At 33.1% G+C, this 72,089-nt stretch overlaps 2 protein-coding genes across 2 annotated transcripts; both read left to right on the top strand.

Annotated features, from left to right (window-relative positions):
• Positions 1 to 21,930: 21,930 nt before the first annotated feature.
• On the top strand, positions 21,931 to 53,372 carry LOC111626393 (protamine-like). Its single transcript, XM_023369756.1, has 2 exons — positions 21,931 to 22,057; positions 53,008 to 53,372. Exons 1-2 carry the CDS (start codon positions 21,931 to 21,933, stop codon positions 53,370 to 53,372), a joined length of 492 nt encoding a protein of 163 aa, XP_023225524.1.
• A 106-nt stretch (positions 53,373 to 53,478) lies between these two features.
• LOC111626384 (UPF0329 protein ECU05_1680/ECU11_0050-like) lies at positions 53,479 to 61,676 on the top strand. Its single transcript, XM_023369743.1, has 2 exons — positions 53,479 to 53,503; positions 61,312 to 61,676. The coding sequence occupies exons 1-2, from the start codon at positions 53,479 to 53,481 to the stop codon at positions 61,674 to 61,676; spliced, it is 390 nt and encodes a 129-aa protein (XP_023225511.1).
• The last annotated feature ends 10,413 nt before the right edge of the window (positions 61,677 to 72,089 follow it).

Genomic DNA, 72,089 nt, shown 5'->3' with positions numbered 1-72,089 from the left:
AGCCGTTAACGTAATAAAATCGAACACTTTTTCGGTAGGGATACCACGTAAGAAAATTGTTAAGAAAGAAAAAGATGAGGAAAAAATGAAGAATACCTTAAGAGAAATCAAATGAGGGATATCAATTCTTTATCTACAAAGCATCTAATTTACTCGACCCGGTGTTAGTATCGTTAATTTGGTGGTCGTAGTCGTAATGTTCAGCTATTTGCCGTTTGGTGTAACTAAACAGTATGAACAATTAGCTAAATGAGACACAGCAACTCGGACTCATTGTCTTGGTATCGCGACCGACAAAGTTGATTCACTTCTAATCAACACGCAGTCTAATGTTAGCAGACCAACAACACTGTTCATTTGCATGTTAATGTGACATTGTGACAGAGACATCTGTCACCCCACTGGGATGCTTGGGTTCACTCTTTACCATTTCTCTCTATAATATGGCACCCTGGTTTTAACTTAGAGAATGGTCTACGCGATCGTACGGAGCAGAGGGAAATGGCATAAAGTTACAACGTAATTAAATTTAACTGAGATGAGGAAAATGAGGAGTAAGAGGAGGAGGAGGAAGAAGAAGAAGAAGAAGAAGAAGGGGGGATACTTATAAAAAATCGGGGAAGCGTACACATTAATTAAATTGTAATTAATCAAGGCACGGTTTTGAATTAAATAGAATTTTGTTTGGAGTTTTAGTAAACAGAAAATTTAAAATTCATAAAATAATTTAATCAACTTTTATAAAACCCTTTCTGGCTGCCCCCCATTCTTAAACAAGAGTTGTGTTTATACTGTTATAATTGAGTTGGGCGGCCTTAAATGCAAATTCTACTTAAATCAACACGAGTTGTTGAGTGGAAGTATCAACATCGAATAAAAATACGTTCCAATCCGAAGTTATAAGAGGAAGAAGTGGGAAAGAAAAGCGCGAGGAGGAAGAGTGGGGGGGGGAGATTGGCTCTCCAGAAAAGAGAAAGATAAAAAGGAGAAGAGAGAGAGAAAAAAAGGGGGCAAACAAGGTTTTAAGTGTGATTTTCTCAATTGGGCTAACACCAAGATTTTTCCATTAGCCCGACAAAAGAAAACAGCGAGGAAATTATGTTGGAGAGGTTGAAGATGTAAAAATCTTTTACGTCTTCATATCCCCCCCTTCCCTACGACATTAATTTCTCTCGAAGCAAAGGCGAATAGACTGATTGCTCTCCTGTATACACTGCTACATGTTACTACTGCCAGTTTGTAAAACAAGGCAGATGTGACTGATTACACCCAGCTTCCACTTACATTTATGTATCCTATCCTTTAGACAGTTGTAATGTACGACTCGCAATCATTTCTGGCATTCCAACATTTTTATTTGCCCATTTTGTAACTGAGTGTTTCACCTGTGTGTGTGTGTGTTTACAAAGCGCAGGATGAACGGAAAGATTTACTGCAGTTAATTTACATTCAACAAATAAAAAAAAATAAGGAGAGAGAGAGAGAGGGAGAGGAGGGAAGAAGAAGAAGAAGAAGAAGAAGAAGGTAAAAAAAAAAGAAAAAAGATTTAGTACATTCGAGCTCTGTCATAATATCGCCGTTTCTCTTTTCTACCCTTCTCCTCATTTCCAAACTCATTTTCCTAAAAGGTTTTGCCAAGAATGGTTATGAGGCCCTACACATATGCACCACTCCTATATTCTGTAATTGGATAGTTGTTCTGAAGAGAATGGACGTAGATGATCTGATTTCTGAAGACTTCTTTCTTATTTTTTTCTTCTTTATTTCCCTCCCCCGTTCTTGTTGCAGACTTTTCTTTCCTCGTCATACATTGGATTGACACGAAAATGCCTTTTTTTTTCTTTTATTATTATTATTTTCTTAATGTATTCTCAACATGTTAGTATGCTTTACTTGAAGACGAATGTGACAAGAGAGTCGATGTTTCACGCTTCTACAACGTTCTAATTTGTTTACGGAATGAAATCTTCGATACGTCTCACATGTTTGTTTTTGTTATTGTCTTTCTTTTTTTACGTCCACCCTACTTAAAATTTAATTTTTTTTTCTTTTTTTGCGCACGAAATTTAATTAATTAACTGATTTAAAATGTGATGCACAGGTAAGGAGCAGGAAAAACGGGAGGGATAAAAGACTAGATTAGATTAATAGGAGGGTAACAACGCAACACACGGGAGGTCTGCACCCTGTGGTCTTTCTATGGGAAACTGGGCCCCTATTTAGGTGTCGGGCACGCGAAGGAAACCTGGAAAAATCCACCTGTTGGTTGGGAGCGAACCCACGATCGACTGTATTCGGGAAGAATGCATTTAACGGACCGTATAAAGGAAGAAAGGGGGTATTTAACGATACGCGCAGGTATTCCTCCTAACAATCCTCACGCTTTATATCAGGCTTACAGAGGGGGAAAACAAACATTTAACATTATCTACACGTGGGGAGAAAGAACACTTAACGATCCTCACAGGTGGAGGAAAAAAAAACATTTAACAATCCACATAGGAGAAAGAAAACACAATTCTCATAGGGAGAGGGAAAACACTTAAGAATCCGCATAAAGAGAGGGAAAATACTAAACAATCCTCATAGGGAGAGAGAGGAAAAACATTTAACAATCCACATAGGGGGGGAACCATTTACAATCCGCCCACGTACAGAAAAAATATCTAACAATCCGCACACAGAGGGAGGTGAAACGTTTAACAATCGCATAGGTGAAGGGAAAAAACATTTAACAATAGAGAAATAAACATGTTAACGTTGTTACAAAAGGAAAAATATATCCGTCACCATTAATAGAGGAAAAGCGGGCAGCGAGAGAGAGAAAGAGAGAGAAACACAAAAGAACACGAAACGACGAGTGTTTATTCTGTTTGCCAGTGTATCAACCGAGTAATCTGCATGTTGTTTTACGGTTATGTTTGTAGAGTGTTGGGACGGTAATGAGTCATTACCGCATGCTAACTTGAAAAATGGAGGAAAATATATTATCGGGCTTTAGCAATTCCGATCGTATGGGAAGGAAAGAAGATTTTAAAATGGATAATATCCACCATATTTTCGTGCAGCTGGAAGAAAACTGAGTCGAAATGAGTGAGAAGAAGGAGCGAGATAAGAGTCGAGAAGACGAGTTAATCGTTAACGTTTACGCAATAAAATTATTGCATTAAAATATAATAATTCTCGTTTTCTCTTATTTTATTGTTAAATATATGTATTTTTTATTCTGAAACTCTTGAAAAATATGCGGTAAGTATGTAAAAAAACTACACTCCTAACCGTTGCAACTCCTAATCACTAAAAGCTTTAAATACAAGTCTAACCTGTGAATAACGGACACTGATAAAACATAGAAAAAACGGCCGCAGTTTACAGGTGGTGTCCGCTATTGACGGTTCGACTTCTTATGTAAATTAAGCGATTTTTAAGTCGTCCTTCTTAGAAGATTTAAAGCATCCAATCCCTTCTGTAATTCCTAATTCTATACAAACTTCTTTCCGCGTTTAACACTTTAATTTCTTGTTCCTATCGTCTCCCGTTCTCCCGACAACGCTAAACATTATGTTCTTTAACACCATTAAACACTTTTTGACACTTTTAAAAACTGTTAAAGCATTTGCTCCCTTCTAACACCTCTAAAGGCTTTAGTTGATTAACAGTTTATCCATGTAGAGGAGGAGGAGAGGAGGAGGGAAGGAAGAGGAGGAGGAGGAAGTAGAAGAAGAATCTGGAAACGGGGGTGGAAGAGGACGGTAACACCCAATTATTTTTTGATGAATTAAAGATGTCAGTAATGTTATTATAAGAGAAGAATATATTTCTGTCTTTGTACAATTGAAGGTTGAAATATGTTTTTGCAAAGAATCGTCCATTTATCAATAAAGTTCTTTAACTTTTCACTAGAAAATGCCTTCTAGAATATTGACAGCGGCATTTTACTTCAAATTCTCAACTGTCATCATTTCAATCTGGATTTAAAATGTATTTAAATGAAATCAAATTTGCATTTTCGATGCTCTCTACTACTGAGAGAAAGAAGAAGAGGAGGAGGAGGAGGGTGGACGACGTGGAGAGGGGAGGAAGAGAGGGAGAAAGAGAGAGAGAGAGACGACGAAAATGACAAACTGACTTGTTTAAGCTTTCTTTGTGCAATTTGATGGATTCTAATGCATCATTTAATATAACCTACATTATTGATTCAAAATATATACATTTTGTAAATTAAATGAAGTAAAGCGGATCAATATTTTTCTTTTTACTAAAATTAAAAACAAATATAAAGCGAATAGAAAAATGTTTCTTTAAAGTGATGAGCTCTTCTTTTGTTGTTATGTATATACGGTGTTTGTTTACTGTAGGTCTACATGTATTATGTATGCTCCTCTCTCTCTCTCTCCCTTTTCTATATATATAAATATAATAGTATTTTAATGCTGTATACATTTTTGTTCTTACCATTCGATAGTCGGAGGAATCGACTTGAATTTTGAACTTATTCCTAATTTTTATTCTAGTTTCGGCTACTTGTTTTCCAGCCTGAATCTTTCTTCCTTCTCTTCCATTTTTTCAGGCTTAGAAATTACTAATTTTTCTAACTTTACCTCTTGTTTTTTTGGGCCTGAATCATTCCCTCTTTTCTCTTCCTCTTCCTTTCTGAGCCTTGAAGGATTTTAATTTCTAGCCTTAAAACTTGCATAAATTCTCACTTTTCTTCTAATTAGAGCTTCGGAATTTGCAAACCTTTCTTCTCTTTTTAAATAATTTGAGCCTTGTTTTTATATTTATTCATAGCTTAAAACTACCTTCAAATCTACACCTGGTTAACTGTAGTTTAGACACAATCCTGTCTAACATTAATTTCAAATTAAATTAACTTAAACTGATTTAAATCTAAACTAAACTAAATTAATACGAAAATCTATTAATTAAACCGGCTAAGCTTTGCATAAACTAGTTAAGTACCGGTTGTGACTAATGTCTATACTTAGTTTAAATAGTGCTTAGTTTTAGCATAATTGAAAGAGTTTTAGTGTTAATTTAGCACTGTAAGGAGACAGGTTTCAATTTAATTAGGTTCTAACTTAAATTAATTTAGTTTGGACTCAGTTTAGTCTTACATAATTAAATTGTTAGGATTTAATGTTAATTAAAAGAGTTTTTAAAACTGTAACCGTTTTAAGGTTGTACAGCCTGGGTGGTAAGTAACTAGGCATTATAAACTTACTATAGATTTTGTAATCATAACGAAATGATTATAAAGTTTATGATTTCATGTACATTAATCAACGGGATTTTATAATTCTCATATCAAAGATAGGGATAGTTAACGAAGGAGGTTGCACGCGCAGTGAAATAAAGATAGTCGTCCACTTATCCGCTCGGGAGCGAGCTTAGATTGCTGCACGCTAAGAGATGTAAAGATCAGTGGTTGCTGTGTAAAGATGATGACGTACACAGAAGGAAAGTCATGTCACATTCCGGCCGAAAACAATTAAGAATTGTCAATTGAAACTAAAACGACCACGGGTTCGGTTACAGATGCATAGACAAGAGGCCGTCCATCCACGTCACAATCTGGTGAGAATGTATCATTGATAGAGAGTGCCAGTGCCTACGTTAAATTTTAAGGAATCTTCCATATTTCCATTTAACAAAGTACATTTTGACAAGTTTACATCATCATTGTCTTAGAAATATAAAAATTATATTTATTTCTGAATGCCTAGTTACTTTTCACCCATCCTGTATTTAAGGAATGTGATTGAAGAATAAAAACAATAAGGTTTAAATTAAGCCTAAAAGAAGTAATGTAATTAAAAAAGACACGAAATAGAAGGAAAAATACCTTAATAAAGGTGAAAAGGATAAGAAAATATTAAAGAAAGACAAAGTGATATCATTGTTAAAGGAAAGATTCATTAACATAAAGGAAAAATTAACAAGGCTTCTATTAATAATACAGGAAATAGTAATGGTGAGACAATACTTCTAATAGAGGAAATAAAGCAAAAATAGTTAGATATAGATCGGAAAAATGTCAAAAAATACATTTATATTATAATCGAGACACTAGTTTTCGTGTACAGATGAATAGGAAGAAATGTTTTAACAAAGAATAAAAACACTTAACAGGGAAAAATGACCAATAAAACTATTAGTAGAACATTATCTCAATGGGGAAAATAGCACTAAAATATAGTTTTTTTAACCTCCTTTAACGAATTTTTTATTGTTTTTTTTTTGCAGTATTAATCGCTTTTACTCGCTTGAAGTGCGTTAAATGCTCTCTTATAGAGATAAATATTAAGAATTGTATAGCCAAGTAGATAAAAACCACAGTTGGTCGTGGGTTCGCACCTCGCCACGTGGAATTTTCCGAGTTTTCTTCACGCTAGTAACACCTAAATAAGTGTCAGTTCCCTATAAAAGACCTCCTTATAGGCAGATCGTCTACGTGTCATATACGAATTAAACCAAATATAACTTATTACTTGTGTGTAAAGCAACACGTGGTTGGATGGAACGAACCCACTCCCTCTGTAATTTGTTCTAGTTTTAATTATCTAAATTACCAAGATTTAGTTAAGAAAACTTTCTTCACTTTCAGGCTAACATACGAGCTTAGTGCTTGGTAGGATTTGGTTCGAACCCCATACGCTTCTATGATTTATGTATGAGTCGGGGGTTGTTCCCGACCACACTGTGGGTTAGACCATCCGTACGGATAAAAATATGGCCGCCCAAATAACCTTAATGTACTGATTTAAAGTGTAGAATATAACGTATATAAGTTCGAGAGAACAGAACCCGAGTTCGTCGGTTTTATCTACAATTAAAGCAAGTAAGATCATAAATTAAAACATATTTATTAACCAACTCTAAAGAAGATACCTTAATAGACGATAACTTGAATGTATTTCTTCTGACAGGGAACCGAACCCACGCCTTTAAATAATTTTCTAATCAAAACTATTGAAGAAAAAACTTAGGATAAACGAGATAAGACAACAAACACATTCCTCCCGGAAGGACTTTCAACCGAAAACCTGTCTCTGTTTAGCTTATACGTTAGATACGTGAAAAAAGTCAGGAAACTCCACGTAGTTGGTCAGGTACGAACCCGTGACCAACTACAAGTGTTTAGTGGTTTTATCCCTAAGGGAAACTGGCCCTTATTTAATTGTTAAGCACGCGAAGAAAACACAAAAAAAAAAACTCTACGTGGCAAGCTGTCGGTGAGGCACGAACCCGCGACTAATTACCAATAGTTTTACCCGGTGGGATAGAGAAAAATCTACTATATTTATAAAAAAATCAGTGTATTATCTGTTCATTTTTTCACGCTATTTTCATTAATAAATGCCTCGAAAATCCCCCTTTTCTTCACGAAAATTAAAACGAATAATCCTATTTCTACCGAGTGACCGAACCCACGCCCTTCAATAGCGTTGTAATTAATCAAAACTCCCGAAAGACCAAAAGATAAGGAAAACAAGCATACGCAATCGACAATATTATTTAAAGGCGTGGGTTCGGTTCTGTCTCGTTAACGGGTAAAGAAAAAAACAAACACATTTTTTACCCGTTAACGACGTTAAAATTATCTTTTTTTTTTTCTAATAGCATTAAGCACGAAAAGACAAATTTATAATAAATAAAATGCCCGCACGGAGAGGAGATGAAGAAGGTAAAGGAAGGGGAAAAAATGGTGGTGGTGGGGGGAGGGAGAATTATAAACAAAATAAGGAGAAGGGATTAGGAGGAGAAAGACCGAAATCAATTTTTCAGCAAAAGATAGCCGGCAAGCCAAGGAAATTTTTAGTATTCAGTACTTACTACTACAAGAATAATTGAGATATTATCTAGAGACAAGGTAGGCCGAAGACAAAGATAGATTTGCCAATTAACATGCTTTCCCAAAACCAATTTTAATGACACTTAAATTAAAGGGAATTATTACGTACTTTTCCCCCCTCTGCCCGAGTTAAAATGTAGTACAGTTTGGTGAATTACAGAGATTTACAGAATGCGAGAAAGTAATTATTTTCCTACAGGAGGAAGGTATGGAGGAGGAGGAGGAGGAGGGGGAAATGCTGCCTCTGTGCTGTCGGGGGGGAAGCGAGCCAAGAAAACGATTGCTGCCGACGACGAAGGTAAATTAAATGGAAGTTCCTCGATAACAATAGAGTTAGTGGAACGGAGGTTCGAGCTGGAAAACGTCAGTTAAGAGAAAGAATAAACAGTATTGTGCTTTTCCATTTGATTCTATTGACGAGTGGCAAAGCATTTGTTGTAATCTGGCTGACTATAAAATTGCTATCATGAATATTTATAAGGGTTCTATCTCATTAAGGAGATTCTTACGTCTTAAAGTCTGATAACGTTGGAAAATTAGAGTGGTGAAGAGGAGGGAGGGGAGGAATTGCCAACCTTAATCGACGTGTCGTCGGTAAAGATTGCACTTAACTAGTTCCTATGCACGATTAATAGAATTGCTACTGATGAGCCTACTAAGATAAAGTATTCATAATTTTACTTAATACGATTGAAACCGTTGGCGTTTTCAAATTGTTTATTAGTAAGTTTCGATTCATTTGTGATTCTGTAAAGTTTACTAATGCCAACGCTTTTGGGATTTCCTTGGAGGAACGTGCATTAATTTCCATTTTGATGCATCATTGATTATGTTGTGTTGTTTCACCGAGTTTCAACATTAAATATATCTATCCTCCGTCGTTTATAATGTATTTATTTTTGAATATTTAATTTTTTAACAAAGTAATTCCGTGAGTAATAATTTTACCTCTTCGGATGCCCTCCTCTTTCATTTTAACTTTGCGCCAATTTGTGCAACGTGGGCGTGGAAAAAACCTATAGTGTCAGCTAATTTTGGTTGTATTTGTAAAACTAAGTGTTTAATTGAAGTTTTGTGATGTGTTTCTGTGTTTATAGGAATTCATTTGGTAGATTTGCCCATTTTCTACCAGATTTTGAGTGGATTTACCCAAGAAAACGTGAGTTGTGTTTATTGTTAGGGCCTAAAGTGTGAGCTAATTTTCTTTCTTTTTGGTATTTATAAAACCGGTGTTTAGTTTTTTTAATTGTTAATGCTTTAAAGTGTTGTAGAGTATTTCTGTGTTTATAGAAATTTATGAGACGAGAAAAATCCCGATTTGTTTGCTTGAATTGAGGCTAAATCGTGATGTTTATAGCAACAAATATACAAAGCAACCAGTGAAAAAAAAAATATATATATACATATAAAAGATTTATTTAAACGTTAACAATATCTACTATTATTTTTGAATTTTAAACCCTGTTCTGGAGTCATAATTTCATTTTCCTCTTACCATTTTCGAATCTGAAACAGAAAGAATATCTTTCATTCGTTCGATCATTTGGAAAAAAAATCGAAAAAAATAAAATACAAAGAAAAATCTCAATAGGAAAACATCAATCAACTGGCGGAAAACACAATAGAACCCGTTTGAAATTGTTTCAAATGTATATATATTTTTTTTATTTTTTGAACTTTTAATAAATTTTAATCTGTATTTCTTTGTTGTTTCGTCGTTAATATGTCTAGAATTTTAATTTTAAATATCCAGAACAGATTTTAATCTGTTCTGGATATAACTTGTTGCTTCGAATTTGATACGCACGCTGCCTTTTATATGATGCCTTTTATAAAAGGCATTTTATAAAAGACACTATAAAAGGCATCTTATAAAAGGCACCCTATAAAAGACACTATTAAAAACATCTTATAAAAGGCACCCTATAAAAGACACTTTATAAAAAACACTATTAAAGGCATCTTATAAAAGGCATCTTATAAAAGGCACCCTATAAAAGGCACCCTATAAAAGACACTTTATAAAAGACACTATTAAAGGCATCTTATAAAAGGCACCCTATTAAAAACACTTTATAAAAGACACTATTAAAAGCATCTTATAAAAGGCATCCTATAAAAAGCACTTTATAAAAGACATTATTAAATACACCTTATAAAAGGCTCACTATAAAAGCACTCGAAATTATAGGCATCGTGCGTATCAATTTCAAGTGTTTTCAGGAAAAATCACTTGATAATTAGGAGTGAATATGAAAAAACAGTTAAACTATTTTATTAAAGAGTAAAAATAAAATATAAAATACTAGAAAGTTCTGTTGTATTAGTAGAAGCGATATTAGGGGGCCCAAATTAGAACGTGCAGCCTACATTCACGCGTAGCCACTAACGCTCCTGTGTATCCACGTGTAAAAACGCGTGTTTTATATTTAAATCTTCTTCCTATACTTTACGAAGAAAAAAGTAAACAATATTTACAAATATAAGGGAGCCCGGGCCCCCTGGCCCTCCTCTAGTTACTCATACATACAGACTTTCGGACAGTGTAATAAAATAAGTCTTAAATTTCATGCTGTGTAGTGTTTTCTATTCGATTTTATAAATTTATGTGCGTAACAATTACGTAGAGCGTAACATGATGAAAATCGTTACGTAAGTAGTAAATATTTAAGACTTAGGACGGTTTTATTCCTAACTTAGTCACTATCTATCAACAGTTTTAGTCTCATCAAGACGTATACAAATTAATAATCAGTTCTATCGTATGAGAAACAATACATAACTACATTAGATCCATCACGAAATGATGGATAACATAATTTTGTATTGTCTGTCTTGATAGAATCGATTATTAATTTGTTTCTGATATTTTTATTCTGTGATAATAATAATCATAATAATAATTTTGTTTATCTTTCTATATTTGGTTTTATATACATGTTGAGTTTGTCTAAATCAAGATCATGTGGTATGTTTCAGAATAATGGTCGTATCCTTCTTTATTGAGATACACAGGATTAATATTTCTATTTTTTAAAATTGTCAAGTATTGTTTTTCTTTTTAATTTGCATTTTTTAGAATTGTCAGGTATTGTTTTTGCATTATTTTGCATTTTTTATAATCATCAGGTATTGTTTTTATTTTCAATTTGCATTTTTTAAAATTGTCAGGTATTGCTTTGTATTATTTTGCATTTTTTAAAATCATCAGGTATTGTTTTTGCATTAATTTGCATTATTTAGAATCGTCAGGTATTGCTTTGTATTATTTTGCATTTTTTAGAATCGTCAGGTATTGTTTTTGCATTAATTTGCATTATTTAGAATTGTCAGGTATTGTTTTTGCATTATTTTGCATTTTTTAGAATTGTTACGTATTGTTTTTGCATTGTTTTGCATTTTTTATAATCATCAGGTATTGTTTTTATTTTCAATTTGCAATTTTTTAAAATTGCCAAGTATTACTTTGTATTATTTTGCATTTTTTAGAATTGTCAGGTATTGTTTTTGCATTATTTTGCAATTTATAGAATTGTCAGGTATTGTTTTTGCTTTGTTTTGCATTTTTAATATTGATCAGGTATTGTTTTTGCATTATTTTGCATTTTTTAGAATTGTCAGGTATTGTTTTTGCATTGTTTTGCATTCTTAATATTGATCAGGTATTGTTTTTGCATTATTCTGCAATTTTAAGAATCGTCAGGTATTGTGTTTGCATTATTTTGCATTTTTTAGTATTGTCAGGTATTGTTTTTGCATTGTTTTGCATTCTTAATATTGATCAGGTATTGTTTTTGCATTGTTTTGCAATTTTAAGAATCGTCAGGTATTGTTTTTGCATTATTTTGCATTTTTTAGAATTGTCAGATATTGTTTTTGTATTATTTTGCATTTTTTATAATTGTCAGGTATTGCTTTGTATTATTTTGCATTTTTTAGAATCGTCAGGTATTATTTTGCATTAATTTGCATTATTTAGAATCGTCAGGTATTGTTTTTGTATTGTTTTGCATTTTTTATATTCATGAGGTATTGTTTTTGAATTATTTTCATTTTTTAGAATTGTCAAGTATTGTTTTTGCATTATTTTGCATTTTTTATAATCGTCAGGTATTGTGTTTGCATTATTTTGCATTTTTTAGAATTGTCAGGTATTGTTTTTGCATTATTTAGCATTTTTTTAAATTTCCAAATATTGTCTTTATTTTCTTGTATTTTTTACAATTGTCGCATATTAGTTCTGTTTTATTTTGTGTGTTTGCAATTTCCAGGTATTAATTTTCTTTTATTTCGTTTTTTTTCAATTGTAAGGTATTCTGTGTTTTTAATGCTAAGAAGAGATAAAACATTAACTTCAAAACTCCTTCCAAGAAAAGATTGCAAGTAGGAAAAATTATTTTAATTATTTTAATCATTATAATTAAGCAATAAATTGTTTTGTGACTTACTTTTGTCTACTTGATATATGAGACGTAAAAAATATCACTCGATTAACCTAGAAAACTTGAACAGCAATAGAAGTCAAGGCATTCATATTAACAATAGATATACCTACAAAGTAGTAATTAATGGAAAAAGAACAACAAAAAGTAGTAAAATATATTCTATGGAAGGTTATTATTTTACAATTTTTAAGTAATAATGTTTATATTTAATCTCTACTCGAAAAAATCGCTAACGATCGCGGATAACTGATTACGGATTAGCGCGAAAAGGATACAGAATAATGCAAAAAATTTGTAAAATATTTATCGAAACGATACAAAAAATGAACAGGAAAATGGCTGCAGAAATCACTCATAAGATTTAGCAAAAGATCGACGTGAAAACGCATTAAAAATTGCAAAAAATCTGTGATTTATCAAGGGGAAGTGTTGAGTAAAATATATATATATATAAGATCAGTGAGAAAAAATTACAAAATACTGAAACATTTATTTTCAATTGGAACAAAAGAGGTAAGAAAAAGTTACAAGGGAGCAACACAAGAAAAAAGCAGCTAGTGTGCTTATCCCCTTTATCACGTACTGTACGTTCTGTAAGATTGACGTTTATATCCCTCCGTGTCTACTTTAGAGGCGGTCATGTTAACAAAATACATCGGTTACACACAAAAAAAATGTACAAAGAATTGTAAAAATCACTACTGATCACATGAAAGAAGTTATCATTGATCACAGAACAACTTTCGCACCGTTCACACACACAGAATACACATACTTTCACTCATTAAACCATTAAAGTTCAATTATAAAAGTGACATTTAAACAATAGGAAGCGAAATTTGACGTATTTTTGAATCTTTACAGTATTAAAAGAAACTTCAAGGGGGAGGGAGAGAATAGAAACAATAGAAATCGAAGTAAGAACGTGAAAAATAAAGGTCAACTCGGTGTCTAATATATACACGAGAAGAAAAAAAAGAAAGAAATCACGCACAATAAATCATTTAAAGTTATTAAACTTTAACAATAAGTTACATTTGCCATTAACAAATTGAAGTAACAAAAGGAATTGGAAGTTTTACATTATTTCGGTCATGGAACTTTTCATTTTATGGAGGGTAACAATAGATTAATCTTACCTGAATCTCGACAACCATTACCGATATTATAACTTTGGCAAATAATTAACTTAGTTTAGTTAACTCAAACAACGCATTTAATTCCGAGTTAACGTTGGTCGTTAAATACACTTTCTGTTGATTATTCGACGTCATTAATAACGACGTTGCGCTTTATATAAAGCTGCGGTTCTGATATACACATTATTACACCCACTATATACACTTACTCCAAATTGAACTATTTGTAACAAATGATAAATATTAATGTGTCTTTTAGCGCTAATACTATATGCAGTACTTAGTCTGTACGCTTTGTTCTGTCCTTTAAAGTATAGTTTACACCGTGCGATAAATACTAGCGCCTTACTTGGGTGGATGGAAATATGTGTAGGGACTTTATAAACGTTTCTATGACGCTTTCTGCCTGTGTGGTGTTTTATTATGGAGTCCTGTTGCTTGTGTAATTTTATATAGGGACCTTCTATATATTACTGTAGATTATTATTGGGTTTCTTTATTTCTATCGGGTTTCTCTGTATATAACTTTATATAGGGCCATGTTGTTTCTACAGTGTTTTCTTGTGTATAACTTTACACAGGATCGTTCTAATCATTTCTATATAACTTTTAAGTACCAGTCGACCCCCCATAACACTGTTGATAATTCCGTTTTATATGAATTCCATGTTGTACGAGTCACTTAGATTTTACAAATATGTGTGCCGGGTTGTAAACGGCTCGCGTATTTGTAAAACCTAAGTGACTCGTACAACGTGGAATTCATATAAAACGGAATTATCAACAGTGTTATAGGGGGGTCGACTGGTACAATTTTACATAGGTATGAGATATACACAATGCTCGACTGTATATAAAATTATGTAAGGTTTTATATTAAGGAAAATTGCCTCCTGTTTCGTATATTAAATGTTTATTTTAAGAAAGTAAAGCACTTATATTCTATTTTCTAATTATAACTGTTTTTTTATCGTTTATATCGAAGAGAAATCCTTAATTAGAAAATGGGAAATATGTAAATATGCACAGGTTTTTCCCTGTTTGTTGCTAAGATTAGCTGAGAAAACACAAAAGAGCGTTAAATTATTAATAAAATGTTCTTATTCTGTTGTTTAATAATTATTTTATAGCACGTCTGTATACTGGGTTTCGTATAGAGTCATATAATATGTACAAGTCGACCCCCTTATAACACTGTTGATTTTTCCATTTTATATGAATTCCATGTTGTACGAGTCACTTAGATTTTACAGGTACGTGTGCCGGGCTATGAACGGCTCACGTATTTGTAAAATTCAAGTGACTCGTACAACATGGAATTCATATAAAACTGAAAAATCAACAGTGTTATAGGGAGGTCGACTGGGTATAGGGCAGCTCAGTAATGGGGCAGTTATAACATATAATCATTAATTAAGTTTCTTTCACATAATTGTTTTAATAATTTATATTTCAAATTCCAAAATAATGAGAGTTTATTATGGTTAGCCTGTAATAATTGATTAATGCATTAATGTGAACGTGCACTAAAACAATAAGGAATTACATTTTATTTAATAATGAATGTCTACACGAAAACACAATTTTTTCTACTATAAGGTAATCTTTTTAAGCACCCTAATGGCTTTAAACTTACCATATATATTGTACGAGTAGGCATAACTACAGGTTCATATACTGTATAAGAATCGTTGATCTTACAGCATAGTCATGCCTACATTTAGGTTCTTTAATGTCTTATAATAGAAGAAGGACTGTACTTACATTGTATATATGTTCTTTAATATTTTTAGGCTACTTTGTGTAGTTATGTAGGATAGACTATCCTGTGTATAGGTATGAAAGATAGGTATACTACTATCTACTTACTAATCCAATTCTATATCCTACACACCTGTATATGCCTACATATGTACATTATTTAAAATGTGTATACCTTATTACACTGTGTATAACATAGATATGTTCTATATCGAGGTATATTGTGGTTATGCCTATATATATAAACTATTTATCCCTTTAAAATTGAAAAGAGGCGTAACTTTCGAAGAGGAAAACTATATTTGCTGCTACTCTATTTTCGAAACAATGTAAGAACCTACTTTAAAAAGAAACAATATACAGAATTTAATACAGGGAAAAGTAGAAAACATGGTTTCCCCCCTCACAATACTTGGTGGCATATAAATACACACTTAATAATAAATATATAAAAATTTTTAACACGAAAGAATGGAACGTTAAGAAGCGTTAGAGGGGGGGAGGATGCAAAATTGGCATTTCTAGAATCCAAGCGAGTAAATTCACTCAATAAAACATAACGCAAATACTTTTTTCCCCCCTACAATTATTACTTATAAATAAACGTAATCTCTATTCAACGTTATCATTATGTTAGCAGATTGCAAGAACATTTACTTTAGAAAGCTTCTCTATAAGTAAATAAAGCAGACAATGATATTGCTACAAAGATTTTTCTCCTAGTTGCCTGGAAGGTGGAGCGAAAATATTAATATCTGTAAATTTTCTCCTTGACACGTCTTTTGTTGTTCACTCTGCTAGACTCTAAATTACTCCTGTAAATCTCCTTCATTGATGGCTGATAAAATTGACGATGAGTCTCCTGCAAACAGCACGTTGTTCTTAATCCTTCTAAATGTCTTTCAACTTGAAGAGGATAGTGTACGGTATATATTTTTATTGCCGAAACGTATTTAGTTCTCCCTTTTCTCCATCTCTCTCTCTCTCTCTCCTAAAATGTATTAAAAAAGAAATTGGTGGGGGAGACATTCAGACGTACGCTTAAAAAAATCTAGTAGTGAAAAATGTAGTAGTAAAATCTAGTAGTGAAAAATGTAGTAGTAAAATCTAGTAGTNAAACATTTAACATTATCTACACGTGGGGAGAAAGAACACTTAACGATCCTCACAGGTGGAGGAAAAAAAAACATTTAACAATCCACATAGGAGAAAGAAAACACAATTCTCATAGGGAGAGGGAAAACACTTAAGAATCCGCATAAAGAGAGGGAAAATACTAAACAATCCTCATAGGGAGAGAGAGGAAAAACATTTAACAATCCACATAGGGGGGGAACCATTTACAATCCGCCCACGTACAGAAAAAATATCTAACAATCCGCACACAGAGGGAGGTGAAACGTTTAACAATCGCATAGGTGAAGGGAAAAAACATTTAACAATAGAGAAATAAACATGTTAACGTTGTTACAAAAGGAAAAATATATCCGTCACCATTAATAGAGGAAAAGCGGGCAGCGAGAGAGAGAAAGAGAGAGAAACACAAAAGAACACGAAACGACGAGTGTTTATTCTGTTTGCCAGTGTATCAACCGAGTAATCTGCATGTTGTTTTACGGTTATGTTTGTAGAGTGTTGGGACGGTAATGAGTCATTACCGCATGCTAACTTGAAAAATGGAGGAAAATATATTATCGGGCTTTAGCAATTCCGATCGTATGGGAAGGAAAGAAGATTTTAAAATGGATAATATCCACCATATTTTCGTGCAGCTGGAAGAAAACTGAGTCGAAATGAGTGAGAAGAAGGAGCGAGATAAGAGTCGAGAAGACGAGTTAATCGTTAACGTTTACGCAATAAAATTATTGCATTAAAATATAATAATTCTCGTTTTCTCTTATTTTATTGTTAAATATATGTATTTTTTATTCTGAAACTCTTGAAAAATATGCGGTAAGTATGTAAAAAAACTACACTCCTAACCGTTGCAACTCCTAATCACTAAAAGCTTTAAATACAAGTCTAACCTGTGAATAACGGACACTGATAAAACATAGAAAAAACGGCCGCAGTTTACAGGTGGTGTCCGCTATTGACGGTTCGACTTCTTATGTAAATTAAGCGATTTTTAAGTCGTCCTTCTTAGAAGATTTAAAGCATCCAATCCCTTCTGTAATTCCTAATTCTATACAAACTTCTTTCCGCGTTTAACACTTTAATTTCTTGTTCCTATCGTCTCCCGTTCTCCCGACAACGCTAAACATTATGTTCTTTAACACCATTAAACACTTTTTGACACTTTTAAAAACTGTTAAAGCATTTGCTCCCTTCTAACACCTCTAAAGGCTTTAGTTGATTAACAGTTTATCCATGTAGAGGAGGAGGAGAGGAGGAGGGAAGGAAGAGGAGGAGGAGGAAGTAGAAGAAGAATCTGGAAACGGGGGTGGAAGAGGACGGTAACACCCAATTATTTTTTGATGAATTAAAGATGTCAGTAATGTTATTATAAGAGAAGAATATATTTCTGTCTTTGTACAATTGAAGGTTGAAATATGTTTTTGCAAAGAATCGTCCATTTATCAATAAAGTTCTTTAACTTTTCACTAGAAAATGCCTTCTAGAATATTGACAGCGGCATTTTACTTCAAATTCTCAACTGTCATCATTTCAATCTGGATTTAAAATGTATTTAAATGAAATCAAATTTGCATTTTCGATGCTCTCTACTACTGAGAGAAAGAAGAAGAGGAGGAGGAGGAGGGTGGACGACGTGGAGAGGGGAGGAAGAGAGGGAGAAAGAGAGAGAGAGAGACGACGAAAATGACAAACTGACTTGTTTAAGCTTTCTTTGTGCAATTTGATGGATTCTAATGCATCATTTAATATAACCTACATTATTGATTCAAAATATATACATTTTGTAAATTAAATGAAGTAAAGCGGATCAATATTTTTCTTTTTACTAAAATTAAAAACAAATATAAAGCGAATAGAAAAATGTTTCTTTAAAGTGATGAGCTCTTCTTTTGTTGTTATGTATATACGGTGTTTGTTTACTGTAGGTCTACATGTATTATGTATGCTCCTCTCTCTCTCTCTCCCTTTTCTATATATATAAATATAATAGTATTTTAATGCTGTATACATTTTTGTTCTTACCATTCGATAGTCGGAGGAATCGACTTGAATTTTGAACTTATTCCTAATTTTTATTCTAGTTTCGGCTACTTGTTTTCCAGCCTGAATCTTTCTTCCTTCTCTTCCATTTTTTCAGGCTTAGAAATTACTAATTTTTCTAACTTTACCTCTTGTTTTTTTGGGCCTGAATCATTCCCTCTTTTCTCTTCCTCTTCCTTTCTGAGCCTTGAAGGATTTTAATTTCTAGCCTTAAAACTTGCATAAATTCTCACTTTTCTTCTAATTAGAGCTTCGGAATTTGCAAACCTTTCTTCTCTTTTTAAATAATTTGAGCCTTGTTTTTATATTTATTCATAGCTTAAAACTACCTTCAAATCTACACCTGGTTAACTGTAGTTTAGACACAATCCTGTCTAACATTAATTTCAAATTAAATTAACTTAAACTGATTTAAATCTAAACTAAACTAAATTAATACGAAAATCTATTAATTAAACCGGCTAAGCTTTGCATAAACTAGTTAAGTACCGGTTGTGACTAATGTCTATACTTAGTTTAAATAGTGCTTAGTTTTAGCATAATTGAAAGAGTTTTAGTGTTAATTTAGCACTGTAAGGAGACAGGTTTCAATTTAATTAGGTTCTAACTTAAATTAATTTAGTTTGGACTCAGTTTAGTCTTACATAATTAAATTGTTAGGATTTAATGTTAATTAAAAGAGTTTTTAAAACTGTAACCGTTTTAAGGTTGTACAGCCTGGGTGGTAAGTAACTAGGCATTATAAACTTACTATAGATTTTGTAATCATAACGAAATGATTATAAAGTTTATGATTTCATGTACATTAATCAACGGGATTTTATAATTCTCATATCAAAGATAGGGATAGTTAACGAAGGAGGTTGCACGCGCAGTGAAATAAAGATAGTCGTCCACTTATCCGCTCGGGAGCGAGCTTAGATTGCTGCACGCTAAGAGATGTAAAGATCAGTGGTTGCTGTGTAAAGATGATGACGTACACAGAAGGAAAGTCATGTCACATTCCGGCCGAAAACAATTAAGAATTGTCAATTGAAACTAAAACGACCACGGGTTCGGTTACAGATGCATAGACAAGAGGCCGTCCATCCACGTCACAATCTGGTGAGAATGTATCATTGATAGAGAGTGCCAGTGCCTACGTTAAATTTTAAGGAATCTTCCATATTTCCATTTAACAAAGTACATTTTGACAAGTTTACATCATAATTGTCTTAGAAATATAAAAATTATATTTATTTCTGAATGCCTAGTTACTTTTCACCCATCCTGTATTTAAGGAATGTGATTGAAGAATAAAAACAATAAGGTTTAAATTAAGCCTAAAAGAAGTAATGTAATTAAAAAAGACACGAAATAGAAGGAAAAATACCTTAATAAAGGTGAAAAGGATAAGAAAATATTAAAGAAAGACAAAGTGATATCATTGTTAAAGGAAAGATTCATTAACATAAAGGAAAAATTAACAAGGCTTCTATTAATAATACAGGAAATAGTAATGGTGAGACAATACTTCTAATAGAGGAAATAAAGCAAAAATAGTTAGATATAGATCGGAAAAATGTCAAAAAATACATTTATATTATAATCGAGACACTAGTTTTCGTGTACAGATGAATAGGAAGAAATGTTTTAACAAAGAATAAAAACACTTAACAGGGAAAAATGACCAATAAAACTATTAGTAGAACATTATCTCAATGGGGAAAATAGCACTAAAATATAGTTTTTTTAACCTCCTTTAACGAATTTTTTATTGTTTTTTTTTTGCAGTATTAATCGCTTTTACTCGCTTGAAGTGCGTTAAATGCTCTCTTATAGAGATAAATATTAAGAATTGTATAGCCAAGTAGATAAAAACCACAGTTGGTCGTGGGTTCGCACCTCGCCACGTGGAATTTTCCGAGTTTTCTTCACGCTAGTAACACCTAAATAAGTGTCAGTTCCCTATAAAAGACCTCCTTATAGGCAGATCGTCTACGTGTCATATACGAATTAAACCAAATATAACTTATTACTTGTGTGTAAAGCAACACGTGGTTGGATGGAACGAACCCACTCCCTCTGTAATTTGTTCTAGTTTTAATTATCTAAATTACCAAGATTTAGTTAAGAAAACTTTCTTCACTTTCAGGCTAACATACGAGCTTAGTGCTTGGTAGGATTTGGTTCGAACCCCATACGCTTCTATGATTTATGTATGAGTCGGGGGTTGTTCCCGACCACACTGTGGGTTAGACCATCCGTACGGATAAAAATATGGCCGCCCAAATAACCTTAATGTACTGATTTAAAGTGTAGAATATAACGTATATAAGTTCGAGAGAACAGAACCCGAGTTCGTCGGTTTTATCTACAATTAAAGCAAGTAAGATCATAAATTAAAACATATTTATTAACCAACTCTAAAGAAGATACCTTAATAGACGATAACTTGAATGTATTTCTTCTGACAGGGAACCGAACCCACGCCTTTAAATAATTTTCTAATCAAAACTATTGAAGAAAAAACTTAGGATAAACGAGATAAGACAACAAACACATTCCTCCCGGAAGGACTTTCAACCGAAAACCTGTCTCTGTTTAGCTTATACGTTAGATACGTGAAAAAAGTCAGGAAACTCCACGTAGTTGGTCAGGTACGAACCCGTGACCAACTACAAGTGTTTAGTGGTTTTATCCCTAAGGGAAACTGGCCCTTATTTAATTGTTAAGCACGCGAAGAAAACACAAAAAAAAAAACTCTACGTGGCAAGCTGTCGGTGAGGCACGAACCCGCGACTAATTACCAATAGTTTTACCCGGTGGGATAGAGAAAAATCTACTATATTTATAAAAAAATCAGTGTATTATCTGTTCATTTTTTCACGCTATTTTCATTAATAAATGCCTCGAAAATCCCCCTTTTCTTCACGAAAATTAAAACGAATAATCCTATTTCTACCGAGTGACCGAACCCACGCCCTTCAATAGCGTTGTAATTAATCAAAACTCCCGAAAGACCAAAAGATAAGGAAAACAAGCATACGCAATCGACAATATTATTTAAAGGCGTGGGTTCGGTTCTGTCTCGTTAACGGGTAAAGAAAAAAACAAACACATTTTTTACCCGTTAACGACGTTAAAATTATCTTTTTTTTTTTCTAATAGCATTAAGCACGAAAAGACAAATTTATAATAAATAAAATGCCCGCACGGAGAGGAGATGAAGAAGGTAAAGGAAGGGGAAAAAATGGTGGTGGTGGGGGGAGGGAGAATTATAAACAAAATAAGGAGAAGGGATTAGGAGGAGAAAGACCGAAATCAATTTTTCAGCAAAAGATAGCCGGCAAGCCAAGGAAATTTTTAGTATTCAGTACTTACTACTACAAGAATAATTGAGATATTATCTAGAGACAAGGTAGGCCGAAGACAAAGATAGATTTGCCAATTAACATGCTTTCCCAAAACCAATTTTAATGACACTTAAATTAAAGGGAATTATTACGTACTTTTCCCCCCTCTGCCCGAGTTAAAATGTAGTACAGTTTGGTGAATTACAGAGATTTACAGAATGCGAGAAAGTAATTATTTTCCTACAGGAGGAAGGTATGGAGGAGGAGGAGGAGGAGGGGGAAATGCTGCCTCTGTGCTGTCGGGGGGGAAGCGAGCCAAGAAAACGATTGCTGCCGACGACGAAGGTAAATTAAATGGAAGTTCCTCGATAACAATAGAGTTAGTGGAACGGAGGTTCGAGCTGGAAAACGTCAGTTAAGAGAAAGAATAAACAGTATTGTGCTTTTCCATTTGATTCTATTGACGAGTGGCAAAGCATTTGTTGTAATCTGGCTGACTATAAAATTGCTATCATGAATATTTATAAGGGTTCTATCTCATTAAGGAGATTCTTACGTCTTAAAGTCTGATAACGTTGGAAAATTAGAGTGGTGAAGAGGAGGGAGGGGAGGAATTGCCAACCTTAATCGACGTGTCGTCGGTAAAGATTGCACTTAACTAGTTCCTATGCACGATTAATAGAATTGCTACTGATGAGCCTACTAAGATAAAGTATTCATAATTTTACTTAATACGATTGAAACCGTTGGCGTTTTCAAATTGTTTATTAGTAAGTTTCGATTCATTTGTGATTCTGTAAAGTTTACTAATGCCAACGCTTTTGGGATTTCCTTGGAGGAACGTGCATTAATTTCCATTTTGATGCATCATTGATTATGTTGTGTTGTTTCACCGAGTTTCAACATTAAATATATCTATCCTCCGTCGTTTATAATGTATTTATTTTTGAATATTTAATTTTTTAACAAAGTAATTCCGTGAGTAATAATTTTACCTCTTCGGATGCCCTCCTCTTTCATTTTAACTTTGCGCCAATTTGTGCAACGTGGGCGTGGAAAAAACCTATAGTGTCAGCTAATTTTGGTTGTATTTGTAAAACTAAGTGTTTAATTGAAGTTTTGTGATGTGTTTCTGTGTTTATAGGAATTCATTTGGTAGATTTGCCCATTTTCTACCAGATTTTGAGTGGATTTACCCAAGAAAACGTGAGTTGTGTTTATTGTTAGGGCCTAAAGTGTGAGCTAATTTTCTTTCTTTTTGGTATTTATAAAACCGGTGTTTAGTTTTTTTAATTGTTAATGCTTTAAAGTGTTGTAGAGTATTTCTGTGTTTATAGAAATTTATGAGACGAGAAAAATCCCGATTTGTTTGCTTGAATTGAGGCTAAATCGTGATGTTTATAGCAACAAATATACAAAGCAACCAGTGAAAAAAAAAATATATATATACATATAAAAGATTTATTTAAACGTTAACAATATCTACTATTATTTTTGAATTTTAAACCCTGTTCTGGAGTCATAATTTCATTTTCCTCTTACCATTTTCGAATCTGAAACAGAAAGAATATCTTTCATTCGTTCGATCATTTGGAAAAAAAATCGAAAAAAATAAAATACAAAGAAAAATCTCAATAGGAAAACATCAATCAACTGGCGGAAAACACAATAGAACCCGTTTGAAATTGTTTCAAATGTATATATATTTTTTTTATTTTTTGAACTTTTAATAAATTTTAATCTGTATTTCTTTGTTGTTTCGTCGTTAATATGTCTAGAATTTTAATTTTAAATATCCAGAACAGATTTTAATCTGTTCTGGATATAACTTGTTGCTTCGAATTTGATACGCACGCTGCCTTTTATATGATGCCTTTTATAAAAGGCATTTTATAAAAGACACTATAAAAGGCATCTTATAAAAGGCACCCTATAAAAGACACTATTAAAAACATCTTATAAAAGGCACCCTATAAAAGACACTTTATAAAAAACACTATTAAAGGCATCTTATAAAAGGCATCTTATAAAAGGCACCCTATAAAAGGCACCCTATAAAAGACACTTTATAAAAGACACTATTAAAGGCATCTTATAAAAGGCACCCTATTAAAAACACTTTATAAAAGACACTATTAAAAGCATCTTATAAAAGGCATCCTATAAAAAGCACTTTATAAAAGACATTATTAAATACACCTTATAAAAGGCTCACTATAAAAGCACTCGAAATTATAGGCATCGTGCGTATCAATTTCAAGTGTTTTCAGGAAAAATCACTTGATAATTAGGAGTGAATATGAAAAAACAGTTAAACTATTTTATTAAAGAGTAAAAATAAAATATAAAATACTAGAAAGTTCTGTTGTATTAGTAGAAGCGATATTAGGGGGCCCAAATTAGAACGTGCAGCCTACATTCACGCGTAGCCACTAACGCTCCTGTGTATCCACGTGTAAAAACGCGTGTTTTATATTTAAATCTTCTTCCTATACTTTACGAAGAAAAAAGTAAACAATATTTACAAATATAAGGGAGCCCGGGCCCCCTGGCCCTCCTCTAGTTACTCATACATACAGACTTTCGGACAGTGTAATAAAATAAGTCTTAAATTTCATGCTGTGTAGTGTTTTCTATTCGATTTTATAAATTTATGTGCGTAACAATTACGTAGAGCGTAACATGATGAAAATCGTTACGTAAGTAGTAAATATTTAAGACTTAGGACGGTTTTATTCCTAACTTAGTCACTATCTATCAACAGTTTTAGTCTCATCAAGACGTATACAAATTAATAATCAGTTCTATCGTATGAGAAACAATACATAACTACATTAGATCCATCACGAAATGATGGATAACATAATTTTGTATTGTCTGTCTTGATAGAATCGATTATTAATTTGTTTCTGATATTTTTATTCTGTGATAATAATAATCATAATAATAATTTTGTTTATCTTTCTATATTTGGTTTTATATACATGTTGAGTTTGTCTAAATCAAGATCATGTGGTATGTTTCAGAATAATGGTCGTATCCTTCTTTATTGAGATACACAGGATTAATATTTCTATTTTTTAAAATTGTCAAGTATTGTTTTTCTTTTTAATTTGCATTTTTTAGAATTGTCAGGTATTGTTTTTGCATTATTTTGCATTTTTTATAATCATCAGGTATTGTTTTTATTTTCAATTTGCATTTTTTAAAATTGTCAGGTATTGCTTTGTATTATTTTGCATTTTTTAAAATCATCAGGTATTGTTTTTGCATTAATTTGCATTATTTAGAATCGTCAGGTATTGCTTTGTATTATTTTGCATTTTTTAGAATCGTCAGGTATTGTTTTTGCATTAATTTGCATTATTTAGAATTGTCAGGTATTGTTTTTGCATTATTTTGCATTTTTTAGAATTGTTACGTATTGTTTTTGCATTGTTTTGCATTTTTTATAATCATCAGGTATTGTTTTTATTTTCAATTTGCAATTTTTTAAAATTGCCAAGTATTACTTTGTATTATTTTGCATTTTTTAGAATTGTCAGGTATTGTTTTTGCATTATTTTGCAATTTATAGAATTGTCAGGTATTGTTTTTGCTTTGTTTTGCATTTTTAATATTGATCAGGTATTGTTTTTGCATTATTTTGCATTTTTTAGAATTGTCAGGTATTGTTTTTGCATTGTTTTGCATTCTTAATATTGATCAGGTATTGTTTTTGCATTATTCTGCAATTTTAAGAATCGTCAGGTATTGTGTTTGCATTATTTTGCATTTTTTAGTATTGTCAGGTATTGTTTTTGCATTGTTTTGCATTCTTAATATTGATCAGGTATTGTTTTTGCATTGTTTTGCAATTTTAAGAATCGTCAGGTATTGTTTTTGCATTATTTTGCATTTTTTAGAATTGTCAGNGTGAAAAATGTAGTAGTAAAATCTAGTAGTGAAAAATGTAGTAGTAAAATCTAGTAGTGAAAAATGTAGTAGTAAAATCTAGTAGTGAAAAATGTAGTAGTAAAATCTAGTAGTGAAAAATGTAGTAGTAAAATCTAGTAGTGAAAAATGTAGTAGTAAAATCTAGTAGTGAAAAATGTAGTAGTAAAATCTAGTAGTGAAAAATGTAGTAGTAAAATCTAGTAGTGAAAAATGTAGTAGTAAAATCTAGTAGTGAAAAATGTAGTAGTAAAATCTAGTAGTGAAAAATGTAGTAGTAAAATCTAGTAGTGAAAAATGTAGTAGTAAAATCTAGTAGTGAAAAATGTAGTAGTAAAATCTAGTAGTGAAAAATGTAGTAGTAAAATCTAGTAGTGAAAAATGTAGTAGTAAAATCTAGTAGTGAAAAATGTAGTAGTAAAATCTAGTAGTGAAAAATGTAGTAGTAAAATCTAGTAGTGAAAAATGTAGTAGTAAAATCTAGTAGTGAAAAATGTAGTAGTAAAATCTAGTAGTGAAAAATGTAGTAGTAAAATCTAGTAGTGAAAAATGTAGTAGTAAAATCTAGTAGTGAAAAATGTAGTAGTAAAATCTAGTAGTGAAAAATGTAGTAGTAAAATCTAGTAGTGAAAAATGTAGTAGTAAAATCTAGTAGTGAAAAATGTAGTAGTAAAATCTAGTAGTGAAAAATGTAGTAGTAAAATCTAGTAGTGAAAAATGTAGTAGTAAAATCTAGTAGTGAAAAATGTAGTAGTAAAATCTAGTAGTGAAAAATGTAGTAGTAAAATCTAGTAGTGAAAAATGTAGTAGTAAAATCTAGTAGTGAAAAATGTAGTAGTAAAATCTAGTAGTGAAAAATGTAGTAGTAAAATCTAGTAGTGAAAAATGTAGTAGTAAAATCTAGTAGTGAAAAATGTAGTAGTAAAATCTAGTAGTGAAAAATGTAGTAGTAAAATCTAGTAGTGAAAAATGTAGTAGTAAAATCTAGTAGTGAAAAATGTAGTAGTAAAATCTAGTAGTGAAAAATGTAGTAGTAAAATCTAGTAGTGAAAAATGTAGTAGTAAAATCTAGTAGTGAAAAATGTAGTAGTAAAATCTAGTAGTGAAAAATGTAGTAGTAAAATCTAGTAGTGAAAAATGTAGTAGTAAAATCTAGTAGTGAAAAATGTAGTAGTAAAATCTAGTAGTGAAAAATGTAGTAGTAAAATCTAGTAGTGAAAAATGTAGTAGTAAAATCTAGTAGTGAAAAATGTAGTAGTAAAATCTAGTAGTGAAAAATGTAGTAGTAAAATCTAGTAGTGAAAAATGTAGTAGTAAAATCTAGTAGTGAAAAATGTAGTAGTAAAATCTAGTAGTGAAAAATGTAGTAGTAAAATCTAGTAGTGAAAAATGTAGTAGTAAAATCTAGTAGTGAAAAATGTAGTAGTAAAATCTAGTAGTGAAAAATGTAGTAGTAAAATCTAGTAGTGAAAAATGTAGTAGTAAAATCTAGTAGTGAAAAATGTAGTAGTAAAATCTAGTAGTGAAAAATGTAGTAGTAAAATCTAGTAGTGAAAAATGTAGTAGTAAAATCTAGTAGTGAAAAATGTAGTAGTAAAATCTAGTAGTGAAAAATGTAGTAGTAAAATCTAGTAGTGAAAAATGTAGTAGTAAAATCTAGTAGTGAAAAATGTAGTAGTAAAATCTAGTAGTGAAAAATGTAGTAGTAAAATCTAGTAGTGAAAAATGTAGTAGTAAAATCTAGTAGTGAAAAATGTAGTAGTAAAATCTAGTAGTGAAAAATGTAGTAGTAAAATCTAGTAGTGAAAAATGTAGTAGTAAAATCTAGTAGTGAAAAATGTAGTAGTAAAATCTAGTAGTGAAAAATGTAGTAGTAAAATCTAGTAGTGAAAAATGTAGTAGTAAAATCTAGTAGTGAAAAATGTAGTAGTAAAATCTAGTAGTGAAAAATGTAGTAGTAAAATCTAGTAGTGAAAAATGTAGTAGTAAAATCTAGTAGTGAAAAATGTAGTAGTAAAATCTAGTAGTGAAAAATGTAGTAGTAAAATCTAGTAGTGAAAAATGTAGTAGTAAAATCTAGTAGTGAAAAATGTAGTAGTAAAATCTAGTAGTGAAAAATGTAGTAGTAAAATCTAGTAGTGAAAAATGTAGTAGTAAAATCTAGTAGTGAAAAATGTAGTAGTAAAATCTAGTAGTGAAAAATGTAGTAGTAAAATCTAGTAGTGAAAAATGTAGTAGTAAAATCTAGTAGTGAAAAATGTAGTAGTAAAATCTAGTAGTGAAAAATGTAGTAGTAAAATCTAGTAGTGAAAAATGTAGTAGTAAAATCTAGTAGTGAAAAATGTAGTAGTAAAATCTAGTAGTGAAAAATGTAGTAGTAAAATCTAGTAGTGAAAAATGTAGTAGTAAAATCTAGTAGTGAAAAATGTAGTAGTAAAATCTAGTAGTGAAAAATGTAGTAGTAAAATCTAGTAGTGAAAAATGTAGTAGTAAAATCTAGTAGTGAAAAATGTAGTAGTAAAATCTAGTAGTGAAAAATGTAGTAGTAAAATCTAGTAGTGAAAAATGTAGTAGTAAAATCTAGTAGTGAAAAATGTAGTAGTAAAATCTAGTAGTGAAAAATGTAGTAGTAAAATCTAGTAGTGAAAAATGTAGTAGTAAAATCTAGTAGTGAAAAATGTAGTAGTAAAATCTAGTAGTGAAAAATGTAGTAGTAAAATCTAGTAGTGAAAAATGTAGTAGTAAAATCTAGTAGTGAAAAATGTAGTAGTAAAATCTAGTAGTGAAAAATGTAGTAGTAAAATCTAGTAGTGAAAAATGTAGTAGTAAAATCTAGTAGTGAAAAATGTAGTAGTAAAATCTAGTAGTGAAAAATGTAGTAGTAAAATCTAGTAGTGAAAAATGTAGTAGTAAAATCTAGTAGTGAAAAATGTAGTAGTAAAATCTAGTAGTGAAAAATGTAGTAGTAAAATCTAGTAGTGAAAAATGTAGTAGTAAAATCTAGTAGTGAAAAATGTAGTAGTAAAATCTAGTAGTGAAAAATGTAGTAGTAAAATCTAGTAGTGAAAAATGTAGTAGTAAAATCTAGTAGTGAAAAATGTAGTAGTAAAATCTAGTAGTGAAAAATGTAGTAGTAAAATCTAGTAGTGAAAAATGTAGTAGTAAAATCTAGTAGTGAAAAATGTAGTAGTAAAATCTAGTAGTGAAAAATGTAGTAGTAAAATCTAGTAGTGAAAAATGTAGTAGTAAAATCTAGTAGTGAAAAATGTAGTAGTAAAATCTAGTAGTGAAAAATGTAGTAGTAAAATCTAGTAGTGAAAAATGTAGTAGTAAAATCTAGTAGTGAAAAATGTAGTAGTAAAATCTAGTAGTGAAAAATGTAGTAGTAAAATCTAGTAGTGAAAAATGTAGTAGTAAAATCTAGTAGTGAAAAATGTAGTAGTAAAATCTAGTAGTGAAAAATGTAGTAGTAAAATCTAGTAGTGAAAAATGTAGTAGTAAAATCTAGTAGTGAAAAATGTAGTAGTAAAATCTAGTAGTGAAAAATGTAGTAGTAAAATCTAGTAGTGAAAAATGTAGTAGTAAAATCTAGTAGTGAAAAATGTAGTAGTAAAATCTAGTAGTGAAAAATGTAGTAGTAAAATCTAGTAGTGAAAAATGTAGTAGTAAAATCTAGTAGTGAAAAATGTAGTAGTAAAATCTAGTAGTGAAAAATGTAGTAGTAAAATCTAGTAGTGAAAAATGTAGTAGTAAAATCTAGTAGTGAAAAATGTAGTAGTAAAATCTAGTAGTGAAAAATGTAGTAGTAAAATCTAGTAGTGAAAAATGTAGTAGTAAAATCTAGTAGTGAAAAATGTAGTAGTAAAATCTAGTAGTGAAAAATGTAGTAGTAAAATCTAGTAGTGAAAAATGTAGTAGTAAAATCTAGTAGTGAAAAATGTAGTAGTAAAATCTAGTAGTGAAAAATGTAGTAGTAAAATCTAGTAGTGAAAAATGTAGTAGTAAAATCTAGTAGTGAAAAATGTAGTAGTAAAATCTAGTAGTGAAAAATGTAGTAGTAAAATCTAGTAGTGAAAAATGTAGTAGTAAAATCTAGTAGTGAAAAATGTAGTAGTAAAATCTAGTAGTGAAAAATGTAGTAGTAAAATCTAGTAGTGAAAAATGTAGTAGTAAAATCTAGTAGTGAAAAATGTAGTAGTAAAATCTAGTAGTGAAAAATGTAGTAGTAAAATCTAGTAGTGAAAAATGTAGTAGTAAAATCTAGTAGTGAAAAATGTAGTAGTAAAATCTAGTAGTGAAAAATGTAGTAGTAAAATCTAGTAGTGAAAAATGTAGTAGTAAAATCTAGTAGTGAAAAATGTAGTAGTAAAATCTAGTAGTGAAAAATGTAGTAGTAAAATCTAGTAGTGAAAAATGTAGTAGTAAAATCTAGTAGTGAAAAATGTAGTAGTAAAATCTAGTAGTGAAAAATGTAGTAGTAAAATCTAGTAGTGAAAAATGTAGTAGTAAAATCTAGTAGTGAAAAATGTAGTAGTAAAATCTAGTAGTGAAAAATGTAGTAGTAAAATCTAGTAGTGAAAAATGTAGTAGTAAAATCTAGTAGTGAAAAATGTAGTAGTAAAATCTAGTAGTGAAAAATGTAGTAGTAAAATCTAGTAGTGAAAAATGTAGTAGTAAAATCTAGTAGTGAAAAATGTAGTAGTAAAATCTAGTAGTGAAAAATGTAGTAGTAAAATCTAGTAGTGAAAAATGTAGTAGTAAAATCTAGTAGTGAAAAATGTAGTAGTAAAATCTAGTAGTGAAAAATGTAGTAGTAAAATCTAGTAGTGAAAAATGTAGTAGTAAAATCTAGTAGTGAAAAATGTAGTAGTAAAATCTAGTAGTGAAAAATGTAGTAGTAAAATCTAGTAGTGAAAAATGTAGTAGTAAAATCTAGTAGTGAAAAATGTAGTAGTAAAATCTAGTAGTGAAAAATGTAGTAGTAAAATCTAGTAGTGAAAAATGTAGTAGTAAAATCTAGTAGTGAAAAATGTAGTAGTAAAATCTAGTAGTGAAAAATGTAGTAGTAAAATCTAGTAGTGAAAAATGTAGTAGTAAAATCTAGTAGTGAAAAATGTAGTAGTAAAATCTAGTAGTGAAAAATGTAGTAGTAAAATCTAGTAGTGAAAAATGTAGTAGTAAAATCTAGTAGTGAAAAATGTAGTAGTAAAATCTAGTAGTGAAAAATGTAGTAGTAAAATCTAGTAGTGAAAAATGTAGTAGTAAAATCTAGTAGTGAAAAATGTAGTAGTAAAATCTAGTAGTGAAAAATGTAGTAGTAAAATCTAGTAGTGAAAAATGTAGTAGTAAAATCTAGTAGTGAAAAATGTAGTAGTAAAATCTAGTAGTGAAAAATGTAGTAGTAAAATCTAGTAGTGAAAAATGTAGTAGTAAAATCTAGTAGTGAAAAATGTAGTAGTAAAATCTAGTAGTGAAAAATGTAGTAGTAAAATCTAGTAGTGAAAAATGTAGTAGTAAAATCTAGTAGTGAAAAATGTAGTAGTAAAATCTAGTAGTGAAAAATGTAGTAGTAAAATCTAGTAGTGAAAAATGTAGTAGTAAAATCTAGTAGTGAAAAATGTAGTAGTAAAATCTAGTAGTGAAAAATGTAGTAGTAAAATCTAGTAGTGAAAAATATAGTAGTAAAATCTAGTAGTGAAAAATCTAGTAGTAAAATCTAGTAGTGAAAAATCTAGTAGTGAAAAATCTAGTAGTAAAATCTAGTAGTGAAAAATCTAGTAGTAAAATCTAGTATTAAAAAATGTTGCAGAGAAAAATCTAGTAATGAAAGAAATCCTTCTTCAAGAAAAAAAAGAACCTTCAGACAGATGTAGCAAATGCTGATCAGGAAAGATAACCATTGTGACAGGAGCCATTTTAGAGATTTATTGAAAGCTGCGGGGCAAACTCCTCTAACAGATTTTCTTTCGGGGGAATGTTTTCATCTCTTGCTTCGTGTTTTTACTTTATATAGACTTTAACTAATACCGATGATTCATAGCTAGGTTGGGGAGTTTAAATAAGGACATAAGCCAGTGTTAAAATAACAAAAAGATAAAAAAAAAACAAAAAGTTGTACGCTATTATCTCTGGCTAAATTAATGTTCTTATTAGCGAAGAAGGTAGCGCTCTTCAAATCCTGATCCTTCAATTTCGACAATGGGCTTACTCGAAAACACTTGTTTGTTGTTAAATAAACCAAACAGACACTCTTCAAGAGTGATCCTTCGAGTGAAAGAATGAGACTGTTGATTGAGAAATAAATATTCTTCGATCTCGATCCTTAAAATTCCAGACTGAACGAAGTTCTTGAACACCCACCAACTTGCTTGTCGATAACTTTATATCGCTTTCCATTTCTTATGATTCATTTCTCCTATCAGATCTTTCTATCAGTGAATTTCATTACTTTAGATTTATTTCGTGTCAGTTATTTTATCTGATATTTCACTTTTTAAATATATTACACGTGATTCATTTCTCTAAGTTGACTCTTTAAATTCATCTCATTGGATTCGTTAATTAAGATTTATTTTTATGTAGTTTCTATTGTTTGACGTCTATTTTTCTACCCTTTTTTTTTAATTACTAAACATTCGCTTCTTTTGTTACTTTAAAGACTTTTTTTGGGGGTGAGATTCATTACTCGAGATTCATTCTTTTGTCAAAATTATTAACGAGTCATTCATTGTTCAGTTTTCTCGCTTGTGATTTATTATTCGATAAATCACAAGCGAGAAAGATGACGTTCTCGTGATTCATTTTGAGATAGTTTCGTTCTTTATGATTCATTTTTTTTTTTGTGATTTCCTCTTGTAATTCGTCTTTAAATCATTTTATTTTCAATATCTTAAGTCTGTTTCAGTCCTTGAATCAGTTTATTTATTTCTAGATCGATTTCCTTTCAACTGTTCTTACTTTAGATTAATTCTTACGTCCTACGTCTCTGTTGACGATTCATGTTCTATCTGTTTATTTTAAATTTTGCTGCTGCCATGATTTTTAGCTGATAGTTGTTTAAACACATCATCCATACAACAAGTACACTTTAAACACTTTCAGTGCTGAAAAGCACTAGTTTTTTTGGACTGAATTTAAGACTCCAGCAATCGTGATTCGTCTTGTTGTTTACATATTTCCCAACATTCATTTTCTATCAAGCTAGCTATTCTTTTTCTATTCATCCACTCTAAGAAGACCCTTTCTATAAAATGTTCCTAAGCTTATACAGACACTACGTCTTCTATACACTTGCACTACGTCCCCTGTACACTTGCACTTTCTTTCCAATACATTGGCGTAGACTATGTCCCCTGTACACTTGCACTTTCTTTCGAATACATTGGCACTACGTCTCCTGTATACTTGCACTCTGTCTCCTGTACACTGGCACTACGTCCCCTATATACTTGCACTCTGTTTCCTGTACACTGGCACTACGTCCTCTATACACTTGCACTTTCTTTCCAATACATTGGCACTACGTTCCCTGTATACTTGCACTCTGTTTCCTGTACATTGGCACTACGTCCCCTATACAGTAGCACTACGTCCCCTATAAACTGACATCTACCGAATTTAACACGACACACTACAAAAAAGTATCCGCAAAGAACTTCACCTTACCCCTTCCTCAACATTCAATTTACTCGTGTCACCACTACAACGACTTTTAAATTGCAGGCCGTTTAAACATCCGATCCACCCTAACACGAACACACGACACAGGATTTTTTATCACACAGACAACACGATCCAAAAAAAAACAAACAAACCACCCCTCAACCGCAGCACGCGTTTATCCTTAACAATTACTCGAAAATAATGATTTATTTTTAATTTTAAGGGGAAGAAAAGAAAGGTCTTTTCATTGATTAAGCGGGCAAAATTCCAATAAGAGGCATTAATTCATTTAAATATAACTCGCCGTTATAAACTTCAATTTATTATACACACAAAAACCAAGTGAATAAAATAAAAATTTCTGCTTAAAAGAAGAAAAAGAATAATAATAATATAAAATGGAAAAGGAAAAAGGGGGGGGGAAAGAAGAAAGGAAACAAAAAAGGAAAATGAAACATAACAAAAATGGAAATTTTGAACTGGAATATTCTTCTGCTGTATTAAAAGTTGGCTCGGAGCCATATAAATGCAATTACCTCAAAACACGGATCGATCTCTCTATAACTACGATTTATTTAAACAGAATTTATATACAAATTGATTTTTGTTTGTTTTTTTTCCCTTCCCCATCTTAAATTTTCGAGTGGGAGGAGAAAAAAAACATGTTTTTCTAAAATTTCCTCTTTTTCGTCGTCTTTTAACACGGGGTAATTTTTTATGTGTTTTTATTATTCGCCTTTTAATGAAAGGAGGGGGGAAACGGCCGCTTAGGTGTTAAGGTATATAAATAATTTCCCATTAAGGGGTTGGTTTATGTTCCCAGCTCGTGCAGTGTGTAAAAACTGTACACGTTTCCTGGTGTATTAAGGCCTTACGGGGCCCCCTCTTCGTAATTTCATACCGGTGGCTCAGTAGATGACGCTACTCAGCAGGGTTCGTCCCCTTCTCAACCGTACATACCGATTTCTACGGATTGTGGAGTGTAGTAGCAATAGTTGAGGGATAGTATGCATATATGGCTGAGGAGGGGGATACAAATTCCGAAATGCATCACATGTCGTATAGTAAAATCCAATAAAGTGGCACGAAGTAGCTACACGTGTAATGTATGTTCGAGTACATTTTAAAACAATATGCTTACTGTTTGATGTTGGGTATGTGTGTTTTGGATGTATCAATAGTGTAAAAAGTTCTGTATACTTGTACATTTTTATAATACTGTGTACACATTTGTATATCTTCTCTATTTTCTTGTAATAAATACTATAACTTCCATACAGTATCGGGTAAATATTATGCATACGTTCATACTATACAGCGTAAATAGAGTTCATACATCAGTAAGAAATACATATTTATATACAATTTTCTAATGTATTAACGTGTGAAACTGTAAGCTTGTTAATTAACTAATGGGTACATATTAAAAGTAACGTTAAATCATCCAATTGTTGAAAATCACAAGTAAAATAATAGATTAGCATAAATTTTGTATGTTGGCTTTTGTTGTAAATTGCCAGTTTATTCCTTATTCAACCCCGAAGTCTTGTAACTGAAATATGTATTAAGTTATAAAGGAAGCGTGCATTAATTAATTATCAATATGTAGGAGAGGGATGGAACTATTCTAGTTTAGTTGTTTCCCCTCTTGTTAATCGAGTTTGAAAGACCCCTCTGAACTAAAGGGATTCCTTAAATTCGATTTATTTATTTTTTATTCATAGAAAACGAGATTATAATGTCCGTTATTGCCGTTTTCGTTATCTTTAGCTTAGATTTGGCAAGTTCTTAAGTATAAATGAACTTTGGAGACACTTTTAAAATGCCTGTATCATATGATATTTAATATTATACAAGATCTATGATTATACTAATGCTGAGTATCGACGAGCATAGGTTTGTGAGTGTCTGAAGGCCTTAAAAGTTCGAGGCACCAAGCAAATGCCTGTGTTGTTTATGCCTTAAATCGTCAATGGTAGATTCAGTTCTTCCGGAGCCGTAGGCATAGAAGACTAGTAAGAAAGCATCAAACTTATAGAAATTTGCCTAGTTTGGTGCTGCAGACTAATAAGAAAGCAGCAAAATTATAGAAAATTGCCCAGTTTTGTGCTGCAGACTAATAAGAACGCAGAAAATTTTAGAAAATGGCCCAGTTTGGTGCTGCAGACTAGTAAGAAAGCAGCAAAATTATAGAAAATTGCCCAGTTTGGTGCTGTAGACTAGTAAAAAGTAGCAAATTATAGGAAATTGCCCAGTTTGGTGCTGCAGACTAGTAAGAAAGCAGAAAAATTTTAGAAAATTGACCTCTTTGGTGCTGCAGATTAGTAAAGAACAGCAAACTTCGAACAAGAACCAGCGATTTAGTAGTGAATGTTTAATTAAAAATCAGCAAAAATTTTAAAAAGAAATCACCAATACGATACCAAAGCATTCGGTTTTCTGGAATTAAAAAAAAAACAGTTGTTAATGTTCACTAATTAAGTGAATTCTAGTGAAAAAAAAACCGCTTAAAAACTTCATTACTTTCTCTAAATCACTAGGGGCAAAAAATTGCATTCAAATCTAACTGAATACTCGTCCTATATAAAAGAAAAAAATAAAAATAAACCCGCATACTAACTTGAAAAAAACGAAGGGGGGGAAAAACAAATTCGATAGAAACAGATCAGAAGCGAATGAATGTTTATGAATATATAATAAAAGAAACCTATACAAATATTCATTTTATAACAGCAAATACAAACATAAAAGTTATTATAAACTTAATTGATTTTTTTCCTTTTTCCTCCCTTCCCAAGAAGATATATTTATACATCTCTACATATTTACTCATAAATATATAAAAGCCGGGCGTGTATGTATATATATATATATATATGTAAACAGTTGATGTTATCCATCATACCTCGATCTAACGCCACCGTTTCTTTTCCTTTAAAATTGATGCAAAATCGAGTATGAAGCTAAACCGAAGAATCTCAAACACTTGAAAATTATGTATATTAATAAATAAGAAGTCGAGGACTACAGCTTAATGGGGCCCAGGCAAATTTATATTAGGGAACCCCACGTAGAGTGTTGACTTCTTTCTGGGGATCTTTTCGGAAGAGATTTGTATGGGGGCCGTTTTTTTGCCCATAGAATAAAGCCCACTGTTAATGGTATCTTCACACTAGTTTGAGGGTTGAAGGTAACAATGTCCTCTGCAGTGCTGAATCATAAATTTGGTAATTCAATAGTAAAGAAGGAAGATATGTGAGCGAGCATTTATTGGCGCTGTACGAGGGTGGCGTTATAACGGAATCCGAGTAAAATGAAAACCTTTCTAAACCGAAATTCTTCAGAACGGAGTGATTTTCTGTCAAAAATACTGCTGAAACATGAAAATGTACAGTCCGTGCGATTCCGGTTTAAACAGGTTATATATAGGCCCTATATATCAATATATATAGGCCTATATTATTCTTTCCTCCCTGTGGACACTAAAAGGGCCTTTTAACTAGGCTCATCGTAAGTTATGCCAGACCCAAAATGGCTCCACCAGAGCGATAGACTGACACGACAACTACGGTGGCGTTATATAGGAGGGCGTTATATCGAGGTTTGACTGTATTTACACAATTTTTACACAGATATAAGCTTACATGTATATAGTATACATAATAACGCATGTATAAACTTACATACAGCATAAGCAACTACTGTTTCTATATATATAGCCTATATATAGACAGAGAGAAAGAAAAACAACACAGCAACAACAACCGTAACAGTGGAGAAAAGACGAAAATAAATGGCAAAGTTGTTTTGCCACACATAACACAGAACCACTCTAACCACTAAATTATATTTTTCGTCCATTGACGTCAGTAATAAGTTGTCCTCCTGTTGGTTACACCATCGATAAAAATCCACCAGACAATCGGTAATGTTTATGAACGTGTATATATATATATATATTTCTCCCCCCAACAAAAGTGTAGGTAATAAGAAAATGTATAATTTGACGTTATAAATGGCCAGATATTAGCAGTAAATAATGTAAGCCTCATAAAATGATCGTAGCTTGAGTAACATTGTAGTAATTCCTGCACTCTTGGTGCCACAGCTTATTTTCATTTTAGCATAGAATTTATAGTTCAATTACATTACGGCTTTTTAGAAATTTAGAACTGCGAAAGGAGGGAGGGAACCAAGAATAAAACATAGAGGAAAAAAAAAAGATGGCGGGCGGGAAGAAGAGGATGGAGGGGGTTTCAGAAGGAAGAAGAAATTCTAGATTGTTTTGCATTTTTATTATTAAGGGAAGTGAAGGAATGGAGATATACAATACGAGAAAATGCAATAAACCAACTCGTCTGCGACCGTTAAGGCATATATCGTCCATCCACAACAAACATTGCTTACACAATACAGCTTCTTTCAATAAAATGAGATCATCCGAATGTCTTATTTCGATTCTTTTTCCTTGCGACGATATCTTTATAAAAATATTCCATCGATAAATACCGCTTTTATGAATGAATATTTGAATTACAAAGGAAAGTCGCAAGCCGTCGCGTCCTACGACCTCTAAATGACCTTGAGGGGAGACATACCTGTTTAGTGTCCTCTACCACGCTCCAGTTTTCGTTTAAGGAAAAAAAATATATATATATTAAATATACTCCTTAGTTAGATTTGCATAAACGATATATGCGGGTTTTTATGTATTTATTTATTATTATTTTATGTAGCTCGCACGAATTACAAAGAGGCGTCGCGTGACGGCGAAACGATCTCGTCACGCGTCGCGTCGATTACAGTTATGGCGATGTTTAACTGATAACGTCCATCAAGATTACTTTTCTCTCTCTTTTTTTTTATTAAGGAGGAAAAATAAATGAAAATGCTGTTGTTTTAATAAAATATAATTTAAATTTTTTTTATTCGTGCATTTTTTAATTCGCTTGAGGTAAGATTAAATAGGAGAGGAGTGGCGTATAATTGAAACTACTCCAGTCTAAAATCTACTTTATAACAGAGGAAAAGTATGGCCAAAAATGTAAAAATCTCTTTCACATTTTTGGACTTAATCAGCCTTTTAAGGCTGATTAAGTCCAAAAATGTGAAAGAGATTTTTATTCCAAAAATGTGAAAGAGATTTTAAAAATTCCAAAAATGCAAAAAAGTTTGGGATTTTTTTTACCTGTGTTTATGGATATTAATGTGTGGGTGGGAGCGAGCGATTTTTTTCATCCAATTTGAAGCTTAATAACTCCTGTGCCCTTTGACGAAAATTTCTGAAATTTTGCAAGATGGTTTGGGGTTGAGACCGTAATTTTTCCAGAAATTTTCACGAAAATCGGACCGTAGGTACGAGAGATATGGCCCCAAAACCTTAATATCTCCCGAATCAATCTAAAGTGTTAAAGGTAACGGTTGCAATTATTAGGAGCGAAAACAAATAAAAATTGCCTGGAAAAGTCCAGCAACAACGTGATTTACCGTTTTCTTTTTGGTCTTTATCTTGTAGAAATTCGATATTTATGGTCTAGTGATCAGATCTTGCATAGAACGTTGCGGCTACACTCGGATTTCAGCACGTTCTTTTTCCAGAAAATTAAGTAACTGTTACGTTTTTTTCCTCACCTGTTTAAACCGTTACGCTACTTTCTACAGGTGATACGGACAATCGTAAAGGCTGAGTCCACAGTACGGAGTGGCAAAACGAAAGGAGAAATAAAGAACACACGCTCGCGCCTAAAGAGAAAAGGAAGAGGGGGGATAGAAACGTAAGGAAACAAATCAAAAATACTTCCAGATGGGGGTGAAATAAAATAAAAAAAAGTGCCATACAAAGCACATTAAAGAGGATTTTCATCCACTCGGTGTATCCAAAAGAAGATTTCGCTCATCTCGATAAAGAGTTGTGCAGTTTCGTAATGCATTTTGGAGTGCAGCAATTCCATGTTTTATTTCGCCGTTGTAATGCTAACAAGCATTGAAATAACAGTCATCTCCTAACATTTGTTACTATGGCAACGATCGAATGGAAAGTTCTAACTGCCAAGAACATGACATCCTATCAACTCTGCATAAAAGCTGGAAGATATACCGTATGTCAATCTCCTTGAGTGCCTTTCACGATGGATGGAAAATGTTTCTGGGACCGTTGTGTTCCCTATTAAGTTAAGAAAAGAAGAATATCACGCGACAATGCCAGATGGAAAGTGCACGGTTTTTTTCCCTTTTTTCCCTCTCTTTTTCCCTCCCCGTCCTTTTTTTTTATTTTTTTATTATTATTATTTTTTTTATATTTTCTTCCAACCTCTTAAACCCCCTTCCTCTGTGTGTATATGTGTGCTCTGATGGGTTATGTATGATTGGTAAGAAGTGATTTTGTATGCAAAAGATTTTAAATTCGTCCCGTTTGTGTTTTTAATGAAATAAAAGGTTTTTTATTGATAAAAAAAAAGAAGTGTATATATATAAAAGGAGGAAAGAGAGGGAGAAAAAAACACTCGCGTGCTCCCTCCCGCTCGATATTTGGCGCTTGCGGTTTGTGTGTTGCGGTGGCGGCTAAGAAGCCAAGTCTTATACCTACAGCTCGAAACGGATATATATAAACTACTCTTTAAAAGACAGACATACAGGCCAAGTTTACCTCCGATGACCTTGAAGCGGCGCGACGCGACGCGTCAAGGTCATTAGTAGAAATTTGCTAATTAATCGGAAGGAGGCAGAAAGAAACTAGTCTGCGGGGTAGCGCATAAGTTTATTTTATAAAATAAATTAAATAAAAATATTCTATTCCATTATTTAAGTGGCGTAAAGGCCCACTCGTATGGCAATCCATTAAAATGAAAAATGAATAAATATTCTCTCCCTACCTGGGCAATATTTTTCTCTCGGTAAATATATGAAAATAATGTATTAAAAGATAAATTTTGTAATATTACCGAAATTTAATATTAAAAATTTCTATTTTTATTTTTTTATTTTTGTTTTTTAATGCGTAACTCGCTCCACTCCGTTGCCATTGCCCCCACTTCAAACTCCTCCTCCTCCTCCATTTTTTTTTCTCCCCCTGTGTAATTTATTTCCATGGACTCTTACACGTGAAAAAGAAAACGAAATTAAATAAGAATTTCGCATATTATTTACATTTAAAATTTAATATATTAATAAAAAATACGTTTAATAAATTCTTATTCGTCCCCGGGTCTAAACGCATGCCACTTTACAGCCGATAAAATTAATTACCGGGCTGTGTGTTTGTCTGTACGTTGCTAAAAACGCGGTACGTGTGAAGAAATATCCTTATCTTGACAGCTGTGCTAAATAATAACTCGGTTTCTGACCGGATAATGCTACAATGTCGGTTTCTACAGTGAATTGTACGTCTGTATGTCTAAACGCTGTTAAAATAAATGAAAGTTTGAAGAAATTTTCTTATCTCTGAATTATTACTAAGTTATTTGGACTTAAAATACGCTATTTTGCCGCTTCTAAGTATTAATTTTAAGCCTGTATGTTTGCAAGAGATACTCCTTTCTGGATCCAAAAACGGCACTTCTACCCGTACATCGAAAGCCTGTAAGTATGTCTGAACTTCGCTAAGACGTAACACGTATTTACATCAAGAGTTACGCTAAATATTCAATTAACTGCCAGCCTGTACGAGTGTCTGAACTCCGCTAGAAACCTATAAACACAGTACTTATCCGTTTACAACGTTTCCCACCTCGCAACAACGTTTACCGTCGTTATAAAGGGGGGAAGAAGAAAGATTACGCTAATACTTTATTACTTTAATCGCGTTAACGCACACACTTTCCGATAATTCCGAGAAATTTTCACTTAAACAAAAGCGAAACAACAATCCCCCCCTCCGTCTACCTACCTAAACGCCGTCTGGCAGGGGGGGCCTACGGACGTGACGTCATTTTATTAGAAGGGGAAAACGTTATTTAAAGACAGCCAATCATTTATTTGGCTGCGAGGAAAATATTATTAATATTTTGTAAGAGAATAACTCTTGTTTATACTCAGGCCACGAGGAGAATAAACATTCTTCATCCTGTCAACCCTGCGAATGGGAAAAGGTTATTTTAATCGCTAAATAATGGATTAAGCAATCTCTTTTAATGCTTCCTCTCCAAATTAGCTTGTGCATCACATATATTTGAATTGTGCACCAATTATCTCAAGGGATTTAAACTACAATGAATGACTAAATATATACATACATACATATATATATGTATATATAAAGCAAATTCTCTTTCTCTCTCTCTCTCCCTCCCCATTTGCTCGTGAATTATTAATCGATCGATACGCCAAAATTCAAATTTCGCTTTAAATAAACTATTGTTGTGATTCATAGAGAATGGAAAAAAGAGGATGAAGAGGAGGAGAAGAAGGAGAAGAAGAATGCCACGTCTCTCAATTTTTGCACCTGTTATAGAGAACGTGGCGTTTTGTGAAGTGTAGGCTGCCTTTAGACGAAATTAGAAGACGTTTTAATCATTCGGATTGTTTTAATCACCGAACGCTGTGGTCGTGGGTTCGCACCTCGTCAACTGGATGGTCACGTGAATTTTTCCGTGTTCTTAACGCCTAAATAGGAGCCAATTTCGGTTAACCGTGCCCAGCGAGCTTTTAAAACGCAATAGAGGCACAAAATTTAAATCTTTACAGCTGTTAACTGACTTTTGGGCCACCCCGTGTACGTTCTCCACGATTTATTTAGCATTTTTTCGCGATTTATACGCATCTCTTCTCTGATTTATCGCGTGCCTTTCCTCGATTCGTATACTCAACTCCCTTTTCTCAATGATTCATATGCATTTTGCTTCTTGATTCATCAGTCATCTTCCCTTACTGATTCCTACTCGAAATACTCCTTAATCTATTAAGTTATTTCGACTCATGTGCTTATCCTCTCGCTTCTTAAAACTCTCGTATGAATCAATAAAGTGAATCAAACGTGAAGTCAGACGTTTGACTTCGACTCACGCCATTCATTTTCCCGATTTATCAACCTTCTAAACTCGAATCTCCATATTTATTGATTCTTGTCTTGATTCAAATGAACATCCTCTCTGATTTATCTAATACACTTTGACTTGTAATCATCTCTTGATTATCAAACTTTATAAAGCATGATTCTTTCGGGTTTCTGGAGCATCTTTACTTAAATTACATTGAAGATTTCCTCGAGCAATCAATGTTTTTCACATATATTTTTCTTTATTTTCCTCTTAATTCCCATGTATCTCCCAGCTTGATTAAATTATCGAGCACATTTCTCTAATTAATCATCCACATTTTTTTCAGATTTATCATCCTAATTACTCCAGAATCATCATCTCACCATCATCCAAATCCTCCTCCTCCTCGAAACTTGTATACGTTTTTAATTGTTTTCTCACCTCCAGGAAACAAAATAAAATAGTTGGAAATGAACAGGAAAAAGAAAGTAAATAGAAGAGAGAATTTTTATGAAATTCGGGTTATTTTAAAATTTATTCTTTTCCTCCCAACATAAAAATATATATTTTTTTTCTTGAATGATGAATGTGAAGAATTTCTATCGTTCTAAGTGCTGTCGATTGACATTTTGACAACTCAGATATCATTCTGTTTCGAAATTTTGACGGAGTTCTTTTCTTTCCAAATGTGAAATTTGTCTTCTTCAACTTAATATTTTTAAACCTGAATTTCCTTCATTTCCCCCCCCCCCATTCCTCCAGGATAAATCTATAGGAGGGGGGAGGGTTTAACTATATTGTAGAATTAAAAAAAAGTATATGCCCACTCTCCGCTTTCTGTTATAAATTGAAAACCTGCTGCACGGTTTTTCTTTCATATCCACTTAAAGTTCCATTAGTTTAATTGAAAATTATTATCCTTCATACAGGATCTATCACTGATAAAACATAAAAGAATTGAAGATCAATTCCTTTAAGTCTCTTATTAATAAATTAAAAACGTCTCTAAATATTTTGTAACTACTTCTAGACATTTAAATGGTTTTATTTTATCAATAAATCATTTTATAGTGTAAACGAAGTGTAACTTTTAATGTGTAAATTACACTGAAACATCATTTAAAAATATATATATATACCGTGGCTTAATAAATGAAGGCCCTGGAAAGCAAAGTAATATAGTAAAAATATAGCAAATTATGTAATTTTATATGTTAAAGAAGTAATTAACACGATAGAAATTGTTTTAAATTGATAAATGAGGGTCGAAAGATGCGAAACACTACAACAAACCATTCTAAAACACCGAAGAGAAGCTATAAAATTATATATATAATCCTCAAGTATTTAACGCTCAGAAAACTTACAGATTTATATAAATTTATAAGACAAAGTAAACAATTAATAGGATGAAATAAATTTTAACTTGATAAATAATGATAAAAGGAATTAAATTTTCCAGAAAACCGAAGAGAAATTGTGAAATTCATAATCCTTTTCTATAGACGTAGACTTGGATTAATTATCATTAATACTCTTTTAGAATTAATAAATTAATGCCAATTTATTCTCAAGAATAAAGTAAAAGAAGCAGTAAAATAAATAATTTATAAGAATTAATTACTTTCACGTAGCAAAAACAATTAAAAATTCGATCATTTTCTATTCATTTTGGCGGAATTATAATCAGTTACCGAAATTAAAATTCTAGAATAATTGTTTTTTAAATCCGTTTCACGAGAAAATAATCAGTTGCACAAAGCGTAATCCAGAAAAGTATTATTATTATTTTTTTTTCTCTAGAATTAATCAGTTACACGAAAGAGAATAAAGGAAATGGATTAATTCTCAATCCACTACTCCAGAATTAATCAGTTACACAAAGCAGAATAGAGAAATGGATCGATTTCAATTCATTCTCTAGAATTTATCAGTTACACAACAATGGAATACACAAACGGAATATAATTCTCGTCTGATTTTCTCTACAAAATCCTAATCAGTTACACACGCGCTTCTTCTATTGAAAACAATGTAATTTCTCTGTCGATTTTTTCTAGAATTTTAAATAGAGCAAACGTCATTATTAATAACGGTTTTCTAGAAGTTTAAATTATCTTGAAAAACTGTAAATTGTTAGTTGTTTATTTGTGTTTTATTCTATTTAAGTGTGTGTAGTTTATCCCGTTTAAGTTTACATTACACTTAAATAGGATAAAATAAAATCTTCTACTCTTGAATACAATAAGAATGTATTATATATAAGTGTAGTAAACTTTATTTAAGTGTAATTTAATCTTTCTAAGCGTGTCTTACGCTAACGAAGCGTAGTCAGGGTGTAACTTATTCTATTTACGAATATCTTACACTACGTAAGTGTAGCTTAGTATATTTAAGTGTAGATTATTATGTGTAAGTGTAGCAGTGTACTTAAGTGTAACTTACTGTATTGTAATTAAGTACATAGCGTATTCATTCTGGGTTCAATATACATAAGTGTAGCTTGCTTAAAAAAACAAAGAAGAGGTGAAAAATCTAAACAAAATAACAATATCTGTACGTAAGTAAAAGGTAAGCACGATAAAAAAAATTAATTAATTAGCAAAGAAATTATTCTATTATTAACAATGTCTGTTTCAATATGGCTGAACACATCTGTCTGCGATTCACCTGTCATTTACAAGATATAATTTACAGAGTAATCTGGCATTCATGGACCATCTGTTCTCGTTACTGCTGCATCTCATCAAAATGCAGCGAATAGCTTAATATTTACTTTTGTCAGTAATAGAGTTTCAGTAATAAAGCAATAATTTCCCAAATGTTACCCTGGAAACCAAACAATACAAATACAATAATTTAAATCTTTTACAGTGTTTATATAGGACGACTTACTGTTCTAAATTAAATCGGGGTGGAAGGATTTTTCTTGCCTTTATATACACTCTTAGAGCTGCCGATTCGACTTTTCTTAACGTCACGACGTCGCCGCCACGTCTTTTTTCCTTCCCTACCCCCTAGTTGTAATTAGTTTTAGGGGGGTGTTTTCTTAGGTTATTAAGGAAGTTTAACTGCGTTTTTTTAGGACGCGCCGGTCGCGGCGCGCGTCGCTTGGCCATTCAAGATGGCGGAGGTACCCGATATGTCTACGTTACTGAATTTTTTAAAAATATAAATTCTATGCTAATTTCGGACACTTTTCATTTTTCCCATAAAAAGTTAACTACCGCAACCTTTTTACTCATTTTTATTATCGTCGATCGCTCCTAAATGCAAAATCGTGCTGTTTGAGGGTTATTTTATTATATATATTTTTTTCAGCAGAAATTAACAAAGTCGGGTGTGCGGTTACACGAGTAATTGAACGATCCTAACACGAAATTTGGTGTTCTATCGAACTACACTAGTTACGACTATCGACGATTTATCATTATAAATTAAACATAGGCGATCCTAAGCATTAGTGATATATTAAAGTGTCCCACATTAACCGGTGATTACGCTATGATTCGTGACAATCGTGACGTCTGCCACGTAACTGTGATTAGAAAGACGTCATCAACATTTATTACAAAGTTGTTGTTCGACTCTTATCACTTACAATCGTAGCATTTTGTACATTTTCTGCTAATCTCTACCAGGGATCATCTTTACTTTGTTAGGAAAGCTCGCAATCGTTTCCATCTGTTAATTACCACACCCAACATTTCATGGTTACGATAACATCTCCCCCCTTTTGCTTCTTATAAAATGGGCATTGGCAGCGCGTATCACGTGACCGCGCGGTAATAATTCAGCATGCATAAAGTCTGCTGGAGGGGGGGCGAATTGTGTGCCACACGGAGTGTGGGTTTAAAATGGTAAAAATTTCGCATCAAGGTCGAGATGTATAAGGTGTGTGCTTAATAGAATACTGTGTAACGTTTGAGAATTTGAGTTATTCGTTAGGAATCCCGTTACAACGGGGTCTGGTTTGATTCGTAATCTGTGTGCAATGCCGTCTTGTTTGGCTTTTTTATGTATGTTAGAATGATTTTGTTACCCAAAATATGCGTACTTTTTGACCTTTGTAGTACTTTTGCACCTAAATAAACCAGCATAAATTGCCCCACACGAACAACCTTGCATTAATGCAATCTCATGTTTATGCAGACGTTAAATATATTGCATGCAAACGTATTCCCTGGCATATTTTATCTGAAATTAAGATCTTTTTTTTGCAACAATGACCTTGCTTTCACGCGAAGAAGCCCTTGAACTTCGTTATAACGAGGTTTCACTATACCCGAGGGTAAAATACATATTCATAGGAACAAAATAAGATTTTTCGAAGGACGAAATTCAGGAAGTTAATGTGCAATTTACTGGACAGACCTAAATCGGAATTTTCAGAAGGTTAAATTACTCGCAGTACACCAGTCACACAGACACACGCGACACACTACAGGAATAAAACTTTTAACAATATTCTATAAATTAAAAAAAAAATTTCGTTAAACCGGAAATTTCCCTACTTCAAACGGAAATTTCCCCACTTTAATCACTATTTTCCCCAACTTAAAACGGAATTTTCCCCACATTAAACGGAAATTTCCCTACATATAAGGAAATTTCCCCACTTACGAAAACGAAAAAAATTTTCCTCAAACTTTTTACGTGGAGAATTTCCTAATAAAATTTCTCATTTTTGGGCAGGACCTATTTGCATTTTATATAATAGATTTATCCTAAACTCGTGTAGTTAATTACCTTTATCCATAAAAGATGGCTGGAACAAACTGAAAATGTAAGTAGATCATTTACTAAACAGGTTTAAAAGGAGAAAAACCTTTAAAGTAGGACAAACAAGAGTTACTAATATACATTATCCAGATTAAAGGACTTTCGGGGTCGTTGTTACTTCTTCAAAACCCGGTAGGCCCTATACATTTAGTGATTACTAGAATGTAGCAAATTAAAAAAAAAAGAGGGGGAAGGAGAGGAGGGAGGAAGAGGTGTTTGTGTCGGTCTTTCACCTTTATACTCAACTGAACTAGAATTATTAGTTTTTTTTATCACTATTATAGTGAAGCGTACTCACGTAGCGTAGTGAAAATTGTAAATTGATAACTTCTATGTGATGGAGAGCTTCCATAACATACAGTAGCTTGTCACGTGATTGAAAACACCTCTTGTTACACCTCCCTAAAAGAATGTAACACAACAATAAGGAATAATAAATGGAAGGCGATTTCTATGGGGAGACCCGGTGATAACAACATAACAGTATGAAAAGTAAATCGAAAATTTCACTTTTACGGAAAGGCCCGTCGACATTTTTGATAGGGCCTGGAAGCAGGTGGGGCCCCACGCCACTGGCAAGTAATTTTGAACAAATTAAGTACGTAGAATGCTTACCTTATTAATGAAAATCACCTTCAAAGATTAATCTATAGGGGCCACTGCGGGCCCCCAATTTTTCACCGTGCCCGGGGCTCCGTGTAGACGACCCTAGAGGGAGCCACCGGATAAAAAAAGTAACGTAACAATAGTCGATTGAAAAAAAAAAAAAGAAAGAAAGCTTCATTTATACAGGAGCCTCCACGTTAGGGAGTAATTTCTAAAATTAGAAAAAAAGGGGGGAGGGAATGCTTCATTCATCATTTGGGGTGTAAAATTCAACCCATAATAACTTTAAAATGCTTAAAATTAAATATAAAATAACGCAATCTGTTATTTTTAAGTCGAAACTTTTGACGAATGAGTTAAGTAATGAGTAGTTCAGTTTAATTCTTAAAAAAATAAAAAAACCATTGTTCAAAGTGTGCTTCCACACGTCGAGGGAGGAAGAAAACTTTGAAAAAAATAGAAAAAAGAACATCTCGCTAACATTGGAATGTGTTTACAACATGTTTTAAAATGATTACTATTGTCCGGATGGCCACGTGTCAACTTAGATTGAATCTCTCGTTTCTCAACTCCAAGTGACAAATTCCAAGCGATAGAGGGCATATATTTTTACGTAAATATGCAGTAAAACTAGTTAAAATATCAATAATAATGATACATTTAATAAGGTTAAGATCGTATCTTAGCTTGGTAAGTATCAAGAAATAATTTTGATCCTTGGCCTAATTTCATTTCTGATTTTTTTTTACCTGCCTCCCTCTCGTCTCTCGTCACTCCTTTCTCTCCGTTTGCTGTACTTGCTGGACGAGAACAATACAAAGAATAAAATTATTTTCAACTGTTAATGCTCAGAATGGACTGTTAAAGTCCACGTGGAATGGTAACTTTGTAAGAGGTGGGTAACTCCGCCCAAAATGAATAAAGTGAGGGGGAGATTTTCTGTGTGTGGAGCTGGTGTCTTTTGTTTAGTCAAGGATCAATCACTGCTGTAAATGTGGTCGGAATCATTCTATTGTCCCCATTGTATCGGAGAGAAATTGCTTTTTATTTTTTTTTTGTCTCCCTACATAAAATTTGTAATCTGTTTTTCTAAATTCTTGTTTTATTTTACGAGATTTTGATGTTTTTATTTATTTGTTTTAATTAAATTAGGTGTCAAATTTATATTAGTAATATATTGTTCCACGTTTATGTTTATTCTTTAATTCTCTAAATTCCGCAGGAACCTGGAAACATCTCAAATTTCTAGGAACATTTCACACAAAGATCTTTATTTCTGAAAATACCTTTAAATCTCTAGGAACACTTTACATGTAGATCCCCTCTGTTCCTCTACACTATACCTTTAAATCTCTAGGAACACTTGACATGTAGATCCTCTCTGTTCCTCTACACTACACCTTTAAATCTCTAAGAACACTTGACATGCAGATTCACTCTATTCCTCTAAAATACACCTCTAAACTAGGAACACTTGGGAAAGAATATATCAATACTTTCACACGCTGCTCCTCCTGCTGTTCTTTTAACAATTCCACGAATTGTTAAAGCAGCAGCACAGGGAGCAGAATAAGTTTATAAATTACAGGAGCAGAAACGATTCTATGAATTCGAAGGACAATTCTAGACCCAAGACAATTGACAATAACGCTTCTTCGACAGCTCGAGAATCTAGACTAAAGCAAGATCCTTTGTAAATCGGGTGAAAACTCTTCAATCTGGATCTAAAACACACACCCATACATACAAAAATTATTTATAAACTACACTCGCCTATATTCGAAAAACCTGATTAACAGGACGGACATATAGAAGACAAGTTGCATTTCTTTGTAGGTCACGTTATAAATCCTTACATTCTATTAAATGATTAGATTAAATAATATAACGGGAGGCCCATAAGTCGGTTAACTCCCGCTCTGTTTTGTTTCGAGCGGGTTCCAGCACGGTCAACCGACTTTTGATCCACGCTGCACGTTTAGATTCTTGATGACATCAGTCCACTTGTCTGATGATCAAATTCTTGCATAACGGAATCTCAAGAAGTGTTAGAAAAAGGTCTGAGCTACGGAGCGAAGGCTTTAAATAAAAAAACCTTTTCTAGGGTATTAATTTCGGAGAGATAAAAGACATTTTGAGTCTTATCACAAGCACTAAAAAGGGTCCTCATCTTCCACTAGAGATACTTATTGACAAATTACGCTTGTCCGTCCTTAAACAAACACTCGTAAACGTGATCAACAGGGTCGAGCCACCCGGGAGAGTGGTTACCTAACCTTGACTTCTTACATACGTGCCTTGCCACTTCTATCTTTATATAACGATTTTCTCGGTTACAAGAGAATGTTACGTCGAGAACTCTCTTAAACACACAAAGAGAAAAGCCATGAAGACGGTGATACATCACGTGGGATAGACCCGTGTTGTTGTTTCCCTGTAAAAATTCCTATGTAGATAAATAGTTATTGTACTGGAGGGGGGGAAGAGTATCTAAATATGTAATTAGAAGAACAAGTGCTAGTGTAGTTCCACACTTTCTATTATCAGATTAGTTCATTCGTAATTATGCTTGTCACTTGATAATGGTGTTCTGACATTACTCATTAGAATTATTACACCGAGGATGGAGATTCGAGTGACTGCACGCGCAAGTAAAGTGACAGAATCTCTAAGTTTGATCGAAGAGAAAGCACTTTTTTACTTGCTCCTTTTTATAATTCTTCCCCAACGAAATGACATAAATGTCAATTAGGCGCTTTAACGTCTTATTCAATTATATCTCGTGTCGTATAATTTCTTTGGATATAAGAAACTATATCAAGAAAGTTTCTCCGAGAGTATGGTTAATGCATAAAGTAAAAGCATCCTGAATTTACCTTCATCCCTTATGCTAACTCCTATGACTCCTCCTTCTCTCGGTGTCTTTCTTTAATGGATGTGCATCATGATCAATGAAACACAAAGATTAAAACTACTATTAAACCCTATTGAACACGTTCTTAGCGTGTTAATCAATGTTACGTGTTGTTTAATGCTCATAAACACGTTGCAAACGATCTAGAGTTCTAAACAATACTCTGAACAGTGAGCTAAATATTCAAGAATTGATATGCCAAAGCTCAGAACGGCTATTCAATAGCATGTGTAATGTAGAATACGCAATTTGTAAGCTCGAAATTAGCCCAATGCTCACGATTTAATAGATTCTGAGCTATTATTGAATGTCAACGTTCTCTAAACGTTGAAGAATTGTCGAAACGTACAGTCCAGGCCTACTTAGTGTTAAAGAGTTGTCCAGACTGTATTATTGATTAACAGAACACATTCTAGCACCCATTCTACACCCAAATAATAGAAGTGTAGCGGGGTAGATAGCATCGTTTTCTGTCGATACTTCTACAGAAATCTAACCTACAAACCCTGATATAACGTCAAAACGACCGATTAGAGGGTGACTAAAAGCATCGCACGCGTATAATCAAAAAACTATTCAAATAATCCGACACGTAACGATGTAAGGTCAATGCTAAATCTATCTCACCTATTTCTGCACAAATTTATTCATACATGAAAGTAGCATGGCAGAGAGAGAGAGAGGGAGGAGAGAGAGAAACGTAGAAACGAATTTATATCCTGGTTCGTTGACCCCGCGCGAAAATAGGAATAAAAAAATGGCGGGGGAAGAAAAGAAAACGTGCAATAGAGCAATTACAAACGTTGCACCAGTGCGAAAGTAGAAAAAAATATATAGTGTGGGGCAGCGCAGAAAAACGTGCAACAGAGCAATTACAAAGGTTGCACGATGCGAAAGAAAATCGTCGATTTATTAACATTAAACATGCCATATTATAACACGTAAAATTCGATTTGCAAAACTATAACTAACAATGCCTTAGGAGACAATGATTGTCACGTAAAGTGACAGAAATGAGTGTTTATAGTGACAATTACATCTCCTATACTGAGTTAGTTTAATGGAAACGAAATGTGTTTATAATTTACATTTTGCGGAATGCACGCCCGCTAAGCGCATATTGATTTCTTTGAAGAGAGAAATTCCAATTAATGTTAAATTAAATGTTGTAATGGTGTAACAAGGCATTGCTCGTGTACCTGTATTTGATTAAAGTGAAGTCGGAATAAACCTTCATAATTGAACTCCCAGCCAAACTCTTGCTGTACTCACAATGCAATTTTCCTTATTCTTTATCCTAATTCCTTTGTTTTCTGCAAGTGGAGAGACAGGGGGAAGGTCTTTCGAGCAATTGTTTTGCTTAACGAGCTAAGAAATTCTACGAAATTCACGTTTTTTTGGGGGAGAGGGGAGGTGTAGTTATGACCCCTAATATGGCGATTTAATGGTCTTAAACTAACGAAATTCGTAATCTTTGTATCATTAGTTAAAGCTGTGAAAGTGATGTAAAGGATTGTGATTTTTGCTCGAATATGGGTAAGAGTTATACTGTTTTTTTTGTGTGTTAAAGTATTAAAATGACGTAAAGAAGGGTTCGTTTGTTTGTTGGCACAAGGCAAACACGGAAATTTGCCGAGGGGTATACTTCGGGAGGACTTTCTGAATGAAACTGGCCTATATTTAGAGTGTTACGAACGTGAAAAAAAAACCGGAAAACTCCACGTGGCCAGCCTTTTGGTGAGGTGCAAACCAGCTACATCTAGTGGCCACTATTGGGCACTTAACAATGGTTTAAATTGTGAAGACAATTATGATTTTCACATCGGGATAGCTTGTAAACAGAGCCATCGAGCGGAGGATGTGGAGATTTTCCCCCAACTTTTATGTTTCCTAACAGGAAATAATGAAACATTCTAACAAAAAGCTCTCCCCATACTACTCGCCATACATTTTCCCCCTATAATAAGGATTTTAGGGGAAAAATAAAATAAAATCTCGTTGAATGCTCGAATAAAAAAGCTCTTTGCTATGAAAAAGTATTCTTGTAAAATTTACCACAAACAATGCTGTTGTAAAATATTTTTCTTGTATATATATATTCTTGTGGGAACTATTTTGTAAATAGCTGAAGAAGGTTCGGAGCAACATCAACCTCCTTGAAAAGGCTCAAAAATTACAAAATAATGATAAAAAAAAAGGAAAATACAGGAGTGTAGCTATGGTGCATCTATAGGAAAGCTGCGTGTAAGTCTCCCTCAAGAGGCACGTAATAAAAATATCCAAGTGATGCGGAAGAGGAATCGAAAGAATAAGCTGTAAAGCAGATATTTACACAAGTTATTCCAAAAATCAGTTAACCACTGTAAACAATAAACTACTACTAAGTTAAAATTTTTATTTGCTATTTCTTTTATCTGGAAAAGAAGGAAGAAGAGGAGGGAAGCGAAAGGAACAGGATGAAAAAGAAGAAGGAACAAGATGGAAGCATAAGGAACAGGAGGAGAAGAAGAAGAAGTTTAAGAAGAAGAAAGAGGAGAGAAGCAGAAGGAACATGAGAAGAAGAAGAAGTTTAAAAAGAAGGAAGAGAGGAAGCAGAAGGAACAGGAGGAGAAGAAGTTTAAGAAGAAGGAAGAGGAGGGAAGCAGAAGGAAGAGGAGAAGAGCAGAAGGAACAGGAGGAAAAAAGATCCTCCTTCTTTTCCTTCTCCTTTTTAATCTTAAGAAGGAGAAGGAAGAGGAGGAGGATCGGAAGAAGAGGAAGCAGGGGAATATTTTTTTTCAATACGTAAATTCATTTTGTGATTTATCGCAACACTCAGTTAACTGATCTTTGGGCCATGTTAAGTAGACATGAATCATATTATGCTGGAGAGTTATTAGAAGTGTAGAAAGACTATGGAAAGTCAAAATAATGTGGAAGGTGAGTGTTTAATGGGACTTAAGTAAGCAAAGTGGTAGACACGGATTACCACGAGAGAAGTTAATTCATTGTGATTCACAATATTGGAAATGTGGAAGCATGAAGAAAATAAGACAGGAAGGAAAATGTTTAGAGTGATTAAACGGGGTGAGAGAGTTGATAATGGAAACTTTGCTATTATAGTGTTGAGATTTTTATAATGTGGGGGGGTTGAAATATATAAATTATGAGTTTCTTGGCTTTCATCTTTGAAAATTTACCCATTTTACCAAAATATTTTAATGAAAATAAGCATTTTTACTTATATATAACAGAGGGAATGTATAAAAATCGGTCAAAAAATCACCCCCCCCCCAAGATTTTTAGACTTGGGAAACCTTTAAACGGTTGAGAAAGGCATAATTTTGTTCACCAATTTGAAGCTTAATAACTCTGGTTCCTTTTGTCGAAATTTTCTGAAATTTTGCGAGAAGGTTTGCCTATGAAGGTGGTTGACGCTGTTAAATTTTGGTGGTTAAAGGTCAAAGGAATGAAAAGATAGAAAGAGGATCATCCTTAATATCTCCAGTGGGATCGAAGTTAATGAAAGATTTCACTCGTTTTATCATTTAAAATTTCTATTATTTTATAACAGTTAATAGTATAAATAATTTTTTAAATAAAACCTCATAACAGATGGAGCCACGCACATTTTTAACGTTTTTTTTTTCGCCTGGAAAGTTACATAACTCGTTGCTGGCTTTGTAAAATTAGTTTCCTACCAAAAAAAACGTTCTTTATAGAAACTTTTTAAGAGTTTAACATTACTTAACTAGGTGGATACGTAAACACAGCTTTAGTTTAATAAATGATGGAATATTTAAGATTTAATAGGAAGTAATTGATATGTAAGGCTATGAAATAAACGAGCCTTTAGTTAGAGTCATGAAGGCAACTTGGATCTTTATTATTAAAAGGAATATAAGGATCCTCCGCGTAAGGAGTCGAGAGATAAAGATGCAAACTCTGAATAAACAAGAATATGAAGAGACGAGATAAGAGGATATCTTTTAGAATAAAGATCAAAAATAACTTCTTCCCGAGTATATATTCCATTCATCTTTTACTCATCACAAAGTGCTATAGTATCTTGTCAAAAGGGGTACTGAAATCGCGAGGTCGTCCCGTTATCCAATTAATTACCTGGCTTTGTAGAATTTTAGGAATTGCCTCGAGGACACGCAGCGAACATCGTCCTTCTAACATATTTTAATAATTTTACGACTGAACGAGTTTGTTGCATGTGATCAAAATGAAGAAAAGCATACATTAAAAAAAAAAAAGAAGAACTAGATTTATAGCTTGTATCTCGTAGAGTTATCGCGAGTTCCATAAAACAAAATCAGAACAATAACCTAAGATTTTCTACGAAATTTTCTAGATTATTTGGAAGAAGGTAAACAGAATAACGCTATATATTATAAGGCTCCTTGTAGGAACAAATTAAAAATTCAATTTTTGTTTATTTCTTTGATATTTCTCTCGATCTCTCTCTTTCTAACGACAACTTCATAATTTAGTGTTTTATTCATATTTTCCATACTCCTCGTTCTCGTTTCCCTAAAAAGTAAGACAATGAAGAATGAGTTTAGCCCCTATTTTCTGCACATTCCTCGTTCTTCTCTTCAAAAAAAGAGAAGAGTGACTGTAGCCCCTATTTTACCACACATTCACGTCACACTTCTTATTTTCTTCCCTAAAAAAAAGAGAAATGACTTTAGCCCCTATTTTACCACACACTCGCTCCACACTCCTTATTTTCCTCTTTCAGAAAAAAATAGGAGTGACTTTAGCCCCTATTTTACTATACACTCGCTCCAAACTCCTTATTTTCCTCCCTCAGAAAAAGATAGGAGTGACTTTAGCCCCTATTTTACCACACACTCGCTCCACACTCTTTATTTTCCTTCCTCAGAAAAAGATAGGAGTGACTTTAGCCCCTATTTTACCACACACTCGCTCAACACTCTTTATTTTCCTCCCTCAGAAAAAGATAGGAGTGACTTTAGCCCCTATTTTACCACACACTCGCTCCACACTCCTTATTTTCCTCCCTCAGAAAAAGATAGGAGTGACTTTAGCCCCTATTTTACCACACACTCGCTCCACACTCTTTATTTTCCTTCCTCAGAAAAAGATAGGAGTGACTTTAGCCCCTATTTTACCACACACTCGCTCAACACTCTTTATTTTCCTCCCTCAGAAAAAGATAGGAGTGACTTTAGCCCCTATTTTACCACACACTCGCTCCACACTCCTTATTTTCCTCCCTCAGAAAAAGAGAGAAGTGACTTAGCCCCTATTTTACCACACATTCACGTCACATTTCTTATTTTCCTCCCTCAAAAAAGAAGAGAGAAGTGACTTAGCCCCTATTTTACCACACTCTCGCTGCACACTTACTTTTCTCTCTCAAATAAGAAGAGCGAAGTAAGTTCAGCACCATTATCCTCTACCAAAAGAAACGAGATGTGTATGAAAAATAGGTGCTAAACACTACATACTATAAGGTTATTATTATACAGAGAGAGAAATTCAAAAGAAATAAATAAAAATTGAGTTTTTATTTCCCTTACGTATCGTTCTTCCCCTTTCTTCAGCCAATTTAACAGCGTGGAAAAGTAGTGTTGGCTATGTTATACACGATGATACATAAACAACGTAGACCCTCTTCTCGTGTAATTTCTGTGTTTGGAACAAAATTAAGTAAAATTCTTTAGCTGTTTATCTTCGAAATAATAAAAAAACAGAGAAAGTGAGCTTTGGAAATTTGGGTTAATGGTTTATAATTAACTCGGCTATGTCCGTGACATTATTTTTCTGCTGAAGTCCAGTTTGAAAGAATTTCTTGACGTTTTCCTTTGTTTGTATTCTAGATATAAATAAATGGGAGGGGGAGACATATATATAGGCCTATATATACACTCTAGTACTAAAAATGGAGGTCTATAAGTATTATTATTATAATTAGAATTATAATTATTGCGTAATTTAATTATAGAAGTACGTTAAACGAGTTGTAAAGTACTTTTATGATGAAATTACTTATAGAAAGTACGTTAACCATAAAATTAATTGCCATGATGAAAGTGAATATGATAAATAAGCGCCTTTATCATGATAATTACGCAATATTTATAACATAGCTTTAAGGTTAAGTGAGGCTCCATTAGGGTAAACTTAAGCAGCTGTTTTCTGGTTAAATTTACCATTATTTTTGTTAATTTTATGGTACTTTTACATAGAAATTCATCATAGAAATCCCTACAAACGTGGGGTGTACTTTCGAGAAGTTAGGAGATATTTAATGTTCCCGTGTTCGTACTTAGTACAGCAGATGTTATTCACAAAAATCCCCTCATAGTCTAATGGAATACATAATTCATAGAATTTGTTTTAGTGAAAAGGAAAGCCTTTGCCTAATGCATTAATCAGTATATGAGAAACACATACTTCAGAAAATATGGAATATTTATTCTTTATTCAGCCTATTTATTGTATTACAGAGTATATAGAATATTTTAAATGGCGTGAAAATGAATAAATAAGTAGAAAATTTTGTGATTTTCACTATTGGTAAATAGGAAGTAGGTTCTGACTCTTCATTATTATTGACTGGTAAATAGCCAAGAAGGTTCTCACTATTGACTGGTAAATAGGCAAGAAGGTNTCTAGGAACACTTGACATGTGGATCCCCTCTGTTCCTCTACACTATACCTTTAAATCTCTAGGAACACTTGACATGTGGATCCCCTCTGTTCCTCTACACTATACCTTTAAATCTCTAGGAACACTTGACATGTAGATCCTCTCTGTTCCTCTACACTACACCTTTAAATCTCTAAGAACACTTGACATGCAGATTCACTCTATTCCTCTAAAATACACCTCTAAACTAGGAACACTTGGGAAAGAATATATCAATACTTTCACACGCTGCTCCTCCTGCTGTTCTTTTAACAATTCCACGAATTGTTAAAGCAGCAGCACAGGGAGCAGAATAAGTTTATAAATTACAGGAGCAGAAACGATTCTATGAATTCGAAGGACAATTCTAGACCCAAGACAATTGACAATAACGCTTCTTCGACAGCTCGAGAATCTAGACTAAAGCAAGATCCTTTGTAAATCGGGTGAAAACTCTTCAATCTGGATCTAAAACACACACCCATACATACAAAAATTATTTATAAACTACACTCGCCTATATTCGAAAAACCTGATTAACAGGACGGACATATAGAAGACAAGTTGCATTTCTTTGTAGGTCACGTTATAAATCCTTACATTCTATTAAATGATTAGATTAAATAATATAACGGGAGGCCCATAAGTCGGTTAACTCCCGCTCTGTTTTGTTTCGAGCGGGTTCCAGCACGGTCAACCGACTTTTGATCCACGCTGCACGTTTAGATTCTTGATGACATCAGTCCACTTGTCTGATGATCAAATTCTTGCATAACGGAATCTCAAGAAGTGTTAGAAAAAGGTCTGAGCTACGGAGCGAAGGCTTTAAATAAAAAAACCTTTTCTAGGGTATTAATTTCGGAGAGATAAAAGACATTTTGAGTCTTATCACAAGCACTAAAAAGGGTCCTCATCTTCCACTAGAGATACTTATTGACAAATTACGCTTGTCCGTCCTTAAACAAACACTCGTAAACGTGATCAACAGGGTCGAGCCACCCGGGAGAGTGGTTACCTAACCTTGACTTCTTACATACGTGCCTTGCCACTTCTATCTTTATATAACGATTTTCTCGGTTACAAGAGAATGTTACGTCGAGAACTCTCTTAAACACACAAAGAGAAAAGCCATGAAGACGGTGATACATCACGTGGGATAGACCCGTGTTGTTGTTTCCCTGTAAAAATTCCTATGTAGATAAATAGTTATTGTACTGGAGGGGGGGAAGAGTATCTAAATATGTAATTAGAAGAACAAGTGCTAGTGTAGTTCCACACTTTCTATTATCAGATTAGTTCATTCGTAATTATGCTTGTCACTTGATAATGGTGTTCTGACATTACTCATTAGAATTATTACACCGAGGATGGAGATTCGAGTGACTGCACGCGCAAGTAAAGTGACAGAATCTCTAAGTTTGATCGAAGAGAAAGCACTTTTTTACTTGCTCCTTTTTATAATTCTTCCCCAACGAAATGACATAAATGTCAATTAGGCGCTTTAACGTCTTATTCAATTATATCTCGTGTCGTATAATTTCTTTGGATATAAGAAACTATATCAAGAAAGTTTCTCCGAGAGTATGGTTAATGCATAAAGTAAAAGCATCCTGAATTTACCTTCATCCCTTATGCTAACTCCTATGACTCCTCCTTCTCTCGGTGTCTTTCTTTAATGGATGTGCATCATGATCAATGAAACACAAAGATTAAAACTACTATTAAACCCTATTGAACACGTTCTTAGCGTGTTAATCAATGTTACGTGTTGTTTAATGCTCATAAACACGTTGCAAACGATCTAGAGTTCTAAACAATACTCTGAACAGTGAGCTAAATATTCAAGAATTGATATGCCAAAGCTCAGAACGGCTATTCAATAGCATGTGTAATGTAGAATACGCAATTTGTAAGCTCGAAATTAGCCCAATGCTCACGATTTAATAGATTCTGAGCTATTATTGAATGTCAACGTTCTCTAAACGTTGAAGAATTGTCGAAACGTACAGTCCAGGCCTACTTAGTGTTAAAGAGTTGTCCAGACTGTATTATTGATTAACAGAACACATTCTAGCACCCATTCTACACCCAAATAATAGAAGTGTAGCGGGGTAGATAGCATCGTTTTCTGTCGATACTTCTACAGAAATCTAACCTACAAACCCTGATATAACGTCAAAACGACCGATTAGAGGGTGACTAAAAGCATCGCACGCGTATAATCAAAAAACTATTCAAATAATCCGACACGTAACGATGTAAGGTCAATGCTAAATCTATCTCACCTATTTCTGCACAAATTTATTCATACATGAAAGTAGCATGGCAGAGAGAGAGAGAGGGAGGAGAGAGAGAAACGTAGAAACGAATTTATATCCTGGTTCGTTGACCCCGCGCGAAAATAGGAATAAAAAAATGGCGGGGGAAGAAAAGAAAACGTGCAATAGAGCAATTACAAACGTTGCACCAGTGCGAAAGTAGAAAAAAATATATAGTGTGGGGCAGCGCAGAAAAACGTGCAACAGAGCAATTACAAAGGTTGCACGATGCGAAAGAAAATCGTCGATTTATTAACATTAAACATGCCATATTATAACACGTAAAATTCGATTTGCAAAACTATAACTAACAATGCCTTAGGAGACAATGATTGTCACGTAAAGTGACAGAAATGAGTGTTTATAGTGACAATTACATCTCCTATACTGAGTTAGTTTAATGGAAACGAAATGTGTTTATAATTTACATTTTGCGGAATGCACGCCCGCTAAGCGCATATTGATTTCTTTGAAGAGAGAAATTCCAATTAATGTTAAATTAAATGTTGTAATGGTGTAACAAGGCATTGCTCGTGTACCTGTATTTGATTAAAGTGAAGTCGGAATAAACCTTCATAATTGAACTCCCAGCCAAACTCTTGCTGTACTCACAATGCAATTTTCCTTATTCTTTATCCTAATTCCTTTGTTTTCTGCAAGTGGAGAGACAGGGGGAAGGTCTTTCGAGCAATTGTTTTGCTTAACGAGCTAAGAAATTCTACGAAATTCACGTTTTTTTGGGGGAGAGGGGAGGTGTAGTTATGACCCCTAATATGGCGATTTAATGGTCTTAAACTAACGAAATTCGTAATCTTTGTATCATTAGTTAAAGCTGTGAAAGTGATGTAAAGGATTGTGATTTTTGCTCGAATATGGGTAAGAGTTATACTGTTTTTTTTGTGTGTTAAAGTATTAAAATGACGTAAAGAAGGGTTCGTTTGTTTGTTGGCACAAGGCAAACACGGAAATTTGCCGAGGGGTATACTTCGGGAGGACTTTCTGAATGAAACTGGCCTATATTTAGAGTGTTACGAACGTGAAAAAAAAACCGGAAAACTCCACGTGGCCAGCCTTTTGGTGAGGTGCAAACCAGCTACATCTAGTGGCCACTATTGGGCACTTAACAATGGTTTAAATTGTGAAGACAATTATGATTTTCACATCGGGATAGCTTGTAAACAGAGCCATCGAGCGGAGGATGTGGAGATTTTCCCCCAACTTTTATGTTTCCTAACAGGAAATAATGAAACATTCTAACAAAAAGCTCTCCCCATACTACTCGCCATACATTTTCCCCCTATAATAAGGATTTTAGGGGAAAAATAAAATAAAATCTCGTTGAATGCTCGAATAAAAAAGCTCTTTGCTATGAAAAAGTATTCTTGTAAAATTTACCACAAACAATGCTGTTGTAAAATATTTTTCTTGTATATATATATTCTTGTGGGAACTATTTTGTAAATAGCTGAAGAAGGTTCGGAGCAACATCAACCTCCTTGAAAAGGCTCAAAAATTACAAAATAATGATAAAAAAAAAGGAAAATACAGGAGTGTAGCTATGGTGCATCTATAGGAAAGCTGCGTGTAAGTCTCCCTCAAGAGGCACGTAATAAAAATATCCAAGTGATGCGGAAGAGGAATCGAAAGAATAAGCTGTAAAGCAGATATTTACACAAGTTATTCCAAAAATCAGTTAACCACTGTAAACAATAAACTACTACTAAGTTAAAATTTTTATTTGCTATTTCTTTTATCTGGAAAAGAAGGAAGAAGAGGAGGGAAGCGAAAGGAACAGGATGAAAAAGAAGAAGGAACAAGATGGAAGCATAAGGAACAGGAGGAGAAGAAGAAGAAGTTTAAGAAGAAGAAAGAGGAGAGAAGCAGAAGGAACATGAGAAGAAGAAGAAGTTTAAAAAGAAGGAAGAGAGGAAGCAGAAGGAACAGGAGGAGAAGAAGTTTAAGAAGAAGGAAGAGGAGGGAAGCAGAAGGAAGAGGAGAAGAGCAGAAGGAACAGGAGGAAAAAAGATCCTCCTTCTTTTCCTTCTCCTTTTTAATCTTAAGAAGGAGAAGGAAGAGGAGGAGGATCGGAAGAAGAGGAAGCAGGGGAATATTTTTTTTCAATACGTAAATTCATTTTGTGATTTATCGCAACACTCAGTTAACTGATCTTTGGGCCATGTTAAGTAGACATGAATCATATTATGCTGGAGAGTTATTAGAAGTGTAGAAAGACTATGGAAAGTCAAAATAATGTGGAAGGTGAGTGTTTAATGGGACTTAAGTAAGCAAAGTGGTAGACACGGATTACCACGAGAGAAGTTAATTCATTGTGATTCACAATATTGGAAATGTGGAAGCATGAAGAAAATAAGACAGGAAGGAAAATGTTTAGAGTGATTAAACGGGGTGAGAGAGTTGATAATGGAAACTTTGCTATTATAGTGTTGAGATTTTTATAATGTGGGGGGGTTGAAATATATAAATTATGAGTTTCTTGGCTTTCATCTTTGAAAATTTACCCATTTTACCAAAATATTTTAATGAAAATAAGCATTTTTACTTATATATAACAGAGGGAATGTATAAAAATCGGTCAAAAAATCACCCCCCCCCCAAGATTTTTAGACTTGGGAAACCTTTAAACGGTTGAGAAAGGCATAATTTTGTTCACCAATTTGAAGCTTAATAACTCTGGTTCCTTTTGTCGAAATTTTCTGAAATTTTGCGAGAAGGTTTGCCTATGAAGGTGGTTGACGCTGTTAAATTTTGGTGGTTAAAGGTCAAAGGAATGAAAAGATAGAAAGAGGATCATCCTTAATATCTCCAGTGGGATCGAAGTTAATGAAAGATTTCACTCGTTTTATCATTTAAAATTTCTATTATTTTATAACAGTTAATNTTATAACAATTAGTAATATGAAAATGACTTGTTAGTAAAATCCCGTAACAGATGGAGTTACGCACATTTTAACGTGCGTGGCTCCATCTGTTTTTAAATAGAGATTTTTTATCGTAATTCAACTAAATTAGTTGCTTTAATCTTTTGCTAGTAATTTCATGTAAAATTTCTTTTTCTCTGAAAAATTGTCTCTTTGTAATATAAAAATGAGTTGTTAGTAAAACCTCATAACAGATGGAGCCACGCACATTTTTAACGTTTTTTTTTTCGCCTGGAAAGTTACATAACTCGTTGCTGGCTTTGTAAAATTAGTTTCCTACCAAAAAAAACGTTCTTTATAGAAACTTTTTAAGAGTTTAACATTACTTAACTAGGTGGATACGTAAACACAGCTTTAGTTTAATAAATGATGGAATATTTAAGATTTAATAGGAAGTAATTGATATGTAAGGCTATGAAATAAACGAGCCTTTAGTTAGAGTCATGAAGGCAACTTGGATCTTTATTATTAAAAGGAATATAAGGATCCTCCGCGTAAGGAGTCGAGAGATAAAGATGCAAACTCTGAATAAACAAGAATATGAAGAGACGAGATAAGAGGATATCTTTTAGAATAAAGATCAAAAATAACTTCTTCCCGAGTATATATTCCATTCATCTTTTACTCATCACAAAGTGCTATAGTATCTTGTCAAAAGGGGTACTGAAATCGCGAGGTCGTCCCGTTATCCAATTAATTACCTGGCTTTGTAGAATTTTAGGAATTGCCTCGAGGACACGCAGCGAACATCGTCCTTCTAACATATTTTAATAATTTTACGACTGAACGAGTTTGTTGCATGTGATCAAAATGAAGAAAAGCATACATTAAAAAAAAAAAAGAAGAACTAGATTTATAGCTTGTATCTCGTAGAGTTATCGCGAGTTCCATAAAACAAAATCAGAACAATAACCTAAGATTTTCTACGAAATTTTCTAGATTATTTGGAAGAAGGTAAACAGAATAACGCTATATATTATAAGGCTCCTTGTAGGAACAAATTAAAAATTCAATTTTTGTTTATTTCTTTGATATTTCTCTCGATCTCTCTCTTTCTAACGACAACTTCATAATTTAGTGTTTTATTCATATTTTCCATACTCCTCGTTCTCGTTTCCCTAAAAAGTAAGACAATGAAGAATGAGTTTAGCCCCTATTTTCTGCACATTCCTCGTTCTTCTCTTCAAAAAAAGAGAAGAGTGACTGTAGCCCCTATTTTACCACACATTCACGTCACACTTCTTATTTTCTTCCCTAAAAAAAAGAGAAATGACTTTAGCCCCTATTTTACCACACACTCGCTCCACACTCCTTATTTTCCTCTTTCAGAAAAAAATAGGAGTGACTTTAGCCCCTATTTTACTATACACTCGCTCCAAACTCCTTATTTTCCTCCCTCAGAAAAAGATAGGAGTGACTTTAGCCCCTATTTTACCACACACTCGCTCCACACTCCTTATTTTCCTCCCTCAGAAAAAGAGAGAAGTGACTTAGCCCCTATTTTACCACACATTCACGTCACATTTCTTATTTTCCTCCCTCAAAAAAGAAGAGAGAAGTGACTTAGCCCCTATTTTACCACACTCTCGCTGCACACTTACTTTTCTCTCTCAAATAAGAAGAGCGAAGTAAGTTCAGCACCATTATCCTCTACCAAAAGAAACGAGATGTGTATGAAAAATAGGTGCTAAACACTACATACTATAAGGTTATTATTATACAGAGAGAGAAATTCAAAAGAAATAAATAAAAATTGAGTTTTTATTTCCCTTACGTATCGTTCTTCCCCTTTCTTCAGCCAATTTAACAGCGTGGAAAAGTAGTGTTGGCTATGTTATACACGATGATACATAAACAACGTAGACCCTCTTCTCGTGTAATTTCTGTGTTTGGAACAAAATTAAGTAAAATTCTTTAGCTGTTTATCTTCGAAATAATAAAAAAACAGAGAAAGTGAGCTTTGGAAATTTGGGTTAATGGTTTATAATTAACTCGGCTATGTCCGTGACATTATTTTTCTGCTGAAGTCCAGTTTGAAAGAATTTCTTGACGTTTTCCTTTGTTTGTATTCTAGATATAAATAAATGGGAGGGGGAGACATATATATAGGCCTATATATACACTCTAGTACTAAAAATGGAGGTCTATAAGTATTATTATTATAATTAGAATTATAATTATTGCGTAATTTAATTATAGAAGTACGTTAAACGAGTTGTAAAGTACTTTTATGATGAAATTACTTATAGAAAGTACGTTAACCATAAAATTAATTGCCATGATGAAAGTGAATATGATAAATAAGCGCCTTTATCATGATAATTACGCAATATTTATAACATAGCTTTAAGGTTAAGTGAGGCTCCATTAGGGTAAACTTAAGCAGCTGTTTTCTGGTTAAATTTACCATTATTTTTGTTAATTTTATGGTACTTTTACATAGAAATTCATCATAGAAATCCCTACAAACGTGGGGTGTACTTTCGAGAAGTTAGGAGATATTTAATGTTCCCGTGTTCGTACTTAGTACAGCAGATGTTATTCACAAAAATCCCCTCATAGTCTAATGGAATACATAATTCATAGAATTTGTTTTAGTGAAAAGGAAAGCCTTTGCCTAATGCATTAATCAGTATATGAGAAACACATACTTCAGAAAATATGGAATATTTATTCTTTATTCAGCCTATTTATTGTATTACAGAGTATATAGAATATTTTAAATGGCGTGAAAATGAATAAATAAGTAGAAAATTTTGTGATTTTCACTATTGGTAAATAGGAAGTAGGTTCTGACTCTTCATTATTATTGACTGGTAAATAGCCAAGAAGGTTCTCACTATTGACTGGTAAATAGGCAAGAAGGTTTCACTCTTCATTATTGACGAGTTAGTAGGCAAGAAGGTTCTCACTATTGACTGGTTAGTAGGCAAGAAGGTTCTCACTATTGACTGGTAAATAGGCAAGAAGTTTCTCACTGTTGGCTGGTAAATAGGCAAGAAGCTTTCACTCTTCATTATTGACTGGTTAGTAGGCAAGAAGGTTCTCACTATTGACTGGTAAATAGGCAAGAAGGTTTCACTCTTTATTATTGACTGTAGGCAAGAAGGTTCTCACTATTGACTGGTAAATAGGCAAGAAGTTTCTCACTGTTGGCTGGTAAATAGGCAAGAAGCTTTCACTCTTCATTATTGACTGGTTAGTAGGCAAGAAGGTTCTCACTATTGACTGGTAAATAGGCAAGAAGGTTTCACTCTTCATTATTGACTGTAGGCAAGAAGGTTCTCACTATTGACTGGTAAATAGGCAAGAAGGTTCTCCTTCTTCACTATTGACTGGTTAATAGGCAAGAAGGTTCTCCCTCTTCACTATTGACTGGTTAATAGGCAAGAAGGTTCTCCCTCTTTACTATTGACTGGTTGATAGGCAAGAAGGTTCTCACTATTGACTGGTAAATAGGGAAGAAGGTTCTTCCTCTTCACTATTGACTGGTAAATAGGGAAGAAGGTTCTTCCTCTTCACTATTGACTGGTTAGTAGGCAAGAAGGTTTTCATTATTGACTAGTAAATAGGCAAGAAGGCTTTTTACTTTTCACTATTGACTAAACAAATAGGTATAAAAATTTCTAAATTTCTACTTGTTTATCAAGCAATACTGAAAAGTATTTACAGTATGTAAATTTGATGTTGGTTACAGAGATTTAGACGTATTTAACCTATAATATAAGTGATTTTATTGATTTCTATACTGTAAAATCATTCTATTTTCTGTACTGATGTATTACAAGCAGGGGTAAGTAAATAATTTTGCTTGTAATATCCCTAAAAATAAATTTTTTGGTACTGACAGGAGCGTAAAAATCACTAACTGGAAAGCTGTAAACTTTCATTTATTGACTGTAAGAGTCATACAAATTCTGTAGAAATATTCCTCCGTCCTTTTTCTGAAGTTGTACCATACAACCTCAGAAGAAGGACAGTTGTACAGTATGATAAATTCAACAAATAAGGAAATTTATAGGGCACAACAGATTTAGGAGATGCAAGTGACAAATGAGGAAATTTATAGGGCGCAGGAGATATCGTACCCTACAAATTCCCTTATTCGTTGGATTTGACTGCACCACACGACAGTAGGGGGTGCAGTCGCGCGGTATAGTCAAATCCATTGTTATAAATGCCCTTGTGAATTTAAGAGGTCCTTCCGAACCTCCTAAATCTACTGTGCCCTATAAATTGATTTCGAATGCCCTATAAATTTCCTTATTTATTCAATTAGCAAAAGTAAGTTTCAGACCAGTTTTTGAGGACATTTTAAACAAATTACTTGAATTAATTTGCATGAATTTTCCCCTACAACTTGTTGAAATTAAAAATAATAATCATGAATTTGCATATAGAATTTCGGGTATGACAATTAGTGTAACTGGATATCGAGTATGTAAAATATACGTATTTTTTTATGCGTAACGTCAAGGAAACAGCACATCATACTCTTTATGTATTTAATTAGTATAGAAATATACAAAGTGGTCTAAAAATCAGTTAACCGTATAACATGCACCTCTACGAGTATCATTTACTATTTGCTATTACTTTTTGCCGGTCCGCGTTACGGTCTCGGTTAACTGAGTTAAGGGCCACCTTGCACTTGTAGAGATTTTCTAGAAGTTTTATTAACTTAATACCTTAATTGTGTTTTAAAGTTACGTGTTCTAGAGCTTAAATTCGGGGTACATGTTACTTACAGGATATTCTTTACCAATCTCCAGATTATACATAAATATAATGTATTAAAGAGCCTAACCTGCTAAGTACGGACACCTCTAAAAGGCGACCAGTTTTTCAGTAACGTTTCTTTTCGAAATGTCTACAAAATGACCTCCAAATAACGCGTGTTTTTTTTATCTTTACGTCAGTGACCGTTGTTGACAGGTTTGAGTGTACATCATTTATAAAAACACAGCTTTAAATAGTTATAAAGGCCTCTATTTTTTTTAAATTTTTGCCTTAAAATACCCATAGAATTTCTTTTCTTACATCAACTAAAGGTTGTTAAGAGTAGATCCCACGACACAAGATATAACAATAAAATCAATTGTTGAAAGCTAAATAGATTTATAACACCCGCAAGAGACTTGAAATTTACTCGTTCTCCGAGGTATTCTTTCTTTTATTCTTTTTTTGTCTCGGTGTAAAGCCGGATAACAGTCAATTTGAGACAAAGAACAGCATTAAATTAAAATATTTTAACACGTGCACTCTTTAAAACGTCACACGCATCTCAATTGATCATATTCTTGACTACATTCGCAACGAGATCTTAAACGGGGGCAATTAAAAGACAAACAGATAAATCTCCTTTGTTTCCACTGCATACGTTTAACCTTGAATTAAAGTTATTCGCTAGATGAATTTTGATAAGTCAACCAAATTACTAAGTGGAAAAAAAATGGTTTCTTTCTCACAATACTTGCGTTTAAATCGCCTAATTTGACTCGAAGAAGGGATAAAACACTACGAACGACCTCGTTATAGCGTTTAACTCTTAAACTTTCTACTCGCTGTAACGTTTAACCATTAACTTTTACCCCCGTTATAACGTTTAAATCGTAGCTTTATACTCGTGAAAACGTTAAAACAGCGTTATAATAATCCAGTAAATCGTTGAAACATTTAATTTACGACGCTATTAACTCATAACAGCTATCCACTTAAAAAACTTTGTATAGATATATAAACATTATTTTATTAAGATACTAAATAATGGGTGTATGACTCTTACTTTTTCTTGCTTAATAATAATATATATACATATACATATATAAAATATACGTAAAAAAAAACTTAAATATCGAGTAGAAAATGACCTTGAATGGCTAATAACAGTCAGCAACCTATTCGAAAGAGCAATTATCAGCAACAATTGCAAGAATTTGCCATTCTTTACAACGGTCGACCTCCAACCTGACAAGAAGACCTTGATTAATGACATCCAGACTGTTTTTCTTTCTCTTCTTTGCTTTTCTACTAAGCTACTTGCTACTCGTCGAATGCACAACAAATTGCAGACACTCTTGCTGGAAATGTTAAGAGTTTAATTCTTTTTTCATATTATTATTATTTCTTTTCCTTTTTTGGGCTATTGTCTAGTGGTTTCTTGGCATTTCAAGAGGCCTCTTTAAAGCAGTAATGTAAACTTAGGGATTTTTCTTCCTAAAATTAGGGGAGAAATAGTTTAGGGAAAAATCAGTAGAATGAAGAAATTTTGGGGAAAAAGGTAGTTTTGGGAAAAATCGGCAGGACGAAAGAAATTTGGGAAAAAATAGTTTAGGGAAAAATCAGCAAGATGGGGAGAAGTTAGGGAAAAACTGCTTAGGTGAATCAGCAGAATGAAGGAAATTTTAGGGGAAAACTAATTTCGAGGAAAATAAGCAGGAGAGAAGAATTTTGGGGGAGAAATAGTTTAGGGAAATGTCAGGAGGATGGGGAAAATTGTTTAGGTGGAATCAGCAGAATGGAAAAAGTTTAGGGGGAATTTGTTTAGGGAAAATTCAGGAGGGAAATATAAAGTCTGCCCATATCGGTTAGTGGAGTTTCAGGGACGAGTAGCGACTTTAGGACTCGTAACTGTTCCCTTCGAGAGAATCTCGCAGCGCTGTGCCCATGCCGCCTTGGCCTTAAATTAAAAATTTGGATGTCTGTAATTATCAAAAACACTGATTTTTTTTATATGCATTACACCCGGAGCAAAAATATTTAGAGAGAACTTGTTTCAGTTTCTAGGGGAAACTCTGTTAGTTTTAGAGGTTTTTACAACGTAATTTTGGTAACACTGCTTTAAAAAGCATAAATGTTTAACAACATATGCTCGAATTTTCTCTATACATATTATTTATAGCGAAAATTCGAATCGAATCGAGCAAAATTATGAAACAATTTTAATGTTGGTTATTCTTAAAGCTAGTATTAAGCAAGATAGATAGATAAAGACAACTGTTATCCAGGTTTATAGATGGAAAAAAAAGTTAAATGTTCAGGTATATCTGAATAGGCTAGGCTATCCCGTATACCTGAACGTATGGATGACAGACTTGTCAGTTTTTTCAACCACACGTTCAGGTATACTGGTAGTTCTGCACCCCGTTTTAGAAGTGATTGAACATTGTCATAATTTAGAGAACATGAACATAAATAAAGGAAAGTTAGCATGTAACAATATATCGTTATATCGAGGAATTCGTCTAAAGCAGAACATGTTTTTGAGCCTCATTTAAAGTACTATAAGCATGCTTTATTTGAAGCTTTAATAAGTTTTCAATTAATGAAAATCATGTGAATCCAGGATTAATACTCACGTGAATAGTCCGTAAAAAGAATTGTAATTACGCAATGTGCATTGGTAATCACATGAATATTCTGTAACAAGATATTCTACGGTGTCATAAATGAGGAAAACATTTAAAGAGTTATTTTGCACGAATCTTCCTTTAAAGAAAAAATGCTTTAGAATCTTTACTCTAATGAGAAAAGCATCTAAAGCATGAATCTTCCTCTAAAAATGGCGTTGATTCGTGTAATTCCTATTAGTCTAAATTGAGTTAGAATCATCGAACATCATCTAAAACCCCTGCTTTAGATAAATTAATTACTAAATTTAATCCATAGGTGAAGTGAAGTAACCATAAAGATTCACATGGATTTTCATTAGCTTGGATCCTGTGAAGTGATAGAATTTTAGACAGGTGATCAACCGGGCCATTCCTATATGAAATTACACCAAATTTTCTACATTTTAAGTGAAATTTACTTTAAATCGAAAATAAAGGTTATAAGCCAGTCACAGGTCATAACTAAAAAGTCAACAAAAAAGCACGTGTAGGTTATTATTACATAAGTTAAATTAATACGCATAATATCATGCCATAGTAAGGATGCCAACTGGCTAATTGGCCCCCGGAAAATTACCAATGCCTATCAATCATCACTACAAATCAATAATGCCAACGAAGCGTGCATCATCGAGTCAATTATCCGGAATATCCGGGATCCTAAACCATAAACATCGCTGTAAAGAGAGTGCTAAGAAATTTTTTATCAGATCGAATGAAGGATCATCCCAAATTCAATTGTGTAATAAAATTAAAGTTGGGTCTGTACCATATTTGTAATAACATTTTGTCATTATGCCCCTAAAATCACGAGATCCATCGATCATCTGTAAAAAAAATTCGATAGTTTTGAAGGAATTGTGCATTATCGTTATTAACTAACAATTGAAATCGGATTGTAGAGGGCCTACAGTAGAAAACTTGATTCTTAATTTAGTACCAAGTAAATTCTGAAACTAATCACTGTTGGTGCTTCAGAGTTTTCCTGAAACTAATCGCTGTTGGTGCTTCAAAGTTTTTTGAAACTGGTCGCTATTGGTGCTTCAAAGTTTTACTGAGTGACTGCTGTTGGTGCTTCAAGGTTTTCCTGAAACTGATCGCTGTTGGTGCTTCAAGGATTTCCTGAAACTGATCGCTGTGTGTTGGTGCTTCAGAGTTTTCTGAAACTGGTCGCTATTGGTGCTTCAAAGTTTTCCTGAAACTGACTGCTGTTGCTGCTTCACGGTTTTCCTGAAAGTGATCGCTGTTGGTGCTTCAGAGTTTTCTTCTAAGTAACGTCAGGATTAAGTTTTATTAAAAATAAAATTCAGGATCGCGTTTTCTTTTCGGAAATTCACTAGCTACTAAATTAAAAGTTGCTTTTTTTATTATTTGTTTTTAAAAATTCACTTGGTGCAGTAGCCAAACCAGGGAAACACTCATAGATCCGGGCCTTTTTATTTTTGTAAATAAACAGATAAAATCAAATACAAGAAAAAGATTTGAATGTGGAAGCACTTATACATATGTATATGTAATACATACAAGTGTACTGTTTATCCATAGCACTAGTGGATGCGTCCACACTTGAACAGGAGTAAAGGATTTACACGTTCTAATTCGGACTCCTCTAATATCGGTTCTAGTTGCGCGGTGTTAAATTCGACACTTGCATTTTTTCCCTTTAAAATTCTAATTATGGATTACTCCCTCTGTTTAAAAGCGTACTTGGATTTTTCATTTTTAAAATTTTCTTTGGCGCTAAATGCAGTATTTTTTCATATAATTATTTTCCTATAAATTCGAGATTACCTTTTCCTCTCTGCAATTCACTTGACTCCAAATTATGAACTTTCGGCGCTAAAAACGGGATTTACCTTTTTCGAAATTCCCTAAATTCGGGACGTCTTTTCCCGTTTAACTTTTTACCTTTCCGAATTCGGGATTGCGCCCGCCCGTTAACGGGAAATTTCGCTTAAATGTCCCGTGATTGATCTGTGACGTAATTGGTTTAAAAACAAACCGCGCGACACAGATCGCACGCGCGCAAAAACCTCTTATCATCACCCCCACGGCCGCGATCCTTATCACCCTTTCCTAATCGATAAGAAGGGAGAGGGGGGAAAGAAAACGCCGATGAGGGTTGGTAAAAATTTTCTCACACGTAAAACTTTACATTTCAACTCATTTGCCATAGGAACATTTCTCTTCATTACAAGCAGATGCTTTTGT

This window comes from Centruroides sculpturatus, unplaced genomic scaffold, assembly GCF_000671375.1.
Source record: "Centruroides sculpturatus isolate CEXI.00-Female unplaced genomic scaffold, Cexi_2.0 scaffold203, whole genome shotgun sequence".
Classification (NCBI taxonomy): Eukaryota; Metazoa; Arthropoda; class Arachnida; order Scorpiones; family Buthidae; genus Centruroides; species Centruroides sculpturatus.
Note: the sequence above shows the minus strand (reverse complement) of the source record. Positions and strands in the feature narration are given on the sequence as shown.

Coding starts and splice junctions, on each gene's coding strand:
- LOC111626393 (XM_023369756.1), top strand. CDS start 21,931: ATGCGAGAAAGTAATTATTTTCCTACAGGAGGAAGGTATGGAGGAGGA. Junction 22,058..53,007: donor GATTGCTGCCGACGACGAAG/GTAAATTAAATG, acceptor TATCTGGAAAAG/AAGGAAGAAGAGGAGGGAAG.
- LOC111626384 (XM_023369743.1), top strand. CDS start 53,479: ATGGAAAGTCAAAATAATGTGGAAG. Junction 53,504..61,311: donor AAGTCAAAATAATGTGGAAG/GTGAGTGTTTAA, acceptor TATCTGGAAAAG/AAGGAAGAAGAGGAGGGAAG.